The sequence below is a fragment of the Lithobates pipiens genome, unplaced genomic scaffold (assembly GCF_037356315.1).
Source record: "Lithobates pipiens isolate NorthernLeopardFrog02 unplaced genomic scaffold, aLitPip1_a1.2 Scaffold_23, whole genome shotgun sequence".
Classification (NCBI taxonomy): Eukaryota; Metazoa; Chordata; class Amphibia; order Anura; family Ranidae; genus Lithobates; species Lithobates pipiens.
This window is the reverse complement of record NW_027507785.1, coordinates 125,259,679-125,331,767: the sequence shown is the minus strand read 5'-3', so window position 1 is coordinate 125,331,767 and position 72,089 is coordinate 125,259,679. Positions and strand designations below refer to the sequence as shown.

Here is a 72,089-nt window from a genome sequence, read left to right as displayed (position 1 = left end):
TGATCTTTCATTTACCATGGGGAATATACAATGTGTTCACGATTAATTATTTTTATGGTGTAATATATATATATATATATTTTTTATTTTTCATCCACCCCCGACCATCCACTCCCCCTCCCCCCTTTTTTTTCCCCTTGCCCCCTCCCCCCCTTTTCCTTATACAGCGCAGCACTATTACCTTTTCATTTGTTTTTATTGGGGTCAGAGTTTTCCCCTTTATAAGTGTGTGCAGCAGTAGCCCATCTTCCCTTCATATTATACCTATAGGGTCCAGCGCAGAGGTACTATACACAATACGTGTGCTACACAGAGCTTGGTTTATCTCATGGTCTGTAGATGTGGGGCCTTCTATGTGGGGATGAGGGCCAGACAATTGAGACAGAGGATAAATGACTATGTGTACTACTCAAGTAATGGCAAAATGCTCACTCCAGTTAGTCAACATTTGGACCATAGGTTCAATACATCCCTTGTCTCCTTCTTTGTTCTCGCCATCGTCCCCAAAAATCCAAGAGGGGGAGAGTGGGACAAACTCATTCTCCAGCAGGAAACCCTCTGGACTGAACGCCTTGCTGCAATTTACTCTCCAGGATTGAATGAGATCCACTCCTACAAACCCTTCCTATACATGTATGTCGTGTTCTAATTGATTATGCTAGCTTGTTCATATTTCATCTTATTTTATTATTTGTATTTATTATTGGTTATTTCTACAGTATTTTGCAGTATTTATTGATTTATTCAATCATTCAATTACAGTTTGTACCAAACCGTTTTAAGCACGCCACCATCCACAATGCGGAAGCCACTCCTCTGACTACTTTTCTACCATCTAGTTGGTCCAGTAATAATCTCCCAGCGCCGCGCACATTGTCTCTTTTCTGTTTCTGTTTTTCTTTGTCTTTTTTGACCAGGTGCGCAGCGATTAGCGGGTCTCTCGGGTGTCCATTCACCCTTTTTGATTCGCTTCTGCTGCTGTTGCTTTGTCCATCCTGTTTAAGTCATTTGTTTTGAACATTTTTAAATCAATGTCCATGTGTATGACACCCCCAGGCTTGACTCCAGTATGTTTGTGCTGCTTTGTATGCTTTTTTGGGTGTTATATGTGTTTATATATGTATGCTATCATTTTAGCGTGTTCATATTTTTTACTTTGAATTTATGGGGTAATCCTTTTCGCCCGTGTTCACTTATAAATCTTTATATTTTGTTATTTTTATTTTGTTAGAACATTTTAATGCAAATATTTATTTGCTAGAGTACAATGATGCAATGCATATTGGCCATATGTTCAACTATATATCTTTTCGGCGAATATGATACCATGTTATATATATATATATATGTGTCCCCACATGGAGGGGCCTTGTTTCTTGTCTTCCTTTTTGGTTACTTACCTGTTCTGGGCTGCATGAATTGTTGGACCTCACCAACGTGACTGTCATATCTTTTTTTATCTTTATATAATCATGTTTTTTCTGGATATTATGATGTATTCTCATGATACCTGAAGAAGCGCACCCATGAGCGTAGAGCGATTCTCTGAGCGACCTCTGAACACGACTGAACCTCGCCATGTATCCAAACAACCATTGAATCTATATCACTCTATGTACTTCAAACCTTTGTGCTTGTTGCATGTGGTATATATATATATATGTATTAGAGGTGGTATGAGAGTCCTTGAGGTCACTCAATTATATGTTTTTTTATGTATTTGTATACAATGGTTTTAACTTTATCCTGTTTACTTTGTTACCTAATATACACGTGTGCATATAAAGTCCATGTTTCATAGCTAATTCTTTCCAAACTATATTGGGATGTTGTCACACTGCTACTTGTGTATCCACAGTATCACCCTGTGATGATACACGTAGTTCATGCTTTTTTGTTAAACGCAGCAAGTTTTCCAGTGCAGGAACTGCAGGTAAGTCGCATGGCGCAAAATCGGAATGGATTTCAAATCCACTGCATTTGTAAAATGCTGCATGCATATTTTTTCTACAGGAAACGCAGGCATGGTAGCCCATTCAAATGAATGGGCTGTTGTGCCTGCTCAAACTCTCATACATGTAAACCAGGCCTAAAATAAGCCAATCAACCAGTAAAATACAGCACTGATTGGTCTGGTGGCCCATGAAATACCTACCTGGTCCTCCTTGCCAGCTCAGCTCCGATCACCAACTGCGGGCGAGCTCACACCAGTGCTGTTGGCTGCCACACTTTACCATTCAGCACTCTGGCTCCACTCTACAGTCCTACCCGAGGCCTCCGATGTACAGGCAGCATGGCATGCATAACAAGGGGTTGGGTCAGAGCGTCAGTGGAGCTCAGGGCCCCGCCCGCCCATGGGAATATGCAGCACTGCGCGCTGATGCTGGCTACCTGTGTCACTGTCTGCAGCGCCGATGGGGGTCCTGATTTGTGAACATCGCAAGCTTAAGGGGCAGCTCTGCTTTGGGCCCTAAAACAATGACAGGGCCCTGGGCAGCTGCCACATTTGCCCTGTGGTAAAGAAGGCCCTGATTATAACATATTGTAAATAAATCATTACAATCATATAAAGAGTGAATTAAAAATACTACTGTGGATAGCTGTGAATAATTTAATAAATAGATAGCACTCAAATCTTATGTGTTCACAAAATCCCACAAATAAGGATGCTGCACCTTTGTTTCCCTGGGGGGAGAAGAGAGATGGAAAAAGGGGAGGCATGAGATAAACGATATGGTATGGAGCTTTTTCTAATCTTAACTACTTGCTTACTGGGCACTTCAACCCCCCTCCTGCCCAGACCAATTTTTAGCTTTCAGCGCTGTCACACTTTGAATGACAATTGCGTGATCATGCTACACTGTACACAAATTAAATTTTTTATCATTTTTTCCCTATTTCGTCTTTCAGGACAGCACACCTGAGAGACCTCGGCTCCTCCCTTCTCAGGAAACACCGCCTCCACCAGGTCTTTAAGCCACTCCTTCCTTCCAGTCCGTCAGTTTTGGTGTTTTCTCCGGAGGATGAGACACTGCTAGGACCAGGGCTGGACTAAGGTCACGGTGCTATCACTATCTGCAGTACACCTAAAGGGGGAGTTAAACCAGATGGCAGACTTCCTCAGCAGGAGAAAGTAAGGGGTTCTCTGAAAGGCTGGTAGCGACTCTTCTGAATTGTAGGAAAGAAGAGACATGCAAGATCTATTTGAAAGTCTGGAAGCAGTTAAATTCTTTGTGCGCAGAGAGCTCCTTTAACGTTCGCAGCCAAGTAGCAGTGCTGGAGTTCCTACAGAGTGGGGCAGATAAGGGACTGACCCTTAGTACTCTTAAAGGTCAAGTTTCTTCTTTAAGTGTGTTCTTGGAAAAAAAAAATTACTGGTAAGTACATTTTTTCACACAAATGGAGCTTTCTTTTGGTGGTATTTAATGACCACTTGGGTTTTTATTTTTTGCTAAACAAAATTAGACAGACATTTTTGAAAAAACAAAACAAAACATGTTTCTAGTTTGTTATAAAATGTTGCAAACAGGTAGTTTTTCTCCTTCATTGATATTCGTTTATGAGGCTGCACTAATGGACACTGATGGGCTGCATTGATGGGCACTGATGGGCTGCACTGATGGGTACTGATGAGCTGCACTGATAGGCACAGATAAGGCGACACTGATAGGCACAGCTAAGGCAACACTCATAGGCACAGATAAGTCGACACTAATAGGCACTGATAAGATGGCACTGATGGGCAGCACTGATGGGTACTGATAGATGTCACTGATGAGCACTGATGGGCATTGGTAGGTGGCACTGATGGACATTGGTAGGTGGCACTGATGGACACTGGTAGGTGGTGTTGATAGGCAGCACTGGTGATGAGGCAATGATTGGTGACATTTATAGGTGGCACTGTGGGCACTGATAGGTGACACTGTGGGTACTGATGGGTGGTACTGTGGGCACTGGTAGGTGGCACTGGTGGTCACTGGTAGGTGGCGCTGGTGGACACAGAAGCCTCTGCAGAGGCTCTCCACAACCGCCGGTAATCGTTTTTTTTTCTCCTCACGCTACAAGCATGAGGAGAAAATATAGCCGAATACTGGCTCTGTTAACATCACATCAAAAATGAAAAATCTTGCCCTGGGACTTTACATGAGGTGGGCACCGCTAAGCCAATGATGCTGTCTAAATGTGCCTCCTGTGCTCCTTCATTCAGAGTGGGGGCATTCTAATACAGAAGGTGTGTTAATGGCCAGATCACATGTGAAAACAGAGGGAAAAAAAAACGAATGCAGTCACCACATCTAATTATTGGTAAGCTGCAATATATTACACTTTTGGTTTTGTTTTTAATAATAGAGACCGTAATAAAAAGATTTTTTTTCACAGAAAAAACTTTATTAAAGAACACAGTTTACAAACATGTCAGAAAATTCCAGTTCCATCCAATCACAGTGTACATACATCATTCTTTATCATCTCTATACCTCTCTCTAGGGCATGGTAATTTCAGTGTGCATTTTATTATTACTGTAGCCGACATTCCTCAAGACCAGCTGCTGGTCCAGCAGTGAGACCTGGTGTTTTACCTTCTGCAATTTAACAATCCAGTAACCTATCACATATGAGGTCCACCGGGGATAGGCAGGGTGACCACCGTTTTTTTGAATTTGCCGAGGCGTCCCCTGTGTTGGAATATCAACTTTTACAACCATAGGGTGTCTCCCACCTGACCAATCCATTCCCTAAGCGAGGGGGCTTGGTCGCCTTCCATCTTCAAAGAATGAGTAGAGTAGACGTGCCAGAAACAGGGCTCTTGCAATGGGCGGTTTAAAATTGTCCTCCTGGAGGAGGTCATCTAGGATGACCACTAGGCATAGTTTACCCACATTATCTGGCTGGGCTTGAAGGTTAAGAAAAAGTCTGTGGAGGTTTATGACGGTGCATTTTTGGGGGCTAAATCCTTATTGGTCTGGATGTATGATGGAGGAGATCACCTTGTTAAGTCTAAGGGCCAAGACCTTTGCCAGGATTTTGATGTCACTTTGTAAAAGAGATATTGGCCTATATGAGCCCAGGTCTAAGGAGTCCTTCCCCGGCTTCAATATAAGGACAATATTTGCTCTCGTCATGGATTCTGGTAAGCTTTGGCTGGTCCTAGCCGAGTTAAGCTCTCTAAAGAGATGGGGCAAAATGGACTCGCCATATTATTTGTATATTTCAGTCAGGAGCCTGTCTTTAGGAGAGAGGATGATCGCCTCCTGTAGTGGTAATAGGGGCGTCAAACAATGCTTTTTTGGATGCAGAGAGGCAAGACAGCTCTATGGTCTGCACATATGTTCGCAGTCCTGCCTCCGTGTAACCCGCTCAGTAGAGGTCTGAATAGTATTCTACCAGTTCTTGCATGATTAGGTTAGGAGTGCTCATAGTAAGCGAGCCTGTTAAAAAAAAATCGATTTTTGTCAGCTGCTGATCTGGTGATCTGGACCGTCGCCTCCTGTGCCGCTAGCCATGCCTCCTTGTTTGAATCGCTAGAGTTATCAGTAAACCTCATCTCAAGCTGGAGTACCAGCTGTTCCGCATGTTCCCCTTGTGCCCTCATTTTGGATTTAATGTTTGTCACTGCCTTAATGAGAGAACCCCTCATGGCATCCCAGGCAGTTTTAAGATCAGGGTAGTCTGCATTGCGCTCCCAAAATTCTCTAATTGCCTCTAGTAGGCCATCATGGGAAGGTAAAAGGTTCAACCAAAAGGCATTGAGTTTCCAGGGGACCCTTTGCAGGGTTGTGGCCGGTCTGGAGATTAATTAGATCAGGATGGGGGAATGGTCAGAGATGCCTCTGGCAAGGTATTGGATGTTCTGTAGGAAGCGGGACATTTGGGCTGTGCATAGGCACAGATCTATTCTGGAATGGGATAAGTGTGTCTTTGAGAAACATGAAAACTGCTTCTGCAGTGGGTTGCGGTCCCGCCATGGGTCCAACCATCCCACCTCCTCAGCGGACTTCCGCAGCACTGTTTGGGCAATTTTGCCGCCACTCTCCGGGGGCGGGTGCTTGTCCAGGATGGGGTCCATGTAGCAGTTCAAATCACCCACTGTTATTTGTGGAAGGTTAGGGTGGCTTAATTGGAAGGCCAGGAGGGTTCTCAATGCTTCAGAGTTAAAAAAGGGTGGAATATATAGAGCAGCTAAAATACATTTCAGTTGGTACACTTTACATAGCAGGATAACATATCTCCCTCCAGTGTGAAAGTCCACTGACCTATGCACTACCCCCCTGGAAGAGGAGGTGTGCATAGAGTGGTAACCACCTCCCAGGCAAGCATAGTTTACACAAGATACCATTTCTGGAACCAAATGAGTCTCCTGGAGGCAATAAATTGCCGGGGCATGTTTCCTAAGAACTGTGGATACCATAGTGCGTTTCAGTGTGTCCTGGAGACCTCTAATGACAATATGGGGACAGTATTCATCGGTAAAGAAGTCATCAATGTGGCAGTAAGGGGAGGCCCAGGCCTCTTGTTCTCTGTGTGTTACTTGCTCTTGAGTGGCCACTGGAAGAGTAGCAGTAGAGTGGTCATCGGGCATGCACAACATTGTGGTACAGGCACAGTGGGTAGAGGTGAGGTAGATAGTTCTGGAACCATAGCATCGGTTTGATTTGACCATGAACTGGATTATTAGGCAAAGAACTTTAGAGTCATCATCACACACGTGACTGGACAAACCGTCGCCTGCCTGCGCTTACTGATTCAATCAGGCGGCTTGAACTGCATTGAAAAGGTGGAAGCCCAAACAACAAACTTAGGGTTTCCCCAGTCAGCATAACTGGCATCCCTTGTGGTGGGCCAAATAGTGCTTTCCAAATAAAGTTTGGTTAATCGCACAATTCACATTGCTCACAACGCTGGGAGGAAAAAAGTGATGTGGCTCCCAGCCGGGTTGTTGGCATCTTGTGCAGGAAACAGAATAAGGATGGTGGTCACATTGCTCACCTCTCTTTCATGGACCTTGTGGATGGCAGTCAGTCCCCCTCCGCTGCCGCTCTCCTGGTCTGGCGGATGGCGTGTGCATTGGCATCTATCCATGAGGATGTGTCTGTTGCCAATTTGAAGAAGTGTGCTTGATCTCTAGCTGTGATACGAAGTCGTGCCGGAAACAGCATGGTGTTTGGAGCTTGAAGCTGCTAAAGTCACCTCTTAATGTTGGCGAATCTCGCTCTGCGTCTCTGCACTTCTGCCGAGTAGTCAGGGTAAAATGAGATGCGCACCCCATTAAAAGTGATATTACGCCTTTCCCTTATTTGGCAGAGTATGATTTCCTTGTTCTTATAATTGAGTAGCTTGGTCAGTAATGTGCGAGGTGGATGGCCTGGTGGGAGAGGTCTGGATGGTAATCTGTGGACTCTCTGAATAAAGGGAGGAGAAAGCTTCCCTCCTGAAGATTGACATTGTTTCTCCTCATGTGATTTTTGAGGTCATCAGATTTGATCTTGTTTGCCCTGACCAATCTAGCTGTATTCTTGGAGTCTCTGTGTAAGGGGGCCATTTTATCTTCAATGTCACTGATGCGTCCCTCTGCTGCAGTGGTGCGTTCTCTTATTTTCTGAATGTCATGGCGGATGAAGCCCAATTCCTCCTTCATGCCTCCAAATTGCTCCTGTAATGTGTGCACAGAGGCTGTGCAATTGTGCATCTCTCTGAGAATGTTAGCCAGAGTGGGTTGCAAGGGCTCCTCTTCCACCCCTTCCTCGATGTCAGTGCCAGGTGTGTCAGAGTCCCTTGATTTATCTTGGGTCTGTGAGCTCAGCTCTCCTGCTAGGGCTGCATGCAGTATGGCTGGGGTGGCATCCATGTCTTCCACCCCCCTCTGTGTTGTTTGCCCCGCCATCTTCTGTGTGTAGTATCTCATGTCCCGGGGGGGGTTTGGGTCTGTTTGGGGGTTTTGGGAGGTTTACTCACTTCTTTCTGCTTGTCATCTCCTCATGAGGTCCTGGGGAGTGACGGACCGGCACCATCTTGGAAATCAAGCGAGCCTCCGGTTTCCATCTGTTTGCAGGTCATCATAGCTGCCAGTGTGTCCAGAAGAGGGACCAGTGTCACCTGGGGTAGGTCCTGCAGTGCTGTGGGCCGAAATCCAGAGTTTTAGTCGACTGAAAGATCTGTGGAGGATTATGTGCAAGAGCACTGCGAGACACGTCCTCTCACATGCCGCTCTTGGCCATGCCCCCCCCCCCCCCCCCCAAGCAGCAAGATTTTTAGCTTCTTTCAGACACCTGCTTTTAGGATGTATGTTTTTAGGGATGTTAAGAATGTTGGAGGTCTTTTTCACATGGTGAACTTAAAATTATTGTAAACGATCACCTTGTAAAACCATCCATTCAGTTTAACCTCCCTGGCGGTATGATTATGTCAGATTTTTAATGCTCATGTTGTGCATGGAAATTTGACATTTTATATTGTAGTCCTGTAATTCTTAGGAATAACACACTTAAATCTGTTCAAACCAGAGTCTAGTAGACATCCCGGGTATGATAAAGTTTGAAACACAAAATCATAAATTATAATATAATATATAACTATAAATAATTATAACAAATAATAATAAAATAATAATAAAATGTATTGAATAATTTAATCAAATCAAAAACACTGAAATTTGCTCAGTTGCAGAATTGTCGCTGTCGTTACTTTCAGCGTTTGTTGACAAATTTCCCCACAAATTGCTATCGCTCAATTCTACAAGTGATTCTAATTTATTATCGCTGTTTTCTAGTTGGTCTAAAACTTTTGATGTAAGTGGACACTTTTTGGTTGTTATGGACATTCTCCAGTTTCCAGGCAGAAAGAACAGTATTTATAATATAAAACTGCATGCAGGGCACTGGACAAAGCATTAAGGACAAAGTATGTATTGTGTGTTTTTCTGTTTCTGAATTTGGCGCTGTGCTCCGTCCATGTGCGTTGCGACGCTTGCAGGGAATGGAGCCCGACACTGTGATAGATCGAGTGGAGACATGGCTGTCACACAGAGTGGGGGGGGGGGCATCTGGGGTCATGGTAAGTAACTTTGCCTGGATCCTTTGATGCGATCCCCAGTGTGGCTCGGGGATACCACTTTTTGTACTGAAAATTCACCCCGAGCCACACTCGGGAATACTGCCAGGGAGGTTAAAATAGAAATGAAAGGCAAAACATTTTTGTATATATTATAAATAAAAACATTATAAATACCTTTTTTCCCCTTTATTATAAGTAATCACATTCCCTCTGTTCTCAACCTAAGAGCTGGGGGGAGGAAAAGCAGCAGCACACTAAGCTTCCCAGTGAATGGCTGTGCAGCGGGGGGGGGGGGGGGTGTCAAGACAAGTCTGATCATTGGAGAAGCATAGCTAGAGAACTGACCACGATGTGCTCTCCTGCTGAGTGTGGTCAGTTTTTAATAGGAAAGCAGAGAGACTGACAGGATCCCCAGGGATTTCACATAAAGGAAGCAATACAAAGAGAACAGGATACTTTTTCATGGTACATGTTACAACAGGCACACATCAGGAATATGAAGTGTTGGGGTAACAAATGCTTTAAGGCCCCTTTCACACGGGGGGGGGTAGGCTTTTTTTGATTAGAAGGGGATCTGTTCGCTGATCTCCTGCTGAGTGGAGCACATCAGGGCGGATGATAGGTCCATGTCTGCTCTGTTTATACACAGCGGACACAGGCAGAGCCTGCTTTGTTCTATAGGTGTAAACGCTGGTCTTCTTTGTCCCTTTACACCTGACTGCCTTCCACTCCTATCCTATCCAGCTAGACAGAAGAGGATGAATCCCCTTCCATTTTATTTTTAGCGGACCGGATCGGAGGTAGGTAGGTGTAAACCTACACAAGACCATTTACACCCACTGGACCATAGGGGTGCATGTACCATCCGATCAGGTTTGCTTGAAAAACTGAAAGACAGACCTGAATGGACCCTTTGCGGGAAAAGCAGTGACCACATATACATAGTGAGTATAAAATCAGCACTAGCGTTATGTTTTGTCACCTTTTTGTAGTGTGTTTTTTCTATCCTCTACAGAGTATAATAATATATTTTTTAATTTTCATTTTACTTTATTACAGCTATTTATGTAGCGCCCACAATTTACACAGCTCTTTTACATATTGGACAATAACAAAAGTGTGGGAGGAAAGCACAGTACCCAAGGAACATGCAAACTCCATACAGATAAGTTAATAGGGCCCCTTCACACCATCTTGCATGTGGGAATGTGAGCTTTACATGTATTGGTGTGATGACATTCATTTAAACACAAATTGCTGCAGACATTCTCTGCAACACACATCCATTACAAGGTGTTCAGAATGAAGGGACTTGCATCACACAGACACATTTAATGCTTCGTATTAAAGTGTCTGGTAACATGTGTGGTACCCCATTGAGATGATCTGAATGGGCCCCTAATAACTCACACTATCTGAATGGATTTTCTCCTTGCGCACATCTCCTGCTTTTTTTTACAATTTCTGCTTTTTATCTAAAGTGCGTAAATTCTTTACATATTTTACAGGTTGCAATATAGAGAATGAGGGGTTCCGTGCATGGGCATTCGCAAGGGGGGTAAAGTCCCCCCCCCCCCCGGAATCAGGGATCGGCAGGCCATCTGCCTTTTTGCGCTCTGGCTCCAGCAGCACCCAGGGCCGATCCAAGTGCAGAGTCCTCCCCTCCCTCCTCCTCCTGTCATGGAGCTTGAGTCTGAATTCTTCAGTGACGCTGTAACAAAGTCCCGCCTCCTAAACTGGTGGCTCCTCCTGTGATAGATGGAACAAGAGGTCTAGGAGGCGGGACTATGTGACAGCGCCACCGAAGAGTTCAGACACAAGCTTCGTGACACAGCTGGAGATATCCACTGTGTGATCCAGGCACTGGTGAGTCTGCATTCATGGGCACAGACCGAGACGGCATTGATGGGCACAGACCGAGACTGCATTGATGGGCACAGACCGAGACTGCATTGATGGGCACAGACTGAGGCTGCATTGATGGGCACAATGAGGCAGCATTGATGGGCACAATGAGGCAGCATTGATGGGCAAAGTGAGGCTGCATTTGATGGGCACAGTGAGGCTGCATTTGATGGGCACTGGTGAGTATGCATTTATGGGCACAGTGAGGCTGCGTTTGATGGGCACAGTGATGCTGCGTTTGATGGGCACAGTTTTGCTGCATTTGATGGGCACAGTGATGCTGCATTTGATGGGCACAGTGAGGCTGTATTTGATGGACACAGCGAGGCTGCATTGATGGGCATTGATGAGGCTGCATGTGATGGGCACAGTTGAGTCTGCATTTGATGGGCATTGATGAGGCTGCATTGATGGGCATTGATGAGGCTGCATGTGATGGGCACAGTTGAGTCTGCATTTGATGGGTATTGATGAGGCTGCATTTGGTAGGCACTGGTAGGCTGCATGTGATGGGCACAGTTGAGTCTGAATTTTGATGGGCATTGATGAGGCTGCATTTGGTGGGCACTGGTAGGCTGCATGTGGTGGGCACAGTTGAGTCTGCATTTGATGGGCATTGATGAAGCTGCATTTGGTGGGCACTGGTAGGCTGCATGTGATGGGCACAGTTGAGTCTGCATTTGATGGGCATTGATGAAGCTGCATTCGGTGGGCACTGGTAGGCTGCATGTGATGGGCACAGTTGAGTCTGCATTTGATGGGCATTGATGATGCTGCATTTGGTGGGCACTGGTAGGCTGCATGTGGTGGGCACAGTTGAGTCTGCATTTGATGGGTATTGATGAAGCTGCATTTGGTCGGCACTGGTAGGCTGCATGACACGGGCACAGTTGAGTCTGCATTTAATGGGCATTGATGAAGCTGCATGTGGTGGGCACAGTTGAGTCTGAATTTTGATGGGCATTGATGAAGCTGCATTTGGTGGGCACTGGTAGGCTGCATAAGACGGGCACAGTTGAGTCTGCATTTGATGGGCATTGATGAAGCTGCATATGATGGGCACAGTTGAGTCTGCATTTGATGGGCATTGATGAAGCTGCATGTGATGGGCACAGTTGAGTCTGCATTTGATGGGTATTGATGAGGCTGCATTTGGTAGGCACTGGTAGGCTGCATGTGATGGGCACAGTTGAGTCTGCATTTGATGGGCATTGATGAGGCTGCATTTGGTGGGCACTGGTAGGCTGCATGTGGTGGGCACAGTTGAGTCTGCATTTGATGGGCATTGATGAAGCTGCATTTGGTCTGCACTGGTAGGCTGCATGTGACGGGCACAGTTGAGTCTGCATTTAATGGGCATTGATGAAGCTGCATGTGATGGGCACAGTTGAGTCTGAATTTTGATGGGCATTGATGAAGCTGCATTTGGTGGGCACTGGTAGGCTGCATGTGATGGGCACAGTTGAGTCTGCATTTGATGGACATTGATGAAGCTGCATTTGGTCGGCACTAGTAGGCTGCATGTGACGGGCACAGTTGAGTCTGCATTTGATGGGCATTGATGAAGCTGCATGTGATGGGCACAGTTGAGTCTGCATTTGATGGGCATTGATGAAGCTGCATTTGGTGGGCACTGGTAGGCTGCATGTGATGGGCACAGTTGAGTCTGCATTTGATGGGCATTGATGAGGCTGCATGTGACGGGCACAGTTGAGTCTGCATGTGATGGGCATTGATGAGGCTGCATTTGGTGGGCACTGGTAGGCTGCATGTGATGGGCACAGTGAGGTGAAAAAAAGGTAAGAGTAAGAAGAAGTAAAGGGGATCTCTTCTCTGGGGGTCATGCCCTGGTCTGCTCTAAAGGGGGATCTATATTGGGGACCCTGGCAGGACCTGCGCTTTATGTGATAACTAGGCCCCTCCCCTTTATGACATTATCAAAAAGACTGGGTGACCTTAAAATGATGCCCCCCCCCCCCCTTCAAAAAAAAAAACGGACGCCCATGGTTCAGTGTAGTATGTGAAGCTCTTCTATAAATGCCATTGCCACCTCATCCCTGTAAAACCCACACATATTTACTCAGGTTCCGGGGCTACTTTAATGCAGGTAAGGCACTCAGTGAATTTAATTCCTACCTCATTAGCCACAGAACCTGTGTAATTAATATGCGTTCGGTTTTTAAAGGATGAGGTGGCAGCCCTATGAACTATCTCTAATGCTGTGGTTGGGGGATGGGATGAGCCATGTGCACGCTTGTACTTGTAGTAGGAGGGTCGGGGATCGGACAGAACACAATCAGGGTGACCAACAACAACACGCTCTGCGATCTCTCCTCTCCCGTATTCTGCATCTCTTATTTATTCAGCCCCGCCCCCTGGCTCGGCCCACATGACCAGGTGACGTCACCAAGGCTACTTCTCCCATTAGAATCTACTAGTAAGTGCCGTTCCCGAGATGATGCTGCGCGCTCCCTGAAAATGTTGCGCAGGTTGTAATGGAAAGGCGACAGGGAAGCGCGTTCAGTCATCTGCCGTCCAGCCATCTTCTCCATTGGAGCTGAGTGCAGCAACTGGACTTCAGGACACAACACCTGCAGGAGGAGGAGGAAGAAGAGGAGGAGGAGGAGGTCACACACATAGACGAAGGAATTTGCAGCAGCATTTGGCACGGTGGCAGAGCTGCAAGAAGAGGCAGCCATCCAGTTTGGGGAGGAAGGGAGCGGTGCCATAGGAAGAAGTGTCACCTGCACAGGGTTGGAAACACTCAGGATCGGTGCAGGAAGTCTCCACGACCTGGGCAGAGGTGCCAGGGGGTGAGGGGTGTGGAGATCCCACACACTACTGCTACCAGGGCAGCCACCCATACCCAGGGACAAGCACAGGGCACACGAGACATTATATGCCAATGAGAAGTGGTGTCTGTGCAGAGGCAGAGTAGTAGTAGTAATAGTAGTAGTAGAGCAGCCAGGCATTGCAGAGGGGGTGTGTCACTGTGCTTCTCTAACATAGGAGATAGACCCATCTGCATTGGGTACAGGCTCTAGAGAACCATCTGCATTGAGTAGGGGACCCTAACCCAGGGAAAAGCTCCTTCTGCACTGAGTAGGGGCTCCAACATAGAGAAAAAGCCCCATCTGTATTTAGTAGGGGCTCTAACATAAGGAAAAGCCCCTTCTACACTGAGTAGGGGCTCCAACATAGAGAACAAGCCCCATCTGCACTGAGTAGGGGCTCTAACATAAGGAACAGCCCCATCTGCACTGATTAGGGGCTCCAACATAGAGAAAAAGCCCCATCTGCATTTAGTAGGGGCTCTAACATCAGGAAAAACCCCTTCTGCACTGAGTAATATAGAAGAGAGCCTCATCTGAACTGAGTAAGTGGCTCTAATATAGAAGAGAGCCTCATCTGAACTGAGTAGGGGCTCAGTATACAAGCATCTAGAAAAGGACTGGACAGCCCTGGGCACAGGGAGACAACCCATAGCCTGGCATGGAGCTCTCCGCGATTGGGGAACAAGTGTTTGCAGTAGAGAGCATTCGAAAGAAGAGAATACGAAAGGTAAGATCATCCTTTTCCTCCAGTGTTGTCATTCGGTGCCTCCTCTCCAACTGCCATAACTTTCAGAGTGTCATGGCATGTTAGATTTACTCATCAGTATTTACACCTGGCGGTGAGAAAATAGTGTCACTTTGTATGCACAATATTGGTGGCAGGAATCTGACTGGCCATATGGTATTTACAATCAGCATTGCAAAATATTAAATACTGCACCAGAGATCTGTAAACTGAATTGCTTTTCTCTGCTGTTCTGCCTTTGTGGGTTGTTGTCGTTTTGTAGAATAATATTACAGAATAAAAGGCTATTACTGGGTAACTAGGAATAGTTCCACAGGGGGTCATGTGTACAAGCCGTGTACTAGACTGCTACGGACTATATGATCACCGTGGTGGGGTGACCTGATCCAGTTGGCTGCTGCTTTTTTTGGGGGGGAGACCATGGTGTCCACTTTAAGGGGCATATTTATAAAACAGTGAATATGACTTTCGCCAATTATTCCCTGGCGGTGAATCAATCACTGTCATTTAAAACACATACCTACAGAAAATGTCAGATTCACTGATATCTAAGCATGTCCCTACGTTTTACTTGTACATTAGCGTATTTACTAATGAATATTACATCTTCGATGAACGGCACAGCTTGCCACCTTATGTCTAATCCATTTGTGATGATGTGATCTGTGTTTAAATTATGTTAAAAAAAATACTTGACTGTCAGTCTAAAATCCATTAACCTTGAAAATCATTTGAATGCAGTGTCTGAATCATTGCCCTTTCCAGTGGTTTATCAGGGACCATTACAGAAATGGATTTGTTCTGAATACAGTCCTATAAACACTATCGTTTTTTTCCAAATATTCTTTTTCTAATGCATAAAGAATGGGAACTGATTGACTCCAATAGAGATGCCACTTTTACGCTACAGGTGACTCACTTGTTGAGCTAATCTTTCTATAGGTGACTAAAGCGAGTTGTGACTCACGCAGATGACTCACCATACAAATGTGTATTGTGATGTACTATAGGGATTTGGTCTAGTAATGATTTATTATCCCAAGTGCCCAATATTGAATAGGGTGAGAGCGGAGTGTAACCTTTTCTAATTGAATGTTATATGTCAGTTAGTCCTAAAGCTACAGCTCTGGAATCAGTTCTCTGCATTAACAAAATGACGGTGTTATATAGATCTCATTCTTGTTCAGCCTAACAGATCTAGAAAATACTTTATATCATCTATCACCTATAGTTATTGGGCGTTTTAATATAAAAGCGATCAATGCAGACATCTACCATCTATAAAGGAACTCTTTTTTTTTTTTGAGGGCTGATATTACTGTTGGCCTGTATTAATAATATCCTTGCTTTTTGATACAATGTAGTCTAGTAAAGACATTGTAATTTGCCCTTTGTGATGAGTACCATCTCTCACTTTCTTTCCAGGGAAAAGTGGAATATCTTGTGAAGTGGAAGGGCTGGCCACCCAAGTAAGCTTAAATTACTTCTACATATAAATAGATATGTGTGTGTTTGTGTGTGTGTGTGTGTGTATTGTATAGTTTATATTACCTGTGTGATTTAAAGTTGCATCATTGGTCGTTGGTAGACGTTCTCAGTCCCTGCTTATTTAACACAACACAACAGTTCTAACCCTAAAGTTCAATCTTTAACTTCTTCTTACAAGCTGTAATTCAGCGTGAGATAAACAAATGTTTTGTAAAGCAATATAGCATGTGATTACTGAAGAGCACATGCTTGGTTCCAACCAGAAGCATCTTTTGAATTCTCCCGCCTTTGGATCATGTGTGCCGTTAAAGGGAAGTGGCTTGGCAGACCATAAAAATGTGTTGTTTTTTTTCTCCTCTATGGGCTTCATATCTCAAATTAGATTGCTTTTTGCATCCAGCTAAGCATTTATCAACTAGTATTATCAATTCTATTTCCAGTGTGTTTTATTTGTGCAAAAATGCACATTTTTGTTCTATAGCCACAAAAGACTAACCTTTTCATTCAACTAGCATCTCAACTAACAAATATGCATATACCACAAACCTATGTAGAACCTATATAGCAGCATAGAACATGGGGAAAGAAAATACACATACAAGAGTATATAGGACATACAGCATTTTAATGTATGCATGAATTCTGTTATTGATTATACCTGAAAATTCAAATATTAAGTTACTTTTTTTTATTATGATCCTCTGACTTCCCCCACTGGTTTTAGCAACCTGGTCCTTCAGTCCACAGGTAATACAGAGCATAGTACCTGGGAAAACATGCCTTTGTGTTATTTAGGTGCTTTTCAAAAATATGATTTATTGGTGAATGGGGAAAATTGTATTATTTACATTACTTTGTTAACTTTAACAATTACTTCATGATAAAGAAAATGGATACTGTATTCTCTAGAAGATTTTTTTTTGATCTGTCTCCATGCATGGGAAGATATGCATATATATATATATATATATATATATATATATATATATATATATATATATGCATATATTCCCATGAATGGAGACAGATCAGCCAAAAAATTATTATATATGTATATATATATATATATATATATATATATATATATATATATATATATATATATATATATATAGAGAGAGAGAGAGAGAGAGAGAGAGAGATAGAGATATACTCATTCAGAAAAGCAAACCTTGATGTCGCAGATGAGCGATTTATAAAGAATGAAGAAAGTAAATTGGAGGTGTTGCCCATGAAAACCAATCAGATTATCTTATCTTTATGTCTGTACTACAAAAAGCAAGCAGGAGGCAGCTGATTGGTTGCTGCAGGCAACACCCCTACTATTTTCCCCCAAAATAGTACCTCCTAAAAATGTAACTTAAACATAAATTGGTATTTGGATTAAAACCTAAAATCATATTTTTTTCAAAGTGAAATAGAAAGGATGTTGGAATCTAGGAAGCAGAATGAACGGGTACTTGATTAAGGTGCTTTTCAGGGATGTATGCTTTATATGCAGAGGGGCAGCAGAGAGCTGTATGTTCTCTTGGCATGGCACTGCCTGCTCCTAGATAAGGACTGCCTATTGAATACGTCTTGTTTATCACCTCTAATCTGACTGGGGGAGTGAGAACTCAGAGGAGGGGGAGCCGAGAGAGAGTGACGCATGAGTCATATGTTCACTTGTTTACTTCAGCCTGTGCTGCAGTGTGCGCAAGAACAGCAAAGGAAAGGTGTGCACAGCGTAACCCTTTGTTTGTCTTGAGGCCAGCGTGCCGTGTGTGACTGCAGGCTACAGTTTATTCTACAAAAAGATGCTAATTATTGCAGACCTTATGTTAAACGTCAAACACAGACATTGTGTAATACAGAGAATAAATCCTTAATAGCTGCTATAGATAAACCTTTAGTAAAATGACATTCGGTTTGTGTTTTCGTCTGTTCACGTTGACACTGTTGTGGTGTAAGGATTGATGCATATTAAGATGTTCTGGAAGAAAGGTGTTCGCATTTATCTTTTATCATAGAAAAGATGCCTGCATATTATGGTCTATATCTGTTTAGGATGACCGTACAAGTCTATTCTCATTAGGCAATGCAGGCTGTTCAAGCGTTTATGAAATTGAGCAAGGGTAATGGATGCTTTTGACCATTGAAGCTGCTTATTATTGTACGCCGTTATTCTTAAGCTCTTGCAGGTCTTGATTTTTCCCCATTTCCATGGAGAAAAGGAAAATAGTATGTTACCATGTGAGCACTGCATTGACTGAGCGGAGAGAAGACTTCAGCAGATTCTGGTGATTTGGCAATGCATCTGAGGATGAACAGATGTCAGTGGAAATGCAAAACTTGCTTAAGCAGGTCAAATACAGACCAGAAGGAGGTCAACTTCAGGTCTAATGCACCTGTCAATTAATTCGGAATGATCCCAGAAGTGTCTTAAACTGATGCTATAGACACAAGCCCAAAACCCATTGACACAGGCCCTTACTTGACTTTAGGTTTTATAATAAAAAAAATTATAGTAATTTTAGCCTAGGTTATTTTTTGGAAATTACCCAAAGTAATTTCAGCTGGACCAATCAATAAAAAAAAGCAGCAGCATATTATTTAATGATTAAAATATATTTTCCTAGCCATAAAGTACAGGACACAAGATCTTTAGTCTTTAAATAAGGGTTGTTTGCAACTACCTTCAGATGACTGGACACAGACAAAAAATAAAGCTGCAGCGACAGCCATATAATATAGGCATACCCCACTTTTAAGTACACAATGGGGTTTATTTACTAAAGCTGGAAAGTGCAAAATCACTTCTGCATAGAAACCAATGAACTTCTAACCCCAGCTTGTTCAATTAAGCTTTGGTAATAAAACCTGGAAGCTGATTGGTTTCTATGCATAAGTGAGCCTGATTTTGCACTTTCCAGCTTTAGTAAATAAACCCCATTGTGTACTTAAAAGTGGGGTATGCCTGTAACACCTTCCACTCCCCACTAACCTCCGTTTTTTTTATTTTTTTTGCTAAAGCCCCATACACACTATCAGATTTTCTGCTGATTTTTGTCTTCAGATTTACCAAAACCATGTAGTGCAAGGGCCTGCCTGATTGCATACAAATTGAAAATCTTAAGGTTTGACCTCACATTATATGGTTTTGGTAAATCCAAAGGAAAAAATCAGCAGAAAATCTGAGTGTGTATGGGGCTTTGGGTTTCCTTAGATGATGGACATCTGTGTACTAAATGAAGCTTACCTCTTATTCTGCTGAATTTTTATGCGATTCCCAGCTGCATTGTAGCCCCTTCTGCTTCCTTCTGCAGCTTCCAGATCAGCTGACTCCTCATCTGAGCCTATATAAACTACCCAGACCCTGCCTGATGAAGATGAGGGGCTAATCTATAGTGCCCATTTGGGCACTGGATCCTGTTTGGGTGCTCACCTTGACATGTGGTGAATTGTGTTGAGTTAACTACAAGGTGCTATACAGGTCCAGGCCTGTGGTCTGCCTGTTCCTGTAAAATCCCTTATGCTGGCCATACACTAAAAGAAAAATCGTCAGAACCCAATTTCGAAAAACAGACATTGGGCCGTGAGAGCAAACGATAGTGCCATCATCTAAAGACCGATAAATCGCTCAGTGGACATAAATTCATTTTTTGTTTGTTTTTTTACATATACCTAGAACAAACAGTTTGGACAGGAAACACATTAACCTTTCAATTTATCGTTCGTTGGGCAGAAAATTTCCAAACGCGTCCTTTGTTTTTTTTTTTCGGCTTCAAAACATCCCGACGAGAATCGATTTTTGTTCCCATTAACTGGCTGAAAAACAAACAAACTGGCCAAATTACCAAATTTGGGCTGATGTTTCGTATAGTGTATGGCCATCATTAGGTGTATGGCCAAAGTGGAGGGTTAAACCAGAATGTGGTCTGGTCCCTTAAATCCTGCAGAGAGTGGGTACTGGTTCCCTAAACCCTGCAGGAAGAGTGAAGATCTCTGCTTTTGTGAACGCACCCTTAAAATTTGTCCAAGGGTGCTGGTACTCCTATGCCCTTGGCTGTGGAGCAGCCCAGACTGCGACACTGTATAATGGTGTGTTGCAGCCATGGAGCAAGAGCGCTGGTGATTGAAAACTTGGTGCCTTTTTGCCAAGCTTTTTTTTTCAGACTTCCACTTTGTTATGCACAAGCACTTCTCCAAGGGACTCCCTGTTTCTTGCTCCACCATTGCTAGGTTGACCAGACAAGTCACCATCAGAGCCTATGGTCTGAAAGATAGGCTTCCGTGTTAAAGCGGAGGTCCACCCTAAAATGGACCTTCCGCTCATCGGAATCCCCCCCCCCTCCGGCGCCACAATCGGCACCTTTCAGGGGGGAGGGGGGTGCAGTTACCTGGATAATCCAGGTAACTGCACCCACTTCTGGGCTAGCTCTCTGCGGAAAGGGGCGTACGTTACGCCCCTTTCCGCAAGCGCCCGCCCCCTTCAGCAAGTGCCCCGCTGCCTGCTGGGAAACACACAGCTCCCAGAGGCAGCGGGGACCGTCCGGATTGCGCCGCGCGGCTCGCGCATGCGCAGTAGGGAACCGGGAAATGAAGCCGAAAGGCTCCATTTCCTGATTCCCATACCCAAGATGGCGGCGGCACGAGCGAGCGATCGGCTTCGGGTGCCGACATCGCGGGCGCGCTGGACAGGTAAGTGTCACTATTTAAAAGTCAGCCGCTGCAGTATTTGTAGCTGCTGGCTTTTAAAAAAAAAAAAAAACGCGGAGTCCCGGTGGACTCCCGCTTTAAGGTACCCTCTTCCAGATCCATTAGTGCTTCATGGGCTTTTCATCATCAGGCATCTGCTTATCAGATTTGCAAAGCTGCTACCTGGTCTTCTGTTCAGATGTGAAAGTTTTATCAGGTGGATATTTAAGCCTCTTCTGATACCTGTTTGGGGCAAAAGGTGCTACAAGCTGCTCTATGTTCTTTCCATCCCTTCTTGACATGTTTATGTGAACCTGTTAGTTTTTGTTTGCTGTGTTGCCTACCCCTCAGTAGGACTGATTTTGGATGTCTCATGGTTAAACAGGAACCCATTTAATTTACTGTACAACAAAAAAAAAGAAAAATCAGTTTTTTGTCTTATCTAAAATCTGTTTCTTGAAGTACAATAAAGGGCATAGGCCCCTCCCCTTTGTTCTTAATGGTCTCCCTATTGCTTACTACATAATTTAGGCAAGGTGGGGGGACTAATATAGGGAATGTCCTCACAGCTTTAATTTTATGCCAGCGTCTTAATTACCTGAAGGTAGCTTCATATAAACCGCAGTTAAAGACTAAAGCTGTGTATACATGCACCAAAAATTGTCTGGTTCAGCGGGAACTGGCTGTCTTTTGATGCCTGTGGAATCCTCTCTGTTGAACAGAAGCCGGCCTAACAACTAGCTTCTGTTAAATGGTTATGCTGGAAAACCAGCATTCAATCAGTGCTTGCGGTCAATGACTGCAGCACTGATCTGTGTATGCTGATGGGAGTCTCCCCTGTCAGAATACAAGATAACAGTGGGGGGGGGGGGGGGGGGGGACACTGCATCAACATTGTTTGTGTTGATGATGGGATCAGTGAGGTTTTTTTTTTTTCATTCAATCCACCGGTAAACAAAAAAATAAGTGTATACCCCACTTTAAGATCCTGTGTCCTCTCCTGTACTCCAAGAAATAAATTTTACTGGTGAAAAAACTATTCTTTGTTCTGCTGTGAAATCTTAAATCCAGCCCACACTTTTTAAGTAGTTACAGTAAGACCTCTTCCAGAATATGCAGTTCACTTTTGGGCACCAGTTCCCAAAAAGGATATCAGCGAACTGGAGACAGTGCAGAGAAGGGCAACCAAGCTGATGGAGGCAAGGAAGAGGCATGGAGGAGCTCAGACTTGAGGAAAGATTAGCTTAACTGAATTCATTCTCTCTCTCGAAGAGGAGATTAAGTGGGGATTTGATCAACATGTATAAATACATAAGTGGTCCATATAATGAACTTGGTGTAGTAATTCACTTTCAGGTCATTATAGAGGACAAGGGGGCACTCTTTACATCTAGAGCAAAAGAGATTTAACCTTCACATACGAAAAGGCTTCTTCACAGTAAGAGCAGTGAAATTGTGTAACAGACTGCCTCAAGAGCTGGTTCTGGCCAGCTCAGTAGATTGTTTAAAAAAAAGGGCTGGATGCATTCCTAAATGCACACTCAATATCAATATTTAGAGGTAACAACAACAAGAAAAGTTTATCCAGGGAATGTCCGATTGCCTTCTGGGGGATCAGGAAGGAATTTTTTCCCCCACTGGAGTGAATTGGATCATGCTTTACTAGGATTTTTTGCCTTCCTGCGGATCAACTGTCGGTATAGGATTGTGTATGGGAAGGTTTCTATTTGTTTCTATGTGTGTGCGTGTATGTGTGTGTGTGTGTGTGTCTTTTCTTAATTGGTTGAACTAAATGAACTAGCGTCTTTTTTCAACCTATGTTACTATGGGGTTGATTTACTAATACTGGAAAATGCTAAATCTGGTGCAGCTCTGCATATAAACCGATCAGCTTCTAGGTTTTTTGTCAAAGCTTAATTGAACAAGCTGAAGTTAGAAGCTGATTGGCTATCAGGCACAACTTTACCAGATTTTGCAGTTTTAGTAAATTAAACCCAATGTGACTATGTGACAGTACTGTTTGTTATTTTGTAGGAATAATGATCTAAACCAACATAAGAAAAGCAGGCTGTTTTAACCTCCCTGGCGGTACGATTATTTCGGATTTTAGGTGCTAAAAGCGGTACCATTATTTTGCATGAAAATTTGGCGTTTTATATTGTAGTCCTGCAATTCTTAGGAATAACTCTCTTAAATCTGTCCAAACCAGAGTCTAGCAGACATCCCGGGTATGATAAAGTTTGAAAAATTAAATCATAAATTATAATATAATAAATAATTATAAATAATTGTACCAAATAATAATATAACAATAATAAAAATGATTGAATAATGTAATCAAATCAAAAACACTGAAATTTGCTCAGTTGCAGAATTGTCACTGTCATTACTTTTCAGTATTTGATGACGGATCTCCCCACAAATCGCTATCGCTTAGTTCTGCGAGTGATTCTAATTTATTATCGCTGTTTTCTAGCTGGTCTAAAATCATTTTTGATGTACAGTGACAGTTTGGTTGCTATGGACAATCTCCAGTTTCCAGGCATAAAGAACAGTTTTTATTATATAAAACTGCATGCAGGACACTGGGCAGACCACTAGGGACAACGGGGATGTGAAATATTTACATACAGCAATGTAATCTGTAAGATTACATTATACTGTATGTATACTGTTTGTTTCACTTTTTGAATTTGGCGCCGATCTCCGTGCCCGTGCGTCGCAACGCTCGCAGGGCACGGAGATCGGCGATGTAATGCATCGAGCGAGACACGGCTCGCTCGTACAGCGGGGAGACAACGCTGGATCCGAGGGAGAAGGTAAGTAAACCTCCTCCTGGATCCAGCGATGCAGTCCCGAGTCTGACTCGGGGATACCGCTTTTGGTATAAAAAATCCACCCCGAGTCAGACTCGGGAATACCGTCAGGGGGGTTAAGCACCCATAACAGTATTTAGGATTGTCCCAATCTTTATAACTGTCACTTTACATGTAGGCTAAGCTGTCCGACAACAGTCGGAAAATAAAAAAAAGGACTCATTAAACTGGATACTATAATTACAACTATTAACCTCATACAAATAATTCAAAGTGTACAGATATATAAGGTAAGATGCCCCTTAAAGCACAATAAAATAACAAATATTTTATGATCCCTAAATTGGCAACAGTTATATGCAGATCTGCTGACACTAAAGGTGGAAGGTCTGTAGGGTTAGTGCAGTGGCCGTTATTATGACACCACTGCTAAACTGTCTCCATTGCTTGTCCCTGAGGCTCCTTCGTTGCTCATACTGTATCTATGGAAAAGAAACAAGACTGACCTCCAAATTATTCCATACTTTTTGCAGTAGGCAGCTTGGAAATGGCATACTAGAGAAAAAGCTAAGAAATGGCACACTATAGAAAAAGTCACAGAGGTGATTTTGATACACTTTAAAGAGACCAAGAAGGAATTCATAGAAATAACACAGTACTCTTGGGAAAAGTTCCTTAGACCATCAGATGGAAAAAAACAAGATAAATGGGGCACATCTAGGAGTGATAACCATTGCAGGTGGTCAAGAAAACAAAATGTGTATCACACCAAACAGGCTTGGGTTCTAATTATGCTCCTTATATTGATTTAAAATGCATTCATGGTGATCTTCATTTGCCAGTGGATAAAAGGATATTACATCTAAGTGTATTTACATCTGTCAGCAGAGACATACCCATGGGAAAGGATTCACCAGTGATTATTATAATTTCACTTGGCTCAAGTGCTATTTTAATGGTGTATATCCACAGCGCATAAACTAGAAGAAGTCACCAGGCTTTGTGGATTAAAAAACAAAAAGAAAAAACTCAAAATTTAATAAAATGGGTTGAAAGTATACACAGGATAGCTTTTGTGTTTGTATTACCACCCCCCCCCCCTATTTGTATAGGGATTTTGTACTTTGGCTATCAAATACATTTTCTTGAACATTACCTAGGGAATAATATCTTAATTTACTAACTGCTGAAACCAGTGGCCACTACTCTATACTCATTCTCTTAGATCTTTCTGCTGCCTTTGACTCAGTTAACCACCCGCTCCTCCTCAAAAAACTCCACATCCTTGGCCTCCAAGGCTCTGCTCTTTCGTGGTTCTTCTCCTACCTATATCAGCACACCTTCAATATCACCTACAACTCTGTCTTTTTTTTAATAGGGTTTCCCCCAAGGTTGTGTCCTTGGGCCTCCTCTATTCTCCATCTATACTTCCTCCCTCAGTCAGTTGATAACCTCTCACAATGTCCAGTACCATCTCTATACTGATGACATGCAAATCTACACTACTTCTCAACTCACCCATTTTGTCTTTTCGCACATCACTAACTTACTCACTGACATGTCAGCATGGATGTCACCCCACATCTTCAAACTAAGTCTGTCAAAAACTATGCTCATAATATTCCCAGCACCATATAAGGAGGCATTGTATTATCCCTTATAGAGGGATCACAAGTGGGCAGCTAAATTGTGTCTCTCAGCAAAAGTAAGAACTACAGCACCTATTTGGTAAAATAATTTCTACGCTACAGGCTACAGTAATTTTTTTAGTGGTATTCACAGTTAAAATGGAAATGCTTGTGGGAGGTTGACTTTGATGGACTTTATTTTTTCTCGTTTTTTTTTTCAACGAGGTGTAAGAGCAGCCCTGGTAAGACCAGTTAGGCCAGCAAACATGTATGTCTAAGAAACGGATGTTCAAGGGCAATTATGCCACAGCTGTGATTGTTTTTTGATGGCGCTGGATCGAGATCGGGCTCAGGTAAGTATAAGGGGGGGTTAGGGGGAGATCCTCTGCAACAGAAAAGATGCATTAAGGTAGAAAAACCTTAAGACTTTGGAACCACTTTCCGTTTGTATTTTAAAGCAAAATAATATTACCTAACATTTTTAGTTATGGGTGATTTGGAGCAGTTTGATCCCTTGTATACTTCCTTGGGAATACGTTGACTTTGACACCAGAAAGACATTCTCCTCCAGCAAGTTAAAACAATGAGAATCAGAGCCAACACAAATAAACAAATAAAACATTCAAGAATTCTGACGTGAGCTAAGCTTCAGATTCAAGATAGCTATTGAAAAAGTGATGCGCTGAACTATGTCTGTGGTAACTAGGGAGCTCAATAGCTATGCTTGATGCTGAAGTACATCTGGTGCCAAATACAGTGTTTTTTAATGATATAAACTGTCAGTAATAACATGTAGAGTTGTAATTGATGCCTACTAAAACAGAACTGAGTCACATCTGGCACTGATAATGATCTCTTGAGTCTAGTGGTAGTAACAGAGGAGAAAGAACAAAATATTTAAGCATTTGACAAGTCTTATAGTATTATTTGTATTATAGTATGTTTTCTGGATCTCTGCTTTTCCTCTATTTATAGCAAAAAGGTATCAATACATTACAGTATAATTGCTTTGCTGTTTTCTCTACATTTACACATACCTATGCCTATGAGGAGGACTGTACTCTGCAGGACTACTAGGGGCCAACATGAGTACAACTCCTTTATAGGAGTCAGGGCCACTGATAAGGCAGTACGGTCAGCCTTCCTGTAACATTTTAGCAAAAATATAATTTTATATTTCCGGAGGTGGGGGGTCCTTACACAGCCCTGCACACAGCGAGGAACGGTTTTATGGTAGAAAATGTTTTCAATGACCGGGGGTGTGCTGTGGTTCCACGGTTGCAGGTGATTTGTCTGGGCAATGGCTGGTGTTAGCACTTCAATCATCACCAAATCATGGTTGATATGGTGTCAGGATGATTGAAGCGCACTACTTCTATTATTACATTGTAATATAAAATGAATTAGCTGAACTCATAATTCCATAATTTGGAATTAGTGGGAGCCCTGAGAGTGTAACCTGCCACTAACGCCTGCCACCTGATACAGCTTGTTGCTTGCCATCGTCACCTGCCACTAGATGCCGCATGTCACTTGCCACCGTCGCCTGCCACCAGATGCAGCATGTCACTTGCCACCGTCGCCTGCCACCAGATGCAGCATGTCACTTACTACCATAACCTGTCACCAGATGCAGCTTGTCACTATCCTGCCATCAGATGTAGAATGTCACTGTAGCCTACCACCAAAAAATACCAGTAGTAGCTTGTCACTTTCATTTGATTTAAATGTAAAGGCAATTGGTATGGTTTTTTTCAGAAGTGAAAGACTTAGGTTACACTGCTTCTGGCAGCCTCTCCCCAGCAGCATCCAAGCAGGTAAACTTGCACATGCGCATTTTCTGGCCCTATCCCAGAGTGAGGGCGGGTGGTGAGAGATGATGTAATCATCTCTCTGCTCGCCTGTGGCTACAGCTCTGTCAAGGCCGGCCTTCCTGGCCATGCTGTAAGGGCGGAACAGCGGTGATGCCAGAATTGAGAGACAATCTCATCTCACTGACTGCCGCACCGCTGACAGAGCAGCTTTCATGTTCCGGCTGCAGAGGTGCCATGAACTGGCACCACTCCGCAGCCTAGGGGTTGGGGACCCCTGTCTAAATGGAAAATTTGTAGCGAAGGTCCTGTTGCCTCTTATTGTGTCTCCTATGTTTTTGTATTGTATAACCCATTTAAAGTATGTCCCATAGTACAGCAAGACGCCACTATTAGTTGTAATAGATTATGTGGCAAATTAAGTAAGGCTTAAATCAAGAAGTTTATTCTTGTACTATCTTAGTACATTATAGGGAACATTACTAGGAAATACTGTTTACATGGAAATTTCTACCAATGCAGACCATGTGCAATAGCTGCAAATGGGCAATGTTTTGTGACACCTAAAATCGATTAAATTTTTGTAAGAAATGTGAATAATGGATAATTCTTGAAATAGCACAACGTTGACATATTTAGTTGTATTATCACTGAGCTGCATGCTTGAAGTTTAATAAAAAATAAAAAGTAATACATTTTAATGCCATCCCTTCTGATTGGTCCTTCATCGTAGATGCAGCAGATGTACTGATTGGTAACTTATAGGTCAGAAAAATATGGTAGGGTTGGCTTTGCTGCAGTACCCAGAATATCTTGAATATCAACAGTTTTTTTACAAACTGCTTAAAATCAATGTAGCACTGAGTCCCAGAGAAGCTGCAAGTTTATTTAGGTCCTTTTGCCACTCTATGATGACCTATCCAGTACCTGGACCCAACAGGGAACAGGGGAGGGAGCTCAAGCACACAGTCTGTGATTGGCAGCCTCGATTCTGTTCCTGTGGGGGAGGGGGTGTTCCTTCCCTCAAATCAGTTGTTATCTCTCCTCACTGAGTGTAACTTCAGCTCCCCATCCCCTGATTCCTGTATGCTCAGACAAGCTGTATAAATTATGCACTGTCAATAGATGGAGATAAGAGATGGCTTCTGATAAACAGGTACAACTTATGTAGGAAGATTTGTTTGAAGTCCAGTTACTTCATTGAATATATGTAAGGTTTTACAACCACTTTAAAGGTTAATTTTAGGTATGACAATTTTTCCATAATCCAGGTTGATCCAATGTAAGTATGTATGTATGTACCCATCTGTGGATCCCTGTGGAAGTTGGAAATCACTGTAGTAGGCACCATTACTACAGTGTACTCCAGACTTTTGGGTCCCATGCTGCATTGTGAACACATAAATATTGCTTGCTCAGCGCAGGCACAATTCAGGAAACAATTAGCATTTTCTCAATCAATGCAAAACATTCCCTGATTGGACGAGGTGGAGAATCAGGGCAGTGATGTCATAATCTGAAACTTGTTGAACCAAATAACTCTGTGTAGAGCTGCAAAGCAGCAGGAAAAGACACAGCTACCCCATGTCTGCCCATATTGTAGTGTACACGCAGTGCTGCAGGGGTGTGCCATGCTTCACTGTTCATCAGTGGCGTAGCATGAGTGGAGCTACAGGAGCACTTGCTCCCTTCTCTCTCTCCGTTATCTCTCCTCTCTTCCTCTCTCTCCGCAATCTCTCATCTCTCACTGTGTGGGAATGTCCAGGTGAGTGGTTTTAGGTCAGAATGGGTAAAATTGAGAACAAGCTGCATGCTCCCGCTGAGTGTATGAAAGTGAACTGCTCAGTGCAGTTGAGAATGGTTCTAGCACCCCATGCTTTGCCACTACTGTTTATACACAAACAAGGATTTTCTCTCACAAAATTAAGCAGTTCTCTACATAGAACAGCTCACTGCCTGTACATCACATCAGTTTTGACATTTTGTTACTGCAGGATGAAATGAAAGATCTGCTATAAAAATACAGATAATTAATTATGTATATATTTTTTTCTAGATACAGTACTTGGGAACCAGAAGAGCATATCTTGGATCCACGACTTGTACTGGCTTATGAAGAAAAGTAAGAAGTTCCTCACTCTTTGATATAGAGTTTCTATGTCTGTCTCTAGGGGCAATAAAAATTAGGTTCTCTTATTTGTTACAATGCAGTACACCGGACCTCTATTCAAAGACCATCGGTTATATGCAGGCTACCTTCGGGTGATTGGACACTGACAAAAACTTGCTAGGTCACCCCTATTGTGCACTCATATGATGCTGCCCACTGCCTGAGAATAGAGTTGTTCACTAGTGTGCTTAGGTGGCAAACCTTTGTCATAAGTATTTTTCTTTTTAAACTATTCCTTTTGTAGTTATCTGACACTTCTGTCAAGATCTAACTGCTTATTGCCCTGTGTTAACTAGCAGTTTCTGGATTGGTACCAGGACCTCACTATTTGGGGCCCACCTATAATATTTGCTTTGTGCACAGAATTTTGAATTAGGTGCTCATCTTGGCAGTTAGCCTCAGGGTGCTATACAGCTCCAGAGCCGTGGTCCATTTCTATGGTTCTCAGACCCTGAAGACCCCTTTGGGGTATGCCTACTGTGACAGACAAAGCCTGGACCTCTAGTAGGCTCAGGTGGATGAAGTAAGGCAGGGTTTCTATGTATGTTGACGCAGATTTCCTGGCTTTTAATAAGATAAACTGGAGTGTTGTCTAGGTGGTTTAAAAGGCAGTGGGATGGGGAGTTATTCACTTGTGGTCCACCTATTATATGTGTCTCTAATATTTCTCAGTGAAAGCAATTAAAAATTAGTGTTTTTTTCCCCTCCTATTCAGATTTAATCTCAGAAGGATTGAGGTACTGTAGCTGCGTCATGCCAATCGGCTGATGCATTTCTGCCAAAGTTGCACATTGCAGCACTGCTGCTTTCTTCTTTTATGGAGACTCAGGCCACGGGAACATTGTCAGTGCCTAGGTTATAGCGGGTCTTGCATCCAGACACGCAAAACCCTATTCAGTCCAAACTTTATTCCATGAGTACCACACTGGGGATCCCCTGACTTAGTGATGGCAAATCACAGGCGAAACGGAGCTAGGACAAAAGGGTTGAATAACATGCACCATGCAGCCTGTCTGACAAAAGCAGATTTCTCTGCTGCACTGTCTGAATTCTTTGGAAAACATTCTACGCATCAAGAACCTTTTGTTTCCAGGTGTCAGAAACGCTACATGTCCTCTATTCCACTTATCCTGTTCAGGAATCAGAGGCCGAAGCTCCTTTACTTGAGGGTATTATGAAGAAAAGTATTTAGGACCCTGATTTTGTAGCAGAGACCACATAGGATTATGCTTCTCCTAATTTTATGAACCTGAATTGAAACACTTTGTCTAATATCACAAGACTCTCCACAGCCAAAACAAGCCTTATGGACAATAAAGCCCCATACACACTATTAGATTTTCTGCTGATTTTTTCCTTCAGATTTACCAAAACCATGTAGTACAAGGGCCTGCCTGATTGTATACAAATTGAAACTCCTAAGGTTTGACCTCCTATTATATGGTTTTGGTAAATCTGAAGGAAAAAATCTGCAGAAAATCTGATAGTGTGTATGAGGCTTAAAAAAGGCCCCATACATGCACAGATTGATTGTGCACTTTAGGAGGACTGGACCAACCCTGATAGGATATTCGTTCCTTCTAATCTTTTTGCTTATCTATGGGAAATAATTTTAAGAAGAATGTTGGATGAGTGGATCCTGCCATTTCAGTTCTCGGTAAACACCTGACAGTTCCTATTGAGGATTTTCACTCTTTTATGGATTCTCGTAAAGGCTTCATTTGCCCATGCAGTTCTCGCCCTGCAGCCAGCAATTTGTCATTTGCCATACAATTGCTAACTGGACAAGACAAAATAACAGAGACTATGAACTTCTCTTTGACCCTGCTCTCTTAGAACAATTTCTTATGAACAGGATTTTGTGAACAAAAGCTTTGTCTGCTGAACCTTGTAAGAAGTGTGTTCTACTCATACTTTTTCACAGTAAATGCCAGTTATTGGGAATCCCTTCATAAATTAATCAAGAAAGTCACTGGGGGTAAAGTGCTTCTACTTCAATAGAAAAAGCCTAAGTCTCCTAACTCCTACAGCTACTACTTTTGCTTAGCGAATAAAATATTTTTGCCCAGAAAAACCAAGACTCCTTTTTTTGCAAGCCCTGGACTCCCAAGTCCACCAAGCCGGCCCAGATGCCTTCCTCACAATGTTGAGGTGCCCTACTCCTCTCAGTGAGGCGGCGTCTGTTGGCATTGCATCAGGATGGATCAGAGTGGTCCCAGGTCTCTGGGGCTAATCTGTAATTTCAAAGGGGTACAAAATTGGGTTTCTATCTCTGCCACCTCCTCACTATTTAGCTTTCAGTTTGCCAGCTTCAGAACAAAGGAATGCAGGTTTGATGAATGCCTTGTACTGACTTAAAGTAAAAGGTATGGTTGTACCAGTTCCTTCTGAAAAACAGTTTCAAGCTTTCTCTTCCACCCTATTCATAATCCCAAAACTAAATGGGGGTATCTGCCCAATACTGGACTGAAAGTCACCAAACCGATTTCTTTGCATACCAAAATTCTTGATGCAATCAACAAAATCTGTCAATTGTACGCTCAGACAAGGGGAATTTCTGACATCATACAACAAGATGCATATCTACAAATTTTCATATTCCCATCACATCAACTCTTTCTGCTTTTTGCTCTGGGAGACCAACACTTCCATGGTTTTGGTAAATCTGAAGACAAAAATCAGCAGAAAATGTATGGGGCTTTAGAGACACACATCTCTTACTCTTCCAGGTGGAAACTTACATTCCAACTCTCTCAGGCATCCAGTTTGCTAAAAAAAAACAACAAAAAAAAGTCTAACAGGGTGGACAGGGTTATGAGTGCACACAAGAGGTGGCCTTAGCAAGGCTTTTGCTAGTGTCCAAACCCATGGTTTATGAATACCTGTGTGTCCTGTACTGTACTTCAAAGATAAGGACAGGTAAGTCAAAATTCCTATTTTCTATCTGTTCAAAAAAGTTGATGTTTTCAATTAGTATATGAAAGCAGTATCACACATGTATACTGCCCTTTTGGTTCGTATAAAGCAGTATACACTATAGGTTTGTAAAAAGACCTGGGACACCCTTGGGTGCTCCAAGGAGAGAAGTAATGCAGCATGCTTAGTGACGAACAGTGGGTGTGGCCAAATTGCATTAACCGTGGGAGGGCTTAAAGGGGAATGGTTAAAAAAAAGCATTCTTGTACCCCTAAAATATGTTCAGATTGCTGTGTGCAAGTAAGAGTCAGACTCAGCACAATCATTTTTGCAGTTTGGCTGTTGTCAGAGTAAAATATGTCCTTCCTACATCACTGCTATCACTAAAGTAATCCCCATTGTTGGTGTCAGATCCCCCTCCTCTCCCTTTCTATAAGATAGGGTGTAGCACTATGGTGGCTGCATGCAGAAGGTGGAGCTATATCATTGCAATAATGCCACAAAGTTCTACTCCCATGCAGATGGCACAGCACTACAGCCATTTCAATGCAGCCACCCCTCCTTCCCCCTTCACATTAGGCATCTGCATTAGAACACATAGAAACAGACATCCTGATCCTTAGTGCAGACACTGGGCATTCTCTGCTACACATGGGGAGGGAGCATGGCTGAGCTGAGACTGAGGGGCCGTGTCCCTCTTTCTTCAGTGAATACAGCCACCAGGAGCAAGGAGGAGTGCTCAGTGGATCCCCAGCGAGAGTCAGTGAAAACACAGGGCAGCGCCACAGGCTCCAGCATCACTTGCTCTTTTATGGGCTGCCGATGGGACCGGGTATAGGAAGCACCTCCCTAGCGCCTCCCCTGGTCCAGTCTGAATAATGTTGATTGAAAACTCGGACTGTCCGGGTTACTACCAGACAGGTGGCAGCCCTAATACTGTTATGCAATATCATACAGTGTATTAAAACGATTCCTAATATTAACCCATTTTAAGTATGCTGTTATGAAAGATCTAGTATGATGTTTATTCTGATCTCTTATCATTTTCACCTTCCATGAACATTGCATTTAGTTATTGTTTCATGTAAAGAATAATTCTGTAGCGTGTGACACTAAGACCCCTTTCACACTGGGGCCGCCTGTGCGTTCGTGGTAAAGTGCCGCTCGTCTTAGCGGCACTTTACCATGGTGTCTTAGCAAGGTGTTTTTAACCCACAAAAAAAGGGGTTAAAAACTCCCTTGTTGCGGTGTTTCCGAATCGCTTTGCAGGTGCTTCCAAAGAGCTGCCCATTCATTGCAATGGGCAAGGGTGTTTTGGAAGCACTGTATACAGCATACAAACTGCCCCACAAATGCTGCTTGCAGGACTTTTTCTAATGCCCCCCAAGCGCACCGCCCAGGTGTGAAAGCACCCATTACAGAGAAAATCAGGCAGTTTTCAGGTGCTTCACAGGCGCTATTTCTAGCACTAAAACGCCTGAAAACTGCCTCAGTGTGAAAGGGGCCTAACTGAAAAAGATGGAGAAAGATACATAATGGTCTGGATCCAGAATTATGCCCTGTACACACGGTCGGACTTTCCGACGGAAAATGTGCGATCGGACTGTGTTGTCAGAAATTCCGATTGTGTGTGGGCTCCATCTGACTTTTTCCGTCGAAATTTCCGACACACACATTTTGAGATCTGGATCTAAAATTTTCCGACAACAAAATCTGATTGTTTAAATTCCGATCGTTTGTAGACAATTCCGACACACAAAGTGCCACGCATGCTCAGAATAAATTACGAGACGAAAGCTATTGGCTACTGGTCTCTTTATAGTCCCGTTGTACGTGGTTTACGTCACCTCGTTCTGAACAATCGGATTTTCCGACAACTTTGTGCGACCGTGTGTATGCAAGACAAGTTTGGGCCGAAATCCTTTGGAAAAAATCAGACGGATTTTGTTGTTGGAATGTCCAACCCTGTACAGGGCATATGACTTGCACAGAGTCACTGGCACCTTGAATCATGGTATACCAAAGCATTTTGTTGTACCACGCAGCACCATTTCGTCTGAAACCAAGTTAGTCAGCAAGGTAATACTCAAAAACGTACCTCATAGGCTGTTAGAACTACCTTAAAAAAAGAAATATATTAGGGAAAAGCCAGCCAATCTCTTAAAGAGGAAGTAAACCCTGATGCGTTTACTTTCTCTTTCATTCCATGCAAAGGGAAAGCATAATGGACTACTATGCATAGTAGTCCATTATGTGTCACTTACCTGACATAGGAGCCAGCAAAGTCACCGCTGTCCCCTGTAGTCCGGCGCATCCATCTTCTCGGTGGGATCTCGCAGCTCCGCCGCTATCATTTGGCGAAGCCACGATCACATCACTCCTGCGCATGCGCACGGGAGCCGACACGCGCGGCATCTTTGTCATCGACGATGCAACGTTCAGTTCAGTTCGGTGCCTGTCTTCGGGCAGATATCTCCTAAACCGTTTAGGAGTTATTTCTTGGACCTACAGGTAAGCCTTAATCTAGGCTTACCTGTAGGTGAAAGTGGTTTGTAAGGGTTTACAACCACTTTAACTGTGCTAGCTATCGCGCTGGTTTTGAATGAAATAGAAAGGTGACAGCAAAGCAGCCCACAAGTGCAAAACAATTGTGAGAACTTTTGCAATAGTTTTTGGAAGATCTTTCTGAACAATATTTGGCTTCCATCAGTGAAAGAATTCTACAGGTGTGCTGAGCTATTATATCAGCCAACAATTTAGACTCAATTTTGTTTAATAAAACAATTCCATGATTTTATCTTCAATTGTTTGTTCTATGCTTTAATTGTAAGGTTCATTGAAAAATGTAATTGCATACAATTTAAATAAACCTAGAAAAATTGGGTGTTCCTTAACTTTTACCTGGTAGTGTATATTTAAATCACTAGAGAAATGTAAGCAAGCAACCAACTAGTCTGATTGCTCTTGCTTTTGGTAGTCTCTGACCTCTTTACAATATTTAATTTAATAAGAAAATCATGAAAACATAATTTTTCTCTCCTGATGTAAATTGGCTTGCTACACAGAAATTACCTTGATATATGAGCACTTAAAATGTAGGTGTTCTGATAACTTAATATGTTTTTTGCTCATATTTGTTATTTTAGAGAAGAAAAAGAAAGAGCTGCTGGCTGCAGGAAACGTGGCCCAAAACCTAAACGCCTCCTCCTGCAGGTATGAACTATTATGTGATCAATGTTTCTCAAATTATAGATAACACTGCATACGGGACCAATTTCACATGTATTGAAATTAAAATAAAGGCAGCAGCTAGTACCACTGAAAACTGATATGATAAAAACAAAGCTCTTTAATTCTTAGCATCAAGTAATGGGAATTTTTATTATGTGCTATATCCATGTGTGTGGTTGTTTTATTGGCTTTTATTAATTTAAAATACTTTAATTTATAATGATAAGGATCCTTTCTATTTAATTTGCCTTTATTTTTATTTCCCCCACAAATATATGAAGATGAAGCTGTTCAGCAAAAATGACAGTGACAGCGGTTAGGATAGCCCTTCAGAAGGTGCTTATAATTGTCACATGGTCACTATTTATTCATATGGTTTCAATCTTCTTTTTTTTTTTAAAAAAGGTGTTTTCATCCAACCCCTGTCATTGTCACTTTTGTTGGATATCTTCACTTATTTGTAAATGAAAATAAACACGTGAATTTAAAATTTTTATTCATATACTAAAAACTATCATTCGATGTATACCTATTATCAAGCCCCTGCATGAGCGATTTACAAGCTTGTCTTTGTATTTTCATGTTTATCCTCAAAACCTATAAACATATTGAAACAGAAAACTACCATGTGACCTACAATTATCAGAATACCATTTTTTTTTTCATTAACAGTTTTTTAAGGGACTCACACTGGAGAAACCACAGGTATAAAAGGCAACAACTAGACATGGAAGACTGTGATACTCATTCAAGAAATGTTTGAGTGTTCTTTCCATTTTTTTGTAGAAACTCTGGGGTTGATTTACTAAAACTTGTGAATGCAAAATCTGGTGCAGGTGTGCATGGTAGCCAATCAGGTTCTAACTCCAGCTTGTTCAACTATTCTTTGACAAAAAAAAACTGAAAGATGATTGGTTTCAATGCAGAGCCACATTAGATTTTGCACCCTCCAATTTTAGTAAATCAACCCCTCTGTCTTTTGTATGTACCCAAAAATCTTCTAGCATTATCTGATACACAAATAATGGAATAGGACTATGTAGAAATGGACTTTAACACTGGATTAGGAACTAAAATTTTTGCAGCTGCACATTATAGGCTCCACACCACTCCACTCTGTACACCATACTTCACACTATGCACCCTGCCAGTCAACCCTGTACACTGTGTTGTAAATTATGTACGTTACACTTCTCCGCTCTATACATTAAATGCTTTACACTAATCAATTTACACAGTGTTGTATACTATACTGTCTACATTCCTTCCTTACTGCAAAACTTTCCATTATACAGTGTACATTCTATACTCCACACAGCTCTGCATTATACACCTTGTTATATGTTATATACTGCATGCTAATGCCAGTGTCTGCTGTTCCTCAGACTCACCTGCAGATTACATTCATTAATACTGATCCTTCCATGCCCAAATGCGCACATTGTTTCTAGTAACAATATTAGTAGTAATAACAGTAATTAAGGTAATTTTTAAAGAACTTTATAGAAAACGCCTGTCAATGTTGACAGATTTTGCACAGCCATTCTGCAGCTTTTACCTCAATTTTACTCCATTGTCAGAGTAATAGGCACCACATAGAGAAGGACCAGACCTGTGTTGAATCTACCTAAGAACACCTATCTGTTCACCTAAACTCTTTACAAGGAAGGTGCACAATTATTGAAAAGGTGCAAACCAAGAGTTCTATACCAGGGGCCAACAACCTTCTCAACAATAAATGTTCATTTAGAAGCTTTAGAGAGAGAACCAGCCTGCCAGTGAAAAATAGTGCATTTTATTGACTTCAAATTAGCCCAGTTCGAGCACCTTCAGACCTCAAATCATCTTCAATTCCTGTGTCTTCAGACCTAAGATCATCCTCAATTTCTGAACCATCAGACACGGGGGGGGGGGGGGGGGGGGGTTACATTCATATTTGCTGCAGCTTTCGGTTCCACTAGGAGAAAGAAAAGGATAAGTAGATGGATTCCTTTATGTAACAAAGTTGGCAGCTTCAGACAGGTCCATGCTGGGAGGATGGCTGGTATCTGAACACCAGTGACACCAAGTGGGCCTCTTAAATGCCATGGAGGAGGGTGGGCTGTGAGTGCAGAGGGGCAGGCCAGTCATTGTAATTGACAGCCTAGCGAGCTGTCAATTACAGCCCACGACAACAGCACTGTATTTGTAGGGAGCAGGGATCTGCCAGAGGATCCTCCAAGGAGCAAGTCTGAGTCTGCGAGCATGCCACATAGCGATGTTCCAGGTGCCTCTAAAAATTACATCATGTGCCCACCCTGGCACACATGCCACTGATTGCCTATCCTTGTCCTATTTGTACAATCTTAGATTGTATACTAAACAATCCAGGGATTTACAGACCTCTTTCATGTCAGTCTAACTCCGTGTCCAGAGTATGCTAACATTTGGTACATGGGCAAAGAGGGGAGGGGAACTATAGGCCCCGATATGTCTGTCAAAAAAAAAGTTGTATTTCATAATAAATGTTCCTTAGCTAATGATGATTTTTACAGCAGGATAACTACTGCATTATTTTGTGTTTTCATTGTAGAGTTTTATGTTCTTCCTGTCTCAGTAATAGTCTGTGCATGAGGGTATGACTTACTAAAACTGGAGAGTGCAAAATCTGGTGCAGCTGTGCATGATAGCCAATCAGCTTCTTATTTCAACTTGTTCAATTAGGCTTTGACAAAATGGGGTATATCAACCATTGTGTCACCAGGACAGGAATTTATGAAAAAACTGATCATGGCCAGAGCAGAGTTTTAATGAAATATTTACATTGTTCCAAAAAGCATGGATTGATATGAGATAATGCAAGGACTGCTGTTTTTCTCTTCTTTTGTTACAGAGGCTGTATGGAATGGACCTGCGTAGTGCACACAAATCAAAAGAGAGAAAACTCTGCTTTTCTCTGTCTCGGAGATTCAGCAGTGGGCTGGGGACCAAACCTGCCACTACATCCTCAGTGCCAGAGAAAGCCAAATCACTGCAATTCCCACTCAGCAAACAGCGCAAGGGGAGAAAGTTTCTGTGCCTGTCCCGTAAAAAGTTTCTACGGGTGTCTACCTTTGAGTCTCTAAGCCGAAGGTCAGAGTTCTTTGCCAAGGAAGATGAAAAGGAAGATACACAGACCATCCCTGACTGGCAAGAAGAGAAATCTACTGAGGAAGACAAGCATGAAGCAGACAAAGAAAAACAAGAAGATGAAAATAAAGGTGAAATAGTCTTCAAACTTTAACTTTATGTGAAAAAATTACTGATTTAACTTAAATAGTTTAAAAACATTGAAATACAACAGCTGTCAAGCACTGGTTTAAAGAAAACCTTCAGTGAGAGAAACATGGAGGCTGTCATTGCTGTACCCCTTTTTTTTTCTTTTTTTTTTTAATTGCCAGTTGCCTGGATGTCTCTACCTCTACCTTCAGTCCATTCACTCCAGTAAACAGTTTATGGGTTGTCTTTTTAAAATGTGTTGCTTGTAACAGGAGAGGGATTGAGGCATGGGATACTGCAAAAAGAATTAGCAAACAGAGAACAATCCTCTCCCAAAGTAAATCTGAATACTGAACAGTCTATTCCCTCACAGCAAAAGACCATGGGGGAGGGTTGGGGGTGGGGGGAGCAAAACAAACTGGCGATCGGTTACCTTCTTAAATGTGTATTTGTTGGAACCCATTGCTATCTTCAGGACACTACACAGTCAAAAGGAACACTTTTAGGGTCTCTACTCCCCAGAACAGCTGCCTCCTTCCAGCTTCCTCCAGACACCACTCAGTGAGGGAGACAATCCTTTTTCAGACTAGATCCTTTGAAGAAAACTTGCAGTCAGATCCAGGCTGCTTTTAGATCCTAGTAGTGCAGCTCCTAAAAACTTGGAGAACCGCACCCAGTCCTTTAGCTGTCTCAGGGGCAACACCTCCCATGAGGCTGGGAACTCTCCTTCCTGGGGAAAGACAGTCCCTCCAGAGCTTCAGAATATTAACTGCCCATACACCATCTGGGTGCACCTCCCCAGAGATTGGCTAGGTCCCGATCAATATTCAGACTGTTTTTTTAAATTCTCCCTCCCTAAGCTCTGAATACTTCTTCTAAAGGCAGGGGGGAGCAATCAAACTCCCAGCCTGTGAAACCCTGAACAGACCAAGCCAAACAATCTCTGCTCCCTTGATTACAAAAGGAGCCCAAAAAGGACATTTATTTAGCTAACCTAACTAGGAGGATGCTACACTTAGGTGTTTATGACAGTAAAGTGCACCTGTGCCCAAACAGTGGACATTGAATTAATTGTGTAAAAGATTAGTTATTGTGTAAAAGATTAGTTATTGTGTAAAAGATCCTTTTAACACCTGTAAAGTGATCCTGTAAAGTGAAGTAATTTATTTCAATGATCCTCAACAATTACAGCAGACTGTAAGGCCGGGTTTTACACCTTTGTGCTTTTGTTTGATTAATTTTACATTGAAATTATTGGGAATACATCAAAACACACATCAGTGTAAGCAGTAAGATGCACATCACAACACACATCACTGAATCATGACATTTGGCAGTGGCATTGATGAGCATTGTTGTGTGTTATGATGTGCAACAATATAAAAGGTGCATTGCAAAGCACATTTTAACTGATTTAAATGAAAAATGTATTGAAAGCCTAAAGTCTGTTTTTCAGGGTCATTCACACAGGCACCCTGCATAGCCGAGTATGGCAGGTATGCAGGCGTGGATACATGGAACCTGTCCCTGTGTACCTGTCAAGCTTAGCATTACGGGTGAGTCCCTAGAGCCAATGCATATCCACTAATGTGGGCTGCCTGTACACAGCTCAGTTTTTGGATAGAAAAGAAAATTTCTTTGAGCTGCACAGGGTTGATTGCCTGTGAGAAGGAGCCCTTTTACAGTTTTTTCACAGTAGGTCAGTACTTTAGTGTGCATAGTTTGGGCAGAGGTTAACTTAACGTTATCTGCCATTTCTTGCTGTGATCATTACATCCTAAACTGTGAAATTCAGTATAACATAATTTTGCAACCATCCTGTCTAGAGGTCGACCGATATATCGGCCGGCCGATATATCGGCCGATATTTGCCGTTTTTTAAATAATCGGCATCGGCCGATTTGTGCTGATAAAAAGCCGATTTAGAATTACAGCGGGACTTTGAAATGACTTCTGTATAGGAGTCAGTCTAACCTCCTCGCGCCCGCCCTATAGCCGAATTACGGCCGTAGAGCAGGCGCGTTCGTTTGGGCGGTCGTCCCTGGACGGCCTGATGTTTACTTCCGCAATGCGCGCGGGGACAGGCAAACACAGATCGCTGTAAACGGCCAATCACAGCGGCCGTTTACAGCGTGATCGGCGTGTCCAATGGGAGATGATCTCATATGTAAACATATGAGATCATCTCGCAGCGCCGCTCTCCTTCCTCGCACAGACAGTGCGAGAGGGGAGAGATGAACGGCTGCAGCGGCAGCCGTTCTGATTCCGGAAAAAAAAAAAATTAAAAAAATGAAATAAAAAGTGCCATCCGCCCCCAGCAGTGCCATCCGCCCCCAGCAGTGCCATCCGCCCCCAGCAGTGCTATCTGCCCCAGTGCCATCCACCCCAGTGCTACCTGCCCCCAGTGCCATCCACCCCAGTGCTACCTGCCCCCAGTGCCATCCACCCCAGTGCTACCTGCCCCTAGTGCCATCCACCCCAGTGCTACCTGCCCCTAGTGCCATCCACCCCAGTGCTACCTGCCCCCAGTGCCATCCACCCCAGTGCTACCTGCCCCCAGTGCCATCCACCCCAGTGCTACCTGCCCCCAGTGCCATCCACCCCAGTGCCACCTGCCGTCAGTGCCACCTGCCCCCAGTGCCACCTGCCCCCAGTGCCACCTGCCGTCAGTGCCACCTGCCGTCAGTGCCACCTGCCGTCAGTGCCACGTGTCATCAGTGCCACATAGTGCCATCTGTCATCAGTGCCACGTATCAGTGCCATTTGTCATCAGTGCCACCTGTCAGTGTCACGTGCCATCTGTTGTCAGTGTCACGTGTCATCAATGCCACTTATCAGTGCCATCTGTCATCAGTGTCACGCGTCATCGGTGGCATGTATTAGTGCCATCTGTCATCGGTGGCACATATTAGTGCCACGTATTAGTGCCATCTGTCATCGGTGCCACGTTTCAGTGCCACGTGTCATCAGTGCCACGTATTAGTGCCACGTGTCATCAGTGCCACGTATAAGTGCCACGCGTCATCAGTGCCACATATTAGTGCCATCTGTCATCAGTGCCACATATTAGTGCCATCTGTCATCAGTGCCACCTGTCATCATTGCCACGTATCAGTGCCATCTGTCATCAGTGTCACGTGTCATTGTCCTGGTGCTTCAAAAGTGTAATAAATAGTCAACAAGTTAGATGTGTAACTTATGTTCCTAGAACACATGATGGCGCTACCTGCATGTTGGGCCTCTATGTGGCCAGGCTGTGAAAAAGTCCCACACATGTGGTATTGTAATACTCAGGAGGAGTAGCAGAATTTTTTGGGGGGTGTCATTTGTGGTATACACATGCCACGTGAGAGAAATAACCTATTACAATGACAATTTTGTGGAGAAAAAAAAAAAAAATGAAAAATCTTAATTTTGCAAAGAATTGTGGGAAAAAAATGACAACATCAAAAAGCTCACTATACCTCTTACTAAATACCTTGGAATGTCTACTTTCCAAAAAGGGGTCATTTGGGGGGTATTTGTACTTTCCTGACTTGTTCGGGTCACAAGAAGCGAGATAGGCCACCAGTACATCAGATGTGATCAATTTTGTGCGATTCGCACCACAGCTTGTAGACTCTCTAACTTTCACAAAGACCAAATAATATCCACTAATTTGGGTTATTTTTACCAAAGACATGTAGCAGTATAAATTGTGACCAAAATTTATGAAGAAAAATTAATAATTTGCATAATTCTGTCACAGAAACAAAGAAATATGCGTTTTTTTTCAAAATTTTCGGTCTTTTTTCATTTATAGCGCAAAAAATAAAAACCCCAGAGGTGATCAAATACCACCAAAAGAAAGCTCTATTTGTGGGAAAAAAAGGACAAAAAATTCATTTGGGTACAGTGTTGCATGACTGAGTAATTGTCATTCAAAGTGTGAGAGCACCGAAAGCTGAAAATTGGTCTGGGCAGGAAGGTGTTTAAGTGCCCTGTAAGCAAGTGGCTAAGTTGACTGAGTCGTCATAGCAACCCTTTCCTCCACTCTGGGCAGGCTGCCAAGAAAAGAACAGAATGATACAATGTTTACACTTGAATGAATAAAATCATCTCTGTGTGTAGAAGTTCTCAGTTTAACCATTTAAAGACTAAATCTTTTCTGACACTTGTTGCTTACAAGTAAAAATCCTGTATTTTCTGCCAGAAAATCACTTAGACCCCCCCAAAAATGATATATATTTTTTTAGCAGAGATCCTAGGGAATAAAATAGCGGTTGTTGCAATATTTTATGTCACATGGCATTTGCACAGAGGTCTTTCAAATGCATTTTTTTGGGAAAAAAATACACCATTTAAAAAATAAAAATAAAATAAAAACAGTAAAGTTAGCCCATTTTTTTTTTTTTTTTGTCCAAAAGTTTTGACTACCTGTTTTTATTTGATATATATATATATATATATATATATATATATATATATATATATATATATATATTTTTTTTTTTTTTATATAAATCATACATACAAGTAAACTGATTGGAGGTTTGTTTTGTTTAATAAATGTTTAAGTGTAAGAAATTTTCTGTATCACGTATGAAGGCCGCTTTCACACTGGAGCGGGCATGCGTTGATGGTAAAACGCAAGTTTTAGCGGCTCTTTACCATCATTTTAGCGGTGCTATTTGGTTGCTAGTGGGGCACATATAACCCAGCTAGCGGCCAAGGAAGAGGTTAAATGCGCCCATGAAGCACTGCTGCCAAATCGCATTGCATGCGCTTCGGCAGTGGTGCCCATTCATATCAATGGGCAGGAGTGGTGGAGGAGCGGTATACACCACTCCAAACGTGCTGCTTGCAGGACTTTTTTTTAAGATCCTGCCAGCGCATCGCCTCAGTGTGAAAGCACTCTGTCTTTCACAGACTGCAGGGGAGCCATTTTACAGGCACTTTACAGGCGCTATTTTTAGCCCAAAAGCGCCTTAAAACGCCCCAGTGGGAAAGGTGTGTTAGATCAAGGGGGATTAAAAATAAATAAATAAAATCGGCCTAACATATCGGCCCAAAAAAATCGGCATCATATATCGGCTATCGGCCGCCATGATTTCTAAATATCGGCATCGGCCAGAGAAAAACCCATATCGGTCGACCTCTAATCCTGTCTGTACATTTCTGTGTTTTCTCAGTCCTATGATTTGCTTACCACTACTATTTTCTTTTCAGATGATACAAAGACAGCCACTTCACCTCCCTGGCTTCCTGCTGTACCCACACCTACTGAGATCATTGTTACTGACATCACCTCAAATTCTGTCACAGTGACATTCCGTGAATCCCAGTCGGCAGAAGGCTTTTTCCGGGACCGCGGTGGCGATTGCTAGCTGCACCGTCCCCCTCTGTTGTATCTTTCTCATATTCTTCTTTCTTCCTCTACTGAACTTAAGTTTGAAGACTAGAAAGCAACTGCACGCAAATGGGAGTTCCCCCTTTAACTGGCCTGTATTAAAGTGCAGAACACTGTTTCTGTGATAGCAAGGGTTTAACATTTCTTACAATATTTATTGCCAGCTCCACAAGCTACAATTGACTTTCTCAAAATTCTCTCCCGGTTGAAAAGCTATTAACTCTCCATAAAACTAATATACAAAAATGTTTTGCATGGGAAGAGATGCAAATTGTGAAAGATACTTCACAGAAAAGGTGCCATAATATATGGCAATGTACAGTTGCATCATATTTTGTTCTAATGGTAGATGTTTTAGCTACAGTAAAACAGCGTCTTGTAATAGCAGATTATATTAACACAACAACCTGTACAGTATGACAAGGTAACAACCATTTTAACTGCACTCACACCACAGATCGTAGTAATCCGACTTATGTATTTGCACTCACAGCACACTGTAATGTTCAGATGCTTGAATAATGTTCAGTCAGTTAGTGTACAAGGTCCTGAGTTTTACAGTTTATTCTCATTCTGCAATATGTATATTTATAAAGGTATTAGAGCTGCTGTATGTGCTATCTGCTTCTGTGCTAATAAGCTTTACTTGTATCTTAATGAAGAACCATTTGCACATATGGTATACATGGTGTAATTCACCTTTTACAGGTTTACTTCTAAAACTTGCTAACTCTCTTGTAGTAATTAGTGCTGTATACATGAAATTCTATGCTGGCAAAAATGTTATTGTCTCAGCAAGTGGACAATTTTTACTGTGCATATATATTTGTGGATTTCTAGATTACTGGAAATCCCAAAGAAGGAATTATTGGAACTAGATCCCAAAGTATTGTGGGATTGTTTGCCACCATTTGTAGTATGCAGAGGTATACAGTATATACGTCAACAAATGTTTTAGTGCTTCACGTATTGGGATATCCCTCATGCATATATCCTACAGTTCCATATATCATATTTTGGATTCCAGGCCTAGAAGGAAAAGCAAGAAAATTACTTTTGCCCATAGTGGTTAATATCTTAGGTATTGATCCCAGTATTACATACAGAGAGGAATTACATTGATATAAGAAAGATATTTATCTATAACATGATGAATTCAAAGACTTGATCCTCTATATAGAACCAAAATATGCAATGGCCACAGGGTAAAGTATTTATGAGGCCATATGTTTGGTTAAGATAAGCACTTTATTTTGCACTAGGGTTTGGGGATAAGATAAGCATTAAAAATGAACTTGTATTTAAGGTTTTTAATACAGTGTCATAGTGGCATATGTCTAAAGCTTCTGCGCTATTCTAAGACCTCATACACATGAACGCTGGAGCTTTATAGCTCTGGACTGCATTCTACTCAGCTTTGCCAGCCAGTGGTTCTAGTGTAAAGGATTGGGCCTGCAGTGTCAAGCATGGCCTAAATGCTGCAGGCAGTGTTCCTGTACACACATTGCAGGAAAGCAAAGTAGATGGTTCACTAAGTGCTTTTGTGTATAAGGCCTAAATGTTTGCCATAAGTGTACAGTCATGCCCATTTCCATTATTGTATATGTACTAGGTGTTTGACATATTTATAGATTCACAAACAAATTAATTTGCTCCTCATGTTTTAAAAGCAAGCATTCATTTAAACTAGCAGTGAACTATATTCTGAGAATAAGCTACATGATGTGCACAGATTTTGTGCCCACGTCTATTATTTTAATGCAGACTGAGATAGCAAAAACTTTTGTAGTTTTTTTTTTTTTTTTTTGCATTGATTGATTATGATTGATTGAACTTGCCCCGTGCACACTAGTTTTGCAATGCTCACTTCTGACTACAGTCACAGCTACAAATCTCCGTGGATTAATATTTGTGGGCACAGTTAGGCACTGGATTTTTGGATTCACAAACTTTTCTGTTCCCATTAGAGCTGCACGATTAATCTTGAAGGATCAAGTATGCGTTTTTTTTCCCCCCCCCCTCGCGATCTTAAAGCATTTTCCAGATTCTATGCAGAGTTCTCTGATCAAGCCAACAGCTGTAAAAAAACAAAAACAAAAAAAAACAGGCAGTCTGCCAAGTTTCACAACATTCCTCAGCTGCTGAGCTAACTATAAACATTGTAACATTTTGTTCTTTAGACCAAAGGCATAAACTTCGGTCTCTAAATGAGGGAAGTTTAACCACTTAAAGACTAAACCTTTTTCTGACACTTGTTGGTTTCAAGTTAAAAATCAGCATTTTTTGCTAGAAAATTACTTAGAAACCCCAAACATTATATCATTTTTTGACAGAGGCCCTAGAGAATAAAATGGTGGTTGTTGCAATATTTTATGTCACACTGTATTTGCTCAGTGGTCTTTCAAATGCAATTTTTTGGGGAAAAAATACACTTTAATTAATTTAAAAAAAAAACGAAAAAGTATATTTAGCCCAATTTTTTTGTATAATGTGAAAGATGATGTTACTTTGCGAGAATTGTGATCTTTATTCTAAGAAAAAAAATCGTAATTCAAATTTTTCCCAGAATCGTGCAGCTCTTGTTCCCATAAATGAAAGCCGTTTAAAAATTAGTTATCATATTGAAAATCTAGTTTAACCTAAGCATAGCCCTTAAAATTAATAGGGATAAGAGACCATTTATGCCTGGACGCAAAGGCCAAATTTAACAGTGTCAGTATGCCTTGGTCAAATAATTTTTACACTTTTATTTTTATTTTTTTATTTGAACATAAATTAAATTTGCTATACTGTGGATTATTTACGAAGGAGAAAAGCATGTTCACTTTGTTAAGTGACTTTTCACTTTGCCATAGAATTTTCACTTAGCTTAGTGAATGAGATGAATTTGTACTGCATTCTATTATTCATTTATGTGGAAGTAAAAATTCACTTTACAAGTTAAAGTGGATGTAAACCCGATTCATGAAATTTGAGCTGGACACATATATCTGCATTATTTTCTTATTTCTCTCCAAAGCATTGAGTCCCGTGGCTTTCTCCTGCTCCGTAGCCCTGTTAGCATGATAACTTCTGACAAGTTGTCTAAAACAGGAGATAAAAGGAGCCTGAAATTTGTGTCATGGGAGGTTGCTGTAAATAGATTAGCAGAGAGCTTGACTTGTTAGAGCACAGCTATGCATATTCCTTTCTTCCTTTTCCGATGTGGAGAGGGTGTGTGTGCCTTTCCTCCAATCAGCTGTATTGGCTGTATGCCAATAATCCACTCCCAGTGCTGAACAGGAAGAGAAAAATCTCTAACATGATGTTCACTTCTAAATGATATACACAGTTGAAGACAGCCGATATACATGTAAAATTTATGTAGGGAGATTTGTTTAATCTCTGTGTATCATCTGAGGCTGACCACTTCACTAGGTATATGTGAGGGTTTACATCCACTTTAACATGATTTATTCCTCTAGTAAATTAACTCCAAATCTGACACAAAATGCAGTTTACTAATATTTTTTCTTATTTAAATTTTTTTTTAATTTACATTTTTTTTTTTTTTTACAATCTGTATAACATCTCAACACCTCCATCGTCCAAAGTGCTTCTTGATGTGCGAAGCACAACAGATGAGAGTATTCAGCACAGGCTTGTTGGTAAACAAAGCCATGTGAACACTATAATGGCATGCTCAGCAACCATGCTGATTAGTTATCGATATGTCAGAAAGAGCATGGTCAAAAAACTAGAAGATGCCACCTTAAAAAAAAAATCAGAGCGCTGAAAGACAAGGGGGTTATTTCGGAAAGACAAATCCATTTTGCACTTCAAGTGCACTTGGAAGTGCAGTCCCTGTAAATCTGAGGGGTAGATCTGAAATGAGGGGAAGCTCTGCTGATTTTATCCTCCAATCATGTGCAAGCTAAACCCCTTTTTGTTTATTTTCCTTGCATGTCCCCCTCGCGACTTTACTTCCAAGTGGACTTGTAGTACAAAGTGGTTTTGCCTTTAGTAAATAACCCCTAATGCACCAAGTCGTTTGCACCCAAAATTCCAGTGCCCACTATGCCACTCCAGACACTATTAATCTGATATCACTGCTGGTCAATAATACTGGTGCCAGTATACTTTTATGGCTTTCTATCATGACACCTTAGAATCAGCATAAAACACAGTCCTAGTAGATATTATTGCTGTTTATCTATATGCAAAGGTGGACTACAGTCAGAATGTAGTCATTTACTGGAAATGTTGCTACGGGCAATGTTAACTTTTATTATGAATAGTTTGATTTGAAAAAAAAGTCCCTAAAGTGCCTGAATGCACGTTCTTGTGAAAATGACAGAGTAATTTAAAATTATAATTTTTGTTTGACAGCCAAACTATTTATAGCACTTATTACATACAGCGCTTATATATATATATATATATATATATATATATATATATATATATATATATTATGATGATGATTTAGTTCTCGAGAGACCAATAGTGAAGAATGTCCCTGGAAAATAAGACTTTTTTTTATAACAAAGTGCCACTGTGCATTCATCTATTGCAGTGATGTAAATTATACATCATTGTACCTAATGGTTTCCTATCAGTCCCTACATGTGGATAAAAAAAGTAAAACATTTAAACCAGTATATAACCTAAAATGATGCATGGAATCTAAGTTAATAATTTCTTGCTTTTCTACTTTTTTAGAGGGTGTCCACAATTTTATGGCATTTGATCATTAACTCGTAGCACTTTAACCTTTCTCCCCTATCTATATTATATATCTGCTTTCCCCAGCAAATGAAGATCCTGTAAAGTAGTACATTGATTATAACACTGTTACACATTACAAAGCTGTCCTATAAAACTGACTTTGTTAATGACTTGGATATCTCATATCTTTATTCTAGTATGCTGAGGTATATACTGGGAATTGATATGTAGCTTATATTATTAACAGTTTTCCTGTGTGTTTGTGTACAGTGAAAATTTGTTTTCCTGTTCCACGAGACTTATGAACGAAAATCTGTTCGTGATTAGACAAGATATTTCACGGATCCCTTTAGTTTTATGTAGTGCGCTGCTTTATAGTGAAGTTTAGAGGCAGCATAGTTGTACCATTATATACATATTATATTGGTATAAGTTACATATGTTATGTGAACTTCATGTGATAACACTTAGGACCAATTAATGAATACGTTGTTTAGCTTGCCTATACTAAGTATCTATGTGTTTGCATTCTATCTATTTGAACGATATTTTGCACACTTTAGTTCAAGGTCAGGCTGTATAAAAAGTGTTTAAATAATTATGAGTGTCCAGTTGTAGCAATCTGTGCTGTATTCTGCATGGTGTAAGATATTTCCTCATAGTTGCTTAAACCTTTTTATGAATGATGTCCATTGATTTGGGCACTTCCACAAATCAATTACTTTTTATTTGAAGCCATGTTCAACCTATTATACCCATGTTGCTCTTTTATTGTCCTTGTGCTTTCTTGTTTTCTTACATTTAGTTTTTGGACATCCTCTCCGCCAACTCAAGGGCTCAAGTTACACATTGATGTATTTTGTTACCAGGCAGGATGCTACAAAATGGTCATGCTATAGAAAACGATCCATGCAAGTCCAAAATAAGTACTTTGTTTTTATTCAAATATCAAAAGGATACTGCACCAGGAGCCTGTACGGACTCTCTTGCTTTTATCTTTTTAAAAGAAGTTTGTGAGTAAGACTTTAGATAATGCAAAGTTGTATCTGGTCACCATTGCAGTGGTCAGTGAAGATCCACTCCTTTCATCATATATTCCACCCCCTGTGTTAGAACTTTTATAGATTTTGTGTAGGATATACATTTTACACAGAGGTGCGCAGTCATGCGATCAGTACGTGCAAACCGTACAATAAGGCTCAGTCACATTGCAGATAGTGTAGTGATTTTCTGAATGGGGGACAATGATTATTATTCAAATGTAGACACTTACAGACACTTCTTTCATAGTTTTGTGTTTTTGAACATTAATTGAACCAGTAAAGAAAAAGAATTGATTGCATGAATGATTGTATAAAAATCACACTTAATTTTTTTTTAGTCTTACAAAGTTTAGCAATGAAGGTCTATCCTAAGACACTTATCTGTGAAATAGCTTTGCTGATTGCGCACCTTTGTATGTGTAAGCTCTAATATAAATTAAAACAACAGCACCCATTCCAGATAATCCAACATTTCTTTGGGAGTTGATGGCAGAATTAGATGGTTATTTTTTAATGGCAAAATTCCTTTTAACTTGTTTGAATCTTAAAAGTGAATACACATTTTCTAAAACAATAACCAAACAAAAACCTACAGTAAATCGCCCACTTTATTTATATGGCTATAATTATTTGCTCCTATATTATCCAGCTTGAAAATATACTACTGGTGTCACTGCACTGGTGAATCAACCCCAATGTATACACACAGCAGTTGACAAAAGTATGACGATATAGCATTCAATAACTTGTGTCCAGTCAGTGGCTTATGCATATGTGTAGGAGAGTAGTTCACATTCTGAACATAGGGATTGGCATTGTCAACACGTGAGCCAGAATATGTTCTGGGAACTAATTGTGCTTAAACACTTATTGCTAGTAATAGTTTGGAATTAGTGGTCAGATAGCAGTTCAGGTAACTGTTTCGTTTATTGTAAATATACAGTTTTTTTGTTAACATTATTTTACAACTAACAAGATTTTCATTTATTTACTAAACCCCATGCACCCATTGGTGGTTTCTTTCATATTTGGAGGTTTGGAGGTAGATTGCAGAATAAGCATGTTCTAGAAAATTGGATATTTCTTCAGTTTCAACCTTCTCTCTCCAATTTTAGCTTGTCTCATCCCATAAAATATTCTTCTTTACATTGTTTTTACATTTTTATTTTATTTTTTATCCTTGTGGGTTATTTATTAATATAAGTGTAAAGGTAACCTATTATAACTAGACACTGTTTTTTTAGTTGTATTCCATTTAAAGGTGATTACAGGTTTTTACAATGTCATTCAGCACATAAGCACATTGAAACTTCTATCAGTTTCTGATCTCTGTTTTCAGTTTTTGCTCTACTCATGTCATTTGTTTTGCTGTGTTTTATTTAAATATATATTCATGGTCTAACTTTGAATCCAAAAACTCTTTCAGTCTTGTGTCTTCCGACATGTGTTAGCTTTTATATTTTATGAGTAAAATGCTGGTGATTCCATTAGTTTAAAAACGTACAGAACAGAGTACCAGCAAAGTCTATATTACTCTAGTTTACAAAAGATCTTTGGGTAGCTTCACAATTACCCCAAATGCCTTGTTTTTTCTTAGCAGCACCGAGAATAGGATAAAAATATCTAGTAACACTGGTCTCACTATAAGTGGCAGTTTTTCCTGTGAGATTTACCTGCTAAAGGACTCTTGCACTTTAACTACACATCCTAAAATATAGTGATTATCACTATTGCTCAGATTTTATATATCATGTATGTTCTATCAATTAAATATTTGAACAATAATGTAATCGTTGCATAAATGCAATGTTTTAGCACTTATGTATGTTATGAACAAACATCTGTGGCTTATAGAGTTTTCAAAATTATTGCTTGTTATGGTTACAAGCACGTTGGTTTATTTAATCTTTATAAAACAGAAAATCCGGAAAAGTTTCTGTTTTAAAGGTGTTTTCCAAATTAAACTTTAGAGTCGCTCAATGATTCTGACTTTTCCATGTAGCAGTATATAGGGACCGCCCTTCTTCCTATCTAAATAGCATGACATTAGCCATGTTGTGCAAGGCAGAGTAGAGGACAAATGGGCTTACTTTTTAAGGAAATGAGACTGTTTACTTAGTGTAGTGTATGTTGGTCACTTGATGAATACGTTGTTTTGTTTACTTCAATCATCCAATCGTGTTGTGTATTCACAGTGAACAGAATGTTGCCTTCTTTAGCAAGCTAAGTCAACATTGATTTTTTTTTTTAAATGATCATACACATTTCAAAGTGAACAGTCTCTATTTTCTTAGTAAATAAACCCCAAAGCCTGCCTATCCAGGTGATTCCACTTACAAAAACACTGTAATACCAACATAGACTCTAGCAGATTTTGGGTTCACATTGCTGCTATCACTGGGGTTGACATCTTCCTTCTTGTTCTTTGGATGGTTACCAGTTGGGGGTCCACTTTTAGCAAAAAGTAAGCAAACCCTTTACCGCATCTCAAAGATGAAGAGAGATTTATTTTTTTACTGGGTAGTTCTTTACAGTTTATTTGTACTTTATGTCCTTTTTGCAATATGGGATTTTTTTGTGAAAAAAGTGCTAAGATTAATGTACCTAATTTCCTTCATGCCATCTGTCTCAACAGGTAGCTGTAATTGAAAAAGATTTTATATATATATATATATATATATATATATATATATATATATATATATATATATATAAAATCTTATATGTATATTTAGTTTGTAGTTTAAAAGCAGCATGCTGTGCTCTGGCCCAGACTTAGACTCAGACACAGAATTGAAATTTTACCTTTGATGAAATGTGATTGTTTTATTTTATATTGTATAGATTGCTACTTGTTACAAAAGGCTGCACATCTTTGCTTAAAAGTAATAATGTATGTATTTGTCTTGTATCCCTTTATATAATTTTACTATAGATTGTTGTCCACTAAAGATGGTTTTGTATAAGCAAGATTTTAAAATATTCCTTGGTGCCTACATGAATTAGAAATTTGCTTAAAAATAAATATATCATTTTCAGAATAAATTGGGTTAATCAGGAGGAGTCACACAGAGGTATACCTAGGAGCCTGTGACTAATCCATAATGTTTTGTTATGTTTTGTACAATTTCATTTGTAGCTGCATATTTAAAACATGATGACAAAACTTTTTTCAGCTCTTCAGCGCTATTTTAGCAGCATTGATTGTTGTGTTAAGTGTCCAGCAACGTTTCCTTTTTTTTTTTTTACATGTTAATTGCTGACTTAGTAGCAAGGTGAAGATTTTTGTATGTTTGTTACCATCTAAATTAGAATATGCATAGTTAAATAGAACATTCTAAGGATGATTGAAAAGGAGGCAGCTTGCTTTAAAACACTCGGCTGCTTAAAAATAATGCATGAAACATCATTTTTCCTCTGGCATTAAAGAGTTTACCTAAGGTTAATTGTGGAGGAAGCTAGTAGAGAGGTTCTCTTGCTTTAATTGCACAGATAAATATGCATAGCAGTCACAAAGACAAACTGAATGTACCTTTGAGAGATTTTCAGGTTGGATTATGTTGTATTGCTGGATATGTTGACATTGCTTGCATTGTACAGCAGTTTATACATTGCAGATCTTACAGTGACTTGGTTTTATGTTTGCTTATGTTCCAGCGATGAAGTGGAGTCACTTTTCATAGTAGAATTCTACAAAAATGCTGCCCAAATTGTACCAACATGTGCACTGTAGAATTTGACTGTCGCCAAATGTATTCTCTGCTATTATAGCAGTAGTAATTGGGCCTACTTTGGTAATTACTTTTTCATAGACAGTAAAGAGAGATCAGCTGACTGATGTAATAGTGGGAATGTGTGTAAGCCCTTGTACACACGGTCGGACATTCCGACAACCAAATCCGTCGGATTTTGTCCGAAACTGTTGCATACACACAGTCGGACAAAGTTGTCAGAAAATCCGATCGTACTTAACGTGATGACGTTATTTTGTTAGGACGGGAATACGTTCAGGCTAGTAGCCAATAGCTTTGGTCTAGGAATTTGATCTGAACATGCGTGGCACTTTGTCCTATCAGAATTCTCTACACATGATCGGACAAAGTCCAATCGGATCATGTTGTCGGAAAATTTTATAGCCCAGCTGGAAACTTGGTCCGTCGGATACTCAGACGGAAACAGTCCGATGGAGCCCACACACTGTCGGATTATACGACAACGCGGTCCTATCGGACATTGTCCATCGGAATGTCCGACCGTGTGTACAAGGGCTAAGAGTGTTTTATAATTTAGTCACAAAATAATCAGAACTCCTCAAATTTGATCAGATTTACACTATAATAGCCAAAGAAATATTACAATAACTGATATAGCCCAGTAAAAAGCTATATTTTTTTCATGAAGTAATGATGAGGACGTTCTGATAGCCCTAATATATATCACAAAGGGGTCCTAAAATTACGTCGTTATAAACATGCCTAATCTAGCATGAAAAATTCAAGTTTACCTAAACCATACCTTATCTATGTTATATAATCCTTTGTAACTGATATTGTATGTAAAAGTAAACTATGGGAGATCCAGACTGCTTACTTTTCAGCAGCACAGATATTGAAATCTTCTTATCACTAAGGGCCTGTGACAGGCTTTTTTTTTTTGTCAGATGGATTTTGCAAAATGCAAAAATTAGCTTGAAGCAGGGCAAATGCTGGTCAGAAGGAGCTCAGCTGCAGGTCAAATTCACCTGCCAGTGAATTCTGTCTGGGTTCAGAAGTGTCTAAAACTGATGCCATTGACAAAAAAAGCCAAAGCCCATCAACACAGGGTCCTAAGAAAGACCATTTTCCACCATGGTTATTGCAGGTACATTACTTAAGTGCATTTGGGCAACACTGCAAGGAGCGTTATTGTGTGTTTCAGTAAAATGCACATTACTTATTCCTTTTTTAAGAATACAAGTTATCCAAGTTATTAAAGTGTATACATGTGCAATCCAGCCTGAAAATAAGGGTGAGAATTGAGGTTTAAGCAATGACCAGAAAGATGCAGAGAGTGTATAAAGTGTCTTGAACAGATGTCCGCTTTTATTTTTGTATATTTGTTGAACATTTATTTATGTAGGAATTGTTGCAAAATAAAATGCTCTATATATATTAAATAATCAATGGCTAGTTTTTCCTGATTCCTTTATTGCGACTGAGATAGTTTAAAAGGTGGGCAGAAACACAACCTTCAGACTACAGTTTGATGTTATTTAGCTTTTTGTTGGGTGAGTTTTATCATATTTTTTGGAACAATAATGTACATATTTCTGAATGTTATTGTGATTTGTTTTTGAAGAAACTCCACTTATATACAGATACATTTAACCACTTCCATACTGGCCCTATTCTGGCTCTCCTCTCCTACATGTAAAAATCATACTTTTTTTTTTCTAGAAAATTACTCAGATACCCTAGGGAATAAAATGGTGGTTTTTGCAACTTTTTATGTCACACGGTATTTGCACAGCAATTTTTCAAACTTTTTTTGGGGGGGAAAAAATGCTTTAATGAAAAAAAAACGAAAAAAAAAAAAACCCACTAAAGTTAACCCAATTTATATAATGTGAAAGATGATGTTACGCCAAATAAATGTATTTCTAACCTGAAGTGCTTTAAAATTACGAACACTCATGGAATAGCGACAGACTACGGATATCTTGGGCTAGAATTGTTGCTCTCGCTCTAACTTTAATGGCAATACCTCATGTGTGGCTTAAATGCCCTTTTCAAATGTTGTTTATTTTATTTACTTTTTTTTCACTTTCCCTAAAAATAATTTTTTTTTTTTATCACTTTATAACTATTCTAAGGAATGTAAACATCCCTTGGAATAGAAATAGGGCATGACGGGTCCTCTTTATGGAGAAATATGGGGTCTTTAAAACCCCACATCTCTCCTCTAGGCTGGAAAGACTGAGATCAAAAAAAAAAAAAGCGATCTTGGCCTTTTCCAGGAGAGTACACAGCAGTATTTACATCTGCCAGACCGGACATGATGTCATAATGTCGTGCCTAGGCCTCCGAAGGTCATAAAGACTGCTGGGGACCATCTGGCCCACGGTATTCTCTATGGTAAACTTCCAGAACGGACAAATTTCTTCTCCGGCTCGCTGATCGCACAGGTGACCTGGTAGAAGTACTGGAGGGCAGCAGGAGGGGACGTCCCCTCCCACCGCCTGTAAAAACAATGAAGCCGCTGAACAGCCACTATGATCATTCTTACAGTGCAGGGAATCGCTGGCAGAAAAAGCTGCAGGCATCATTCAGATATCTCCACTCAAAGTCCAGGATGTCATATGACGGCCTTGGGCAGGAAGGTGAACTTCTGGTAAATGGCTAATTAAACATTTTGAAATATACAGGGCTCTTTTACCTGCAAAAATATTTGTCTATCCAGTTTGGGTTTTTGTTTAGCTCTACATCTCTGTCTGGCAAGGCAAGAGATCTGATTTTTCTCTGATGTTATTAAATATTAATTAGAGCTCTCATCCCTCTCCTAGCCTATGACTGGACTGGACAGTGAAAGAAAAAGCAGCAGCCCGATGGGCTCATCTGTCTGCTCCTCTGCTTTCTCCCCCTGTCAGCATGTCCCTTCTTAGCACACAAGCACTGCAGAACACCTAACTCCTGTACTGCTTTTCCTTTTTCCAGTGTGAGCTCTGCTGTACAGTGGTAATGCTTTTACCAGGTCAAATTCAGGTACTTGCACTGTTTGCCCTTTAAAAATGCATTAAATGTTTTTTAATAAATACAGAGCTGCGATAATTTCTGTCTTTTCTATCTGCCTGGAGCTCAGCTTTAAAGGCGTAACAGGGCGTAGTAGGAATACAAAGGTCAGTGACCCATAGCAAGCAGTCCAATTTCAGTTTAATAAGTCAAATGAATGATGGATGAATTCTGATTACTAAGTTACTTGCTGTGTTTAGCTATTTACCTTATTATACAAGCCTGAGAGCAGATCCTACATGTAGACATCAGGATGATTCTTAGAAGCTAAGATTGGTTTTTCATGTACAGTGGTGTGAAAAAGTGTTTGCCCCCTTCCTCATTTCCTGTTCCTTTGCATGTTTGTCACACTTAAGTGTTTCGGAACATCAAACCAATTTAATCAATAGTCAAGGACAACACAAGTAAGCACAAAATGCAATTTGTAAATGAAGGTGTTTATTATTAAAGGTGAAAAAAAATCCAAACCATCATGGCCCTGTGTGAAAAAGTGATTGCCCCCTAAACCTAATAACTGGTTGGGCCACCCTTAGCAGCAACAACTGCAACCAAGCGTTTGCGATAACGTGCAATGAGGCTTTTACAGCGTCCTGGAGGAATTTTGGCCCACTCATCTTTGCAGAATTGTCCTAATTCAGTTACATTAGAAGGTTTTCGAGCATGAACGGCCTTTTTAAGGTCATACCACAACATCTCAATAGGATTCAGGTCAGGACTTTGGCTAGGCCACTCCAAAGTCTTCATTTTGTTTTTCTTCAGCCATTCGGTGGTGGACTTGCTGGTGTGTTTAGGATCATTGTCCTGCTGCAGAACCCAAGTTCGTTTCAGCTTGAGTACACGAACAGATGGTCGGACATTCTCCTTCAGGATCTCTTGGTAGACAGCAGAATTCATAGTTCCTTTTATCACGGCAAGTCTTCCAGGTCCTGAAGCAGCAAAACAGCCCCAGACCATCACACTACCACCACCATATTTTACTGTTGGTATAATGTTCTTTTTATGAAATGCAGTGTTCCTTCTACGCCAGATATACTTGGACACACACCTTCCAAAGAGTTCCACTTTTGTCTCATCGGTCCACAGAATGTTGTCCCAAAAGTCTTGGGGATCATCAAGATGTGTTGTGGAGAAATTGAGACGAGCTTTGATGTTCTTTTTGCTCAGCAGTGGTTTTCTCCTTGGAACTCTGCCATGCAGGCCATTTTTTCCCAGTCTTTTCCTGATGGTGGAGGCATGAACGCTGACCTTAACTGAGGCAAATGAGGCCTGCAGTTCCTTGGACATTGTTGTGGGGTCTTTTGTGACCTCTTGGATGAGTCGTCGCTGCGCTCTTGGGGTAATTTTGGGCGGCCGGCCACTCCTGGGAAGGTTCACCACCGTTCCATGTCTTCGCCATTTGTGGATAATGGCTCTCACTGTGGTTCGCTGGATTCCCAAAGCTTTGGAAATGGCTTTATAACCCTTTCCAGACTGATAGATCTCAATTACTTTCTTAATTGTTCCTGAATTTCTTTGGGTCTCGGCATGATGTGTAGCTTTTAAGGATCTTCTGGTGGACCTTACTGTGTCAAGCAGCTCCTATTTAAGTGATGCCTTGATTGTGAACAGGTGTGGCAATAATCATGCCTGGGTGTGGCTAGAGAAATTGAACTCAGGTGTGGACAACCACAGTTATAGTATGTTTTAACAAGGGGGGCAATCACTTTTTCACACAGGGCCATGATGGTTTGGATTTTTTTTCACCTTTAATAATAAACACCTTCATTTACAAATTGCATTTTGTGTTTACTTGTGTTGTCCTTGACTATTGTTTAAATTGGTTTGATGTTCCGAAACACCTAAGTGTGACAAACATGCAAAGGAACAGGAAATGAGGAAGGGGCAAACACTTTTTCACACCACTGTATGTATGTAAAGATAATGATTTAAATACAAAAAAAGCATCCGCATCTAATAAAGATACAGTAAAGCTGCCCACGCATCACAAACTTGATTTAGTGCAATGGGCAAATTGGAATATCTAATAGGTAAATAGCGAGAGATTGTTTTCTTGTGGAGTATTTTTTTTCTCTTAGCCCAGTTTTGCGGTCACTTTATACATCATGTGAAGGAGAATTGGAGAAGGAGAATTGCTTACATTCCCTTGCACAGCTATATGCTGTTTTTGTGTGAATTGTTATTATTCGTTTACACAATAGGAAAATCATGGTGAATTTATACATTTGTATGAATCCAGTTTTCACCAGTCCGTCGTATAGAATGCTTGTACATTTAAATACAAGTACCTAAAAAATGAACATTTAACCCAACATCACAATGCCCATTACAGTTCAAACAATATGACGTCAACCCAATGCATTATATCAGCAAAATGGGGGGAGATTTACTAAAATTGGAGCACTCATAATCTGGTGCAGCTGTGCTTGGTGGCCATTCAGCTTCTAACTTCAGTTTGTTAACCTCCCTGGCGGTAATCCCGAGTCTGGCTCGGGCTGCAATTTCAGTACCACGAGCGGTAACCCCGAGCCAGACTCTGGATCGTATCGCTGGATACAGGGAGACTTACTTACCTTGTCCCCTGGATCCAGCGATGTCCAAGTGCCGCCGAGCTCTGTTCCCTGCGATGTTACGAGAGATCGGCGCTAAATTCAAAAAAGTAAAAATACACAAAACACATACAGTACTGTAATCTTACAGATTACAGTACTGTATAAAACAAATACACATCTCCTTTGTCTCTAGTGGTCTGTCCAGTGCCCTGCATGCACTTTTATATTATAAATACTGTCTTTTTTCTGCCTGGAATTTGGAGATTGTCCAAAGCAACCAAAAAGTGTCCCTTTATGTGAAAAGTGATTTTAAACCAGCTAGAAAACAGCGATAATAAATTAGAATCACTTGCACAATTGAGCGATAGTGATTTTTGGGGAGATCCGTCATCAAACAATAAATCTAAGGACAGCGACATTTCTGCAAATGAGCAAATTTCAGTGTTTTTGGATTTAATTACATTATTGAATCATTTTTATTATTATTGGTTATCATTATTTATAGTTATTTATTATATTATAAACTTTATCATACCAGGGATGTCTACTAGACTCTTGTTTGAACAGATTTAAGAGAGTTATTCCTAAGAATTGCAGGCATACAATATAAAACGCCAAATTTCCATGCAAAATAATTGTACTGCTTTCAGCACCTAAAATCAGAAATAATCATACCGCATGGGAGGTTAATTTAAGCTTTGACAATAAAACCTGGAAGCTGATTGATTTCTATGCAGAGCTGCACTTGATTTTGCACACTCTAGACTTAGTAAATCAACCCCATGGCTCCTAGACTGTGGGAAGATAATTAAGTAATTCAAAAGTATTTGAGTGTCTGTCCTTACTTTTTAATGTAACATATGAAATACTAAACAAAGATATAATGTAAGTTTAGTACATTTCAAATGGTACTTCAATCCAAGAGTATTGCTTGATGTGTTCCTACCCAAGGTGACCACAGCTTGTCAAACTTTTTTGGTAAGCTCCTTGCTTCATAGGTCAGTTGATATAATAGTAGTGCTTGCTTAACAAGTGCCTACCAACTAGCAATGGTAGACGGGTCAGGGAATTTCCACCTTCAAACCATATTTTTCTTTGCAAAGTATAATAGACAGAGAAGGAGTTTGATGTAGTTTGGTATATTAGAATAATCTAAATAACCCAAAAGACAGGGGTATATCTAATGTGATGGTGAACCCTATTACATCAGACCATTTCTCGTCTATAATTTTAGGACATTTCCAAACCATGTGCAAAAAGAATCCTATTTCAGTACAGCATCCATGACAAGTGGGGGATGAGAGTTTCCCAATCTTAAAGTGGTAGTAAACTCCCCTCTGTGATTTTTACCTACAGGTAAGCTTGTAATATAGCTTACCTGTAGGTAAAATAAATATCTCCTAAATGTGCACTGTTACCTGTGCCATTCCTTCAAAGCTGTGTGCCGTGGATGAGATTCTCATGTGCCAGAGTGACATCATTGCGGCACTGTCATTTTAGCGCCCACAGCTAGCAAACCCGGAAGGAAGACCAGATGAAGATGGAAGCCTCTGCAGCAGTGACAGCATGCCACACTGGAGGGCTTTTTTTCATAGTACGTCTTTCATAATTTGCTAGCATGCGATGCATGCTAGCACAGTATGGCTTTACCTTGCAGGGAGAATTTTTTTTTTCTCATAAGTTTACTACCTCTTTAAAAAGTTTAAAAGTTGTGTGATAAACCAGATATAAGTATTATGTGTCTAACCCTGGAAGAGAAAACCAAAGCGATTTGGGGGACTATAATATCTGGTCACGCATCCTCTTGATAGTCTACCATATCAGTATGCTACAAATTTTCTTTTTTTTTAGCTTTTTTATTGAATCTTTAACACAAAACAACATACATACACCTCAAACAAGGCCTCCAGGTACAGGCGCTGAGCGGGAAAACTCATATATCCTCCTCAGAATCCAGTTCGGGAGAGTCAATAGACCAGTGTTTGCTCAGGCCTGATAACTCTCGTAAGGATACTCTGAGGAGGTGTGCATATACGGTGGAGGCAGGTTTCTCTAAATCCCCATCCCCTAAGGATGGGGGTTCTAGGTCCGAAGACACCACCTGAGCATCCCCAGGAGTAAATTGGCTCCTGAAAGCATGGGATAACTAAGTACCTAAAAAGGTATGAAGGGGGACATTGTGGGTAGAAACAAAGTAATCAAATGGATGAATGGAAAGATCTGATGTGACATCCTGTACTAATTTTACATTAAATTTGGTCCAGACTATGGGTTCGGGAAGCCTAAAAACATGAGGGAGCGTGGGGTTATAATAATGGGGTCATTGGAGAGACTGCAGTTTGGAAGTAGCGCTTACAGATAAGTCCTGATTTACAGGTCCAGTAACCAACTGGGCTGCTATGTATTATTTGTGGCAATCTGAAAGCATTAACCACTCTGAGAGGTGGGGTGCATTAATGTGGATAGTTTAAATCAGGAGGATGGAATCTCCATAAAAAGGATGAAAATAAACTATTTAGTTATATAAAGAAGGACTTAGAAATCCACTATGGGGAATTAAGAAACAAGAAGTTGAATTTGGGAAGAATTTTAATTTTAATGAGATTTACACGTCCTAGGAACGTTCTCCCATGCTTTCAATTTAGCTCTAACCTGTTTAACAACCGGAGACAAGTTCTGTGGAATGTAGCTGTCATCATCTCTGGAGATCTGCACCCCGAGGTATGTAAATTCATCCACCTATTGCAATTGTAGGTCGGATACCATGCTACCCTTAGCCTCAGAGTCAATAGCAAAAAAAAGGGACTTGGACCAATTCGCTCTGAGTCCTGTCACCACTGAGAATGAGTTTAAAACCTGAAGTGACCCCTTCAGTGAGGGGCCAGCATCATTAGGACACAATAGGAGATCGTCCGCATACAGGGCTACCCTCTCCCCCAGCCTTGTCAGTCTCAGGCCCTTAATAATGGAAGACCTTTAGGTACAAGTTCCATAGCAATGGCAAAAAGAGCCAGGGAGAGAGCATAGCCCTGTCGGGTACCACAATACAATTGAAATGAGGGTGATAGGAGACCTCCCAAACCTAAGGGCAGCTGTCGGGGAGAGATAAACTACCTGTAGCCATTGAATAAAAACTAAGCGGAACCCCATTCTTCGATGAGTCTCCCACAGGAAAGGCCACTCCACAATGTCAAATGCATTCTAGAGAGGCGATTACTAGTGAGCCTGGGTTATCATGGTTGGCATGGATGTTTGTGAACAGTCTGTGTAAATGAATATCCTTAGATTTACAGGGTTTGAGTCAATTGTAGAGGGTAGGATGAGGGTAAGACTATTTGTAAGAAGTTTGGTTAAGATCTTGAGGTAGTTGTTAAAGAGAGTGATAGGTCTATAAGAGGTACACTGTTTGGGATCCTTAGGGGATTTATAAATGAGAAGAACTACATGTGCCTCAGACATTGAAGGGGGGAGGGCATACGTCAGAGATTTTTAGTTAAGAGTAAGTAATTTTGTTTTAGAGTCTATAAGGGAAGAGTAATATGTGGAAATAAATGTCCTGTTAAAAGTAGTAGTTGCTCCAAATTAGAGGGAGATACAGTCACTCCAACCAACCCCAGATAAACCTCTGCTGCATATCTAGTCTGTAAATATCAAAAGGAGGCAGTATGATTTTAAAAACTCTGCTTTATTCATGAAAAAAAAAAATCTGCTTTCATACAGTTAATATAAATATTTTACTCCATATCTAGCCAAACGGGGTCTATCACAATAGTTAAGGAACTCTTTGAGGATTACACCATATGGGGGGTAATTAGTGAGAAAGAGGTTCAGTTAGAATATTATTGGCTAAGACGATATTATGAAATGACATACAGAGAACCTCTGTTTCTATCTTTACATTGGTTGCTTTCTATGTATAAAACAATACAGAGTCTCAAATGAGGTAAGGATGGCAGCTCAACTGTTATTGCAGCTTTATTATCTATGGGAAAAAATCACTAGTGAGGATGGGCAAGTTGAGAAACCATATAGTATACCTGTAGGCTTGGGAGGGTTTAACCTCCTTCCAAAAATGGTAGTTGTAGTGTATATCTGGAGATTCTGGCTGGTTTATTTGTACATAAGAAGGTATTAATTATAGAGTCAATCACTTGAAATATACTTTGGTGAGTCACAGAGGATCTAAAAAATCAAAGTAAAAAAATAATTTTGAAAATATTGAAAAGACCCAGTAGATTTAAAGGCAAATTTAGGGGACAGAAGTTAGGTATGTGCCGGGGTTGTGGCAGTCAGAGAGGTAAATTGTAATATTGTTGGCATAGAGTGAAATTTTTTCTACTAGTCCATTTACAATAAGACCCCTCACCTGTGTATCTGACTTTACAGATTCCACCAATGATTCTATTGCTAGTGCAAATAAAAGGTGATAAGGAGCATCCTTCGCTCGTATCTCTGAGGATAGAAACGGGCTCAAATATAAAACTGTTAATTTGAAGGTGGGCCTTTAAGTTTGTATTACAACAGATTTACCCAGTGAATAAAAGTCCTCAAATACAAATTTGGCTAGTACTTCTGGCACACAGCCATTTTGACTGAGTTAAGGTAGCTGTAAAGGATTTTTTTCCCCTTAAAATAATAAATATGTTATATTCTATAGCAAACTATGTACTGTGGGGGCACCCATGGGAGGTGTGTGCCCAGAAGCCCACGGATTCCTTCCCACAGGGTTTGATTGACATAAGCAGGAGCCAATGGCTCCTTCTGCTGCCTCTGTGTCCTATGAGAAGTGAGAAAGCAGCACTGCTGTAGCTGGGCACAGCGCTAGATCGAGAGATCAATCAGGTAAGTATTTGGGGGAGCAGCAAGAAGGCATTTTTTACATTAATGCAGGGAATGCATTAAGTTTTAAATGTCGTGCCTTTAGAACCACTTTAAAGTCCTTGTGGATGCTCAGTGCTATAAGTCCCCAGCTTGTAAGTTTGTAGGCATCTCAGATTTATTGAGGTGGAACAACCAGAAATAAACTCAGTCCTGTCAGATTTGACAATAGTCGAGATAACTCAATTAAACCCCCTTCACACTGGAGGCTTTTTTCAGGCCCTTTAGCGCTAAAAACAGCCCCTGTAAAGCACCTGAAAAATGCCTCATCTGCAGTCCCAATGGGAAAGCCCGAGTGCTTTCACACTGGGGCACTGCGCTGGCAGGACGTTAAAAAAAAATCCTGTAAGCAGCATCTTTGGAGCGCTTTAGGAGCAGTGTATACACTGAAATCAATGGGCAGTGCCTGAAAAGTGCCTCGGCAGCGGTGCTTTGCGGTCGCTTTCAACTCTTTTTTTTCAGCCTCTAGCGGGGGGGGGTTAAAAGCGCCCAGCTAACAGCAGAAAAGCGCCTATAAAACGATAGGAAAGTGCCGCTTAACCACTTGCCGACCGCCACACGATGATGTACGTCGACAGAATGGCACGGGCAGGCATATGGGCGTACATGTACGTCCCCGCCTTCCCGCGGGTGGGGGGCCCAGCGTCGGTCGGTATCCGTTCAGGAGCGATCCGGGATGAGGGGGCGGCCATTCATTCATGGCCACCCCCTCGCGATCGCTCCTGACGAATGGAAGTGCAGCATTACATCACTTCCTCTCCTGTAATATAAACACAGGCAGAGGAAGTGATGTAATCTCTCCTCGTGTCGGTCTTTTTCGTTCCGGCACCGAGGAGAGAGGATCGGTGAGTTTCACCTAACACTACACTAACAGTAGAACACGCCAGGCACACTTTTCACCCCCCCTTCACCCCCCGATCACCCCTGCACCCCCAGTCACAGTGACACCAATTGCATTTTTTTTTTTTTATTATTATTGCATTGGTGTCATTTGTGACTGTAATAACTGTTAGGGCAGTTAGGGTTAGCCCCCTTTAGCTCTAGGGTACCCCCCTAACCCCCCCAATAAAGGTTTAACCCCGTGATCACCCCCCGTCGCCAGTGTCACTAATAAGCGATCGTTTTTATGATCGCTGTATTAGTGTCACAGGTGACGCTAGTTAGGCAGGTAAGTATTTAGGTTCGCCGCAGCTTTTTATAGCGTCAGGGACCCCCATATACTACCGCATAAAGCCCCCTGATTGCCCCCTAGTTAACCCTTTCACCAGCGATCACCATATAACTGTTACAGGTGACGCTGGTTGGTTAGTTATTTATTTTTTTTGTTTCAGGGCACCCGCCATTTATTACCTAATAAAGGTTTAACCCCCTGATCACCCGGCGGGTGATATAAGTTTGAGGGTCAGATAAGGTCTACGTCGCCCCAGGCAGCGTCAGGTTAGTGCCAGTACCGCTAACACCCACGCGCAAAGCATACACCTCCCTTAGTAATATAGTATCTGATCAGATCTATATTAGCGTTGCCAGCATTTTAGGTTTCCCAAAACGCATTGTTAGCGGGATCAGCCCAGATACCTGCTAGCACCTGCGTTTAGCCCCTTCGCCAAGCCCAGCCCAGCCCACCCAAGTGCAGTATCGATCGATCACTGTCACTTACAAAACACAACACACATAACTGCAGCGTTCGCCGAGTCAGGCTTGATCCCTGAGATCGCTAACAATTTTTTCAAAAAAGAGTACCTGTCACTACCTATTGCAATCATAGGGGATATTTACATTCCCTGAGATAACAATAAAAATCATAAAAAAAATATATATAAATGAAAGGAACAGTTTAAAAATAAAATAAAAAAGCAAAATAAATAATAAAAAAACAAACAAAAAAAAACACCCCTGTCCCCCCCTGCTAAGGCGCAACTTCGAACGCAAGCGTTGGTCTGGTGTCATATGTAAATAGCAATTGCACCATGCATGTGAGGTATCATCACGAAGGTCAGATCGAGGGTACTAATTTTAGCAGTAGACCTCCTCCGTAAATCTAAAGTGGTCACCTGTAAAGGCATTTAAAGGCTTTTAAAAATGTACGTAGTTTGTCGCCGCTGCACGTTTCTGCGCAATTTTAAAGCATGTCGTGTTTGGTATCCATGTACTCGGCCTAAGATCATATTTTTTATTTCATCAAACATTTGGGCAATATAGTGATTTTTAGTGCATTAAAATTAAAAAAAGTGTGTTTTTTCCCCAAAAAATGCGTTTGAAAAATCGCTGCGCAAATATCGTGTGAAAAAAAAAATGAAACACCCACCATTTTAATCGGTAGGGCTTTTGCTTTAAAAAAAAACACTTCATGTTTGGGGGTTCAAAGTAATTTTCTTGCAAAAAAAAATATTTTTTCATGTAAACAAAAAGTGTCAGAAAGGGCTTTTTCTTCAAGTGGTTAGAAGAGTGGGTGATGTGTGACATAAGCTTCTAAATGTTGTGCATAAAATGCCAGGACAGTTCAAAACCCCCCCAAATGACCCCGTTTTAGAAAGTAGACACCCCAAGCTATTTGCTGAGAGGCATGTCGAGTCCATGGAATATTTTATATTTTGACAAATGTTGTGGAAAAAAGACATTATTATTATTATTTTTTTTTTGCACAAAGTTGTCATTAAATGATATATTGCTCAAACATGCCATGGTTATATGTAAAATTACACCCCAAAATACATTCTGTTGCTTCTCCTGAGTACGGGGATACCACAAGTGTGAGACCTTTTGGGAGCCTAACCGCGTACGGTACCCCAAAATCCAAGCACCACCTTCAGGCTTTCTAAGGGTGTAAATTTTTGATTTCATTCCTCACTGCCTATCACAGTTTCGGAGGCCATGGAATGCCCAGATAGCACAAAATCCCCCCAAGTGACCCCATTTTGGAAAGGAGACACCCCAAGCTATTTGCCGAGAGGTATGGTGAGTATTTTGCAGACCTTCATTTTTGTCACAAAGTTTTGAAAATTGAAAAAAAGAAAAAAAATATACATTATTTTTTTTTTCTTCATTTTCAAAAACAAATGAGAGCTGCAAAATACTCACCATGCCTCTCGGCAAATAGCTTGGGGTGTCTACTTTCCAAAATGGGGTCATTTTGGGGGGTTTTGTACTATTTTGGCATTTTATGGCCTTCGAAACTGTGATAGGTAGTGAGGAGTGAAATCAAAAATTTACACCCTTAGAAATCCTGAAGGCGGTGCTTGGTTTTCGGGGCCCCGTACGCGACTAGGCTCCCAAAAAGTCCCACACATGTGGTATCCCCATACTCAGGAGAAGCAGCAGAATTTATTTTGGGGTGTCATTTCACATGTGCCCCTGGCATGTGTGAGCAATATATCATTTAGTGACAACTTTGTGAAAAAAAAAAAAAAAAAAAAAGTTTGTAATTTTCCCGCAACTTGCGGCAAAATATAAAATATTCCATGGACTCAACATGCCTCTCAGCAAATAGCTTGGGGTGTCTACTTTCTAAAATGGGGTCATTTGTGGGGGTTTTGTGCCATCTTGGCATTTTATGGCCTTCAAAACTGTAACAGGTAGTGAGGAGTGAACTCAAAAATTTACGCCCTTAGAAAGCCTGAAGGCGGTTCTTGGCTTTCGGGGCCCCGTACGCAGCTAGGCTCCCAAAAAATCCCACACATGTGGTATCCCCGTACTCAGGAGAAGCAGCAGAATTTATTTTGGGGTGTTATTTCACATATGCCCATGGCATGCGTGAGCAATATATCATTTAGTGACAACTTTGTGAAAAAAAAAAAGTTTGTAATTTTCCCGCAACTTGCGGCAAAATATAAAATATTCCATGGACTCAACATGCCTCTCAGCAAATAGCTTGGGGTGTCTACTTTCTAAAATGGGGTCATTTGTGGGGGTTTTGTGCCATCTTGGCATTTTATGGCCTTCAAAACTGTAACAGGTAGTGAGGAGTGAACTCAAAAATTTACGCCCTTAGAAAGCCTGAAGGCGGTTCTTGGCTTTCGGGGCCCCGTACGCAGCTAGGCTCCCAAAAAATCCCACACATGTGGTATCCCCGTACTCAGGAGAAGCAGCAGAATTTATTTTGGGGTGTTATTTCACATATGCCCATTATTTTTTTTGTTTCAGGGCACCCGCCATTTATTACCTAATAAAGGTTTAACCCCCTGATCACCCGGCGGGTGATATAAGTTTGAGGGTCAGATAAGGTCTACGTCGCCCCAGGCAGCGTCAGGTTAGTGCCAGTACCGCTAACACCCACGCGCAAAGCATACACCTCCCTTAGTAATATAGTATCTGATCAGATCTATATTAGCGTTGCCAGCATTTTAGGTTTCCCAAAACGCATTGTTAGCGGGATCAGCCCAGATACCTGCTAGCACCTGCGTTTAGCCCCTTCGCCAAGCCCAGCCCAGCCCACCCAAGTGCAGTATCGATCGATCACTGTCACTTACAAAACACAACACACATAACTGCAGCGTTCGCAGAGTCAGGCTTGATCCCTGAGATCGCTAACAATTTTTTCAAAAAAGAGTACCTGTCACTACCTATTGCAATCATAGGGGATATTTACATTCCCTGAGATAACAATAAAAATCATAAAAAAATATATATAAATGAAAGGAACAGTTTAAAAATAAAATAAAAAAGCAAAATAAATAATAAAAAAACAAACAAAAAAAAACACCCCTGTCCCCCCCTGCTAAGGCGCAACTTCGAACGCAAGCGTTGGTCTGGTGTCATATGTAAATAGCAATTGCACCATGCATGTGAGGTATCATCACGAAGGTCAGATCGAGGGTACTAATTTTAGCAGTAGACCTCCTCCGTAAATCTAAAGTGGTCACCTGTAAAGGCATTTAAAGGCTTTTAAAAATGTACGTAGTTTGTCGCCGCTGCACGTTTCTGCGCAATTTTAAAGCATGTCGTGTTTGGTATCCATGTACTCGGCCTAAGATCATATTTTTTATTTCATCAAACATTTGGGCAATATAGTGATTTTTAGTGCATTAAAATGAAAAAAAGTGTGTTTTTTCCCCAAAAAATGCGTTTGAAAAATCGCTGCGCAAATATCGTGTGAAAAAAAAAATGAAACACCCACCATTTTAATCGGTAGGGCTTTTGCTTTAAAAAAAAACACTTCATGTTTGGGGGTTCAAAGTAATTTTCTTGCAAAAAAAAATATTTTTTCATGTAAACAAAAAGTGTCAGAAAGGGCTTTTTCTTCAAGTGGTTAGAAGAGTGGGTGATGTGTGACATAAGCTTCTAAATGTTGTGCATAAAATGCCAGGACAGTTCAAAACCCCCCCAAATGACCCCGTTTTAGAAAGTAGACACCCCAAGCTATTTGCTGAGAGGCATGTCGAGTCCATGGAATATTTTATATTTTGACAAATGTTGTGGAAAAAAGACATTATTATTATTATTTTTTTTTTGCACAAAGTTGTCATTAAATGATATATTGCTCAAACATGCCATGGTTATATGTAAAATTACACCCCAAAATACATTCTGTTGCTTCTCCTGAGTACGGGGATACCACAAGTGTGAGACCTTTTGGGAGCCTAACCGCGTACGGTACCCCAAAATCCAAGCACCACCTTCAGGCTTTCTAAGGGTGTAAATTTTTGATTTCATTCCTCACTGCCTATCACAGTTTCGGAGGCCATGGAATGCCCAGATAGCACAAAATCCCCCCAAGTGACCCCATTTTGGAAAGGAGACACCCCAAGCTATTTGCCGAGAGGTATGGTGAGTATTTTGCAGACCTTCATTTTTGTCACAAAGTTTTGAAAATTGAAAAAAAGAAAAAAATATACATTATTTTTTTTTTCTTCATTTTCAAAAACAAATGAGAGCTGCAAAATACTCACCATGCCTCTCGGCAAATAGCTTGGGGTGTCTACTTTCCAAAATGGGGTCATTTTGGGGGGTTTTGTACTATTTTGGCATTTTATGGCCTTCGAAACTGTGATAGGTAGTGAGGAGTGAAATCAAAAATTTACACCCTTAGAAATCCTGAAGGCGGTGCTTGGTTTTCGGGGCCCCGTACGCGACTAGGCTCCCAAAAAGTCCCACACATGTGGTATCCCCATACTCAGGAGAAGCAGCAGAATTTATTTTGGGGTGTCATTTCACATGTGCCCCTGGCATGTGTGAGCAATATATCATTTAGTGACAACTTTGTGAAAAAAAAAAAAAAAAAAAAAGTTTGTAATTTTCCCGCAACTTGCGGCAAAATATAAAATATTCCATGGACTCAACATGCCTCTCAGCAAATAGCTTGGGGTGTCTACTTTCTAAAATGGGGTCATTTGTGGGGGTTTTGTGCCATCTTGGCATTTTATGGCCTTCAAAACTGTAACAGGTAGTGAGGAGTGAACTCAAAAATTTACGCCCTTAGAAAGCCTGAAGGCGGTTCTTGGCTTTCGGGGCCCCGTACGCAGCTAGGCTCCCAAAAAATCCCACACATGTGGTATCCCCGTACTCAGGAGAAGCAGCAGAATTTATTTTGGGGTGTCATTTCACATATGCCCATGGCATGCGTGAGCAATATATCATTTAGTGACAACTTTGTGAAAAAAAAAAAGTTTGTAATTTTCCCGCAACTTGCGGCAAAATATAAAATATTCCATGGACTCAACATGCCTCTCAGCAAATAGCTTGGGGTGTCTACTTTCTAAAATGGGGTCATTTGTGGGGGTTTTGTGCCATCTTGGCATTTTATGGCCTTCAAAACTGTAACAGGTAGTGAGGAGTGAACTCAAAAATTTACGCCCTTAGAAAGCCTGAAGGCGGTTCTTGGCTTTCGGGGCCCCGTACGCAGCTAGGCTCCCAAAAAATCCCACACATGTGGTATCCCCGTACTCAGGAGAAGCAGCAGAATTTATTTTGGGGTGTTATTTCACATATGCCCATGGCATGCGTGAGCAATATATCATTTAGTGACAACTTTGTGGGAAAAAAAAAAAGTTTGTAATTTTCCCGCAACTTGCGGCAAAATATAAAATATTCCATGGACTCAACATGCCTCTCAGCAAATAGCTTGGGGTGTCTACTTTCTAAAATGGGGTCATTTGTGGGGGGTTTTGTGCCATCTTGGCATTTTATGGCCTTCAAAACTGTAACAGGTAGTGAGGAGTGAACTCAAAAATTTACGCCCTTAGAAAGCCTGAAGGCGGTTCTTGGCTTTCGGGGCCCCGTACGCAGCTAAGCTCCCAAAAAATCCCACACATGTGGTATCCCCGTACTCAGGAGAAGCAGCAGAATTTATTTTGGGGTGTCATTTCACATATGCCCATGGAATGCGTGAGCAATATATCATTTAGTGACAACTTTGTGAAAAAAAAAAAAAGTTTGTAATTTTCCCGCAACTTGCGGCTAAATATAAAATATTCCATGGACTCAACATGCCTCTCAGCAAATAGCTTGGGGTGTCTACTTTCTAAAATGGGGTCATTTGTGGGGGTTTTGTGCCATCTTGGCATTTTATGGCCTTCAAAACTGTAACAGGTAGTGAGGAGTGAACTCAAAAATTTACGCCCTTAGAAAGCCTGAAGGCGGTTCTTGGCTTTCGGGGCCCCGTACGCAGCTAGGCTCCCAAAAAATCCCACACATGTGGTATCCCCCTACTCAGGAGAAGCAGCAGAATTTATTTTGGGGTGTAATTTCACATATGCCCATAGCATGTGTGAGCAATATATCATTTAGTGACAACTTTGTGAAAAATTAATAAAGTTTGTAATTTTCCCGCAACTTGTGGCAAAATATAAAATATTCCATGGACTCAACATGCCTCTCAGCAAATAGCTTGGGGTGTCTACTTTCTAAAATGGGGTCATTTGTGGGGGTTTTGTGCCATCTTGGCATTTTATGGCCTTCAAAACTGTAACAGGTAGTGAGGAGTGAAATTACAAATGTATGCCCTTAGAAATCCTGAAGGCGGTGCTTGGCTTTCGGGGCCCCGTACGTGGCTAGGCTTCCAAAAAGTCGACCACATGTGGTATCCCCGTACTCAGGAGAAGCAGCAGAATGTATTTTGGGGTACAATTCCACATATAACCATGGCATGTGTGACCAATATATCATTTAGTGACAACTTTGTGTAAAAAAAAATATATATATTTTTTCATGTAAACAAAAAGTGTCAGAAAGGGCTTTTTCTTCAAGTGGTTAGAAGAGTGGGTGATGTGTGACATAAGCTTCTAAATGTTGTGCATAAAATGCCAGGAC

The 72,089-nt window shown here is 41.1% G+C and overlaps 1 protein-coding gene across 1 annotated transcript; it reads left to right on the top strand.

Annotated features, from left to right (window-relative positions):
* The first annotated feature begins 13,380 nt into the window (after positions 1 to 13,380).
* On the top strand, positions 13,381 to 54,813 carry CBX7 (chromobox 7). The gene is made up of 6 exons (XM_077452315.1): positions 13,381 to 14,520; positions 15,964 to 16,007; positions 29,015 to 29,080; positions 35,191 to 35,257; positions 38,148 to 38,514; positions 43,721 to 54,813. Exons 1-6 carry the CDS (start codon positions 14,452 to 14,454, stop codon positions 43,876 to 43,878), a joined length of 771 nt encoding a protein of 256 aa, XP_077308441.1. The 5' UTR covers positions 13,381 to 14,451; the 3' UTR covers positions 43,879 to 54,813.
* The last annotated feature ends 17,276 nt before the right edge of the window (positions 54,814 to 72,089 follow it).

Excerpts from the sequence above, each read along its gene's own strand:
- CBX7 (XM_077452315.1), top strand. The coding sequence starts at position 14,452 with ATGGAGCTCTCCGCGATTGGGGAACAAGTGTTTGCAGTAGAGAGCATT. Across the intron at positions 29,081-35,190 it reads GTACTGGCTTATGAAGAAAA|AGAAGAAAAAGAAAGAGCTG; the intron begins GTAAGAAGTTCC and ends TTGTTATTTTAG. Across the intron at positions 38,515-43,720 it reads ACAAGAAGATGAAAATAAAG|ATGATACAAAGACAGCCACT; the intron begins GTGAAATAGTCT and ends TTTTCTTTTCAG.